This window comes from Triticum urartu, chromosome 1 (genome assembly GCF_003073215.2).
Source record: "Triticum urartu cultivar G1812 chromosome 1, Tu2.1, whole genome shotgun sequence".
NCBI lineage: Eukaryota > Viridiplantae > Streptophyta > Magnoliopsida > Poales > Poaceae > Triticum > Triticum urartu.
In genome coordinates this window covers 224,691,021-224,763,109 of record NC_053022.1, presented here as the reverse complement: position 1 = coordinate 224,763,109, position 72,089 = coordinate 224,691,021, and positions in this window count along the sequence as shown.

Genomic DNA, 72,089 nt, shown 5'->3' with positions numbered 1-72,089 from the left:
ATTAAAGCTGAAGATGTTAAGAATTTACCTCCTATTGAAGAAATACATGGTCTTAATATACCGCCTGTTGAAGAAACTTATGATCTCAATTCTTTATTTACTGAAGAACCTCCTAATCCCGATATCCCAACACAGGTAGTAAAGGTAAATTCTCTCTATAGATATGATAAAGCTGAAGTCCCTCCTACTAAAATTGCTAGTCAGTGCTTGGATGAGTTTGATAACTTTATGTTTAAGCAAGACGACTTCAATGCTTATTTTGGTAGACAATTAAAAGAAAATGCTTATATGATTAGACGCTTGGGTGATTATATGGCTAATATTAAAGGTGAACTTAAACTTGTTAGCAAACATGCTTCTATGGTTACCACTCAAGTAGAACAAGTACTTAAGGCTCAAAAAGAAGTGCTTGATGAAATGAATAGTAAGAAAAATGATTATGCTGTTAGAGTGGCCACTAGAACTGGTAGAATGACTCAGGAACCTTTGTATCCTGAAGGCCACCCTAAGAGAATCGAGCAAGATTCTCAAAGAAATAATATTGATGTTCCTAGTTCTTCTAAAAGGAAGAAGAAGAAAAATGATAGAACTATGCAAACTTCTATTGAACCTATTGCTGAACCACCTGATAATCCAAATGATATCTCTATGTCTGATGCTGAAACACAATCTGGTAATAAACATGAACCTAATGAAAATATTAATGATGATGTTCATGATGATGCTCAACCTAGTAATGATAATGATGTAGAAATTGAACCTGCTGTTGATCTTGATAACCCACAATCAAAGAATCAACGTTATGATAAAAGAGACTTTGTTGCTAGGAAACATGGTAAAGAAAGGGAACCTTGGGTTCAGAAACCCATGCCTTTTCCTCCGAAACCATCCAAGAAAAAGGATGATGAGGATTTTGAGTGCTTTGCTGAAATGATTAGGCCTATCTTTTTGCGTATGCGATTAACTGATGTTCTCAAAACAAATCCTTATGCTAAATATATGAAGGATATCATTACTAATAAAAGAAAGATACCGGAAGCTGAAATTTCCACCATGCTTGCTAATTATACTTTTAAGGGTGGAATACTAAAGAAACTTGGAGACCCCGGAGTACCTACTATACCTTGCTCCATTAAAAGAAATTATATTAAAACTGCTTTATGTGATCTTGGAGCCGGTGTTAGTGTTATGCCTCTCTCTTTATATCATAGACTTGACTTGAATAAGTTGACACCTATTGAAATATCTTTGCAAATGGCTGATAAATCAACTGCTATACCTGTCGGTATTTGTGAGGATGTGCCTGTTGTGGTTGCAAAAGTTACTATTTTAACGGACTTTGTTATTCTTGATATTCCCGAGGATGATAGTATTTCTATTATTCTTGGAAGACCTTTTCTTAATACTGCAGGGGCTGTTATTGATTGCAACAAAGGCAATGCCACTTTTCATGTTAATGGTAATGAGCATACGGTACACTTTCCGAGGAAACAACCTCAAGTTCATAGTATCAACTCCATTGGAAAAATTCCATCGATTATAATTGGAGGTTTTGAATTTCCTCTTCCTATTGTCAAAAAGAAATATGATATTCTTATTATTGGGGATGTGCATATCCCCGTTGAGGTAACTTAGTGTTATTCGAAATTTCTCCGGTTTCATGATTATCGGAATGAGTTTGTTAACAAGACTTGATCAACCTTGTTAGTGGATTCTTTTTGATGAGCATGAGATGGATGAAACTAGAAGCACAAACTTCTGTACCCTCTCTATACTTTCTGTTAATTAGTAGAAATAAAGTAAAAATAGTATTTTTTTGTCTGTTTCCTGGCTTATCCGTGCAATATAAAAATATCCCGAAGATAAAAGTCCTCAGAATGCCATGCCAATTTAATATGATTTTTTCGGGAATATTTGAGGATTTACTGTGCAAAAATTACCGCGGGAGGAGCTGCCACCTGGCCACGAGGGTGGTGGGCGCCCCCCCTTAGGGCGCGCCCCTGCCTCGTGGGCCCACGATGGCCCTCCTCCACTTATCCCAGCACCCATCTTCTTCCTCTGTCTCACACAAACCTGAAAAACCAACTCAAGCATGAGTTCCAGCCACTTTTGCTGTGATTTTCGATCTCCTTGCTCAAAGCACCTCTCGCAAAACTGCTTGGGGAGATTGTTCCTTGGTATGTGACTCCTCCATTGGTCCAACTAGTTTTTATTCTAGTGCTTTATTCTTTGCAAATTTGTGCTGCATAGGTGACCATGTTCTTGAGCTTGCATGTCAAATTTATATGGTTCCAAGTAGTTCTAATGCTTGATATAGGCTCTAGGCACTTGTAGGAGTAGTTGCTATAAGTTTTATTGAAGTTGGTTCACTTTTGTTTGAAGTTACTAAAAATTTCAGATTATTTCAGAAAAATAATGAGGAGACTTTTGAGGGGTTCATCGAGTCGAAGCTCAAAGGATAAACAAAATGAAGAAGCTCACAGGCCCAAATATAATTTTCCTCGTACCGCGGAGATCCGGCCGTGTGAATGGCCTTCTGATAATTTCTTGAGAGAGGCCGGGATTTATGAGGATTTCTATTCATTGATTAAGAATGCTGGCCTCACCGACTTCGTCCGCGACCAACGTCCACATTATCTCTTACTCACAAATACTTTTGTGCAAAACTTCTACTTTTCCCTAAAGAGTCACCTCCTTTAGTAGAGTTTCATTTATATGACGTTGTGAAGAAAATGCCATTGTCTGAATTTTGTGCAGTCTACAACATACCTCCTGATGGTATCTTAGAGGAACCACCTCGTAAAGAGTTGGAACCATTTATTAACCTTATCTCTGTGGGAGAAACCAGGAAGGTTTCTGATGCAAGAATCACTAGCATACATTTTCCTGTGTTACACTATTTTGCTTTATTTGCTAGTCGATGCTTGATTGGTCATGGGGACTGTGGGAACCTTAGTGTTCCTGATATTATTATTCTATTCCATGGTTTATACCGTGACAACACTGTCAGTATGGGCAGAATTATTGCTAGGCGGTTGAGTCTGAACCGTACTAAAGGCCCCAACTTTGGAGGCATTTATGCTTCTCGCCTTGCTGCACACTTTGACATAGCTATTAGGCATTATGAGAAAGAAGAAAAAATGCTACCTAATGCTTATATAGACTATAAGAGCATGATAGCCCATGATTTTCTTGTTAAGGAAAGGAATGGAGAGCTCAAATATAAGTTATACTTTGATAAACATTATCCTGAAACTATTATGTTGCCTTCTCCTTCTTTGTTTAATTTTGTAGGACCCTACCTCATTACGTGGGCTGCCGTCCAAGCTTACAAGAATCTTGCACCAGCCCCGGAACAGGAACCACAAGATGAGCCTCCACGACAATCTGTTTATTCTTGGGATCCAGAGATGACTATCAGCCAGTGGCAGTCAGAGTCTTCTTCTTCATCACAGTATGATCCCAACTATTCTTCGTCGCAGTACGACCCCAGCTACACTTACGAGTATCCGCCAGGCTATCCCTGGCAATAGACCAACTTAGGCCAAAAGCCTAAGCTTGGGGGAGTACGTATTTCTCACCGACAATACATTTATGCTCACACACACTCATTGCTAGATGTCAGTGTTCATACTCTTTCACTTTAATATCCATGCTAGTTTATTTTGTTTTTCCTTCTTTCTTCTTGTGTGTTTGATAAACCTTAAGAAAAAAAATTAGTAGTAGTTTATTTTTCTGCTGTAGTAGTAATAATTAAAAAGAAAACCCAAAAATATTTCCCGTTCTTCTTTTGCTTGTTGGGAGCTTTCCCGTGTAAATAGTTTTATTTTTTTTTCTTTTCTTTGGGGGTCAGTAGGAGAAGACCATAATTAAATTGTTGAAGTGGCTCTTATATGCATTATTGTTGAATTAACCCAGAGCCCATATTGCCTTGTCTTCTCCTGTTTATTGAATGCTCGCAGATTCCAGCTTAGTCCAATGCACGTGCACTCTTATTATTATTCACATCATTCGGTCGTGCAAGTGAAAGGCAATTATGATGATATATGATGGGCTGACTGAGATGAGAAAAGCTGGTATGAACTCGACCTTTTTTGTTTTTGTAAATATGATGAGCCCCTCGTTCTTGATTTAGCTTATTATGAATAAACATGTTTGCAATGACAATTATAGATCATAGTTGCTTGTACCATGCTTGATTAGCTATGAGTTATAATGGTTTACCTTGCGTGCCAACATGCTATTCAGATGGTTATGATGTGGTATGATGGGGTGGTATCCTCCTTTGAATGATTTAAGTGACTTGACTTGGCACATGTTCACGCATGTAGTTTAAACAAAATCAACATAGCCTTCATGATATTTATGTTCATGGTGGATTATATCCTACTCATGCTTGCATCCAATATTTATTAATTTTAATGCATGTACATGGCTGTTGTCGCTCTCTAGTTGGTCGCTTCCCAGTCTTTTGCTAGCCTTCACTTGTACTAAGCGGGAATACTGCTTGTGCATCCAATCCCTTAAACCCCAAAGTTATTCCAGATGAGTCCACTATACCTTCCTATATGCGGTATCTACCTGCCGTTCCAAGTAAATTTGTATGTGCCAAACTCTAAACCTTCAAATAAACATTCTATTTTGTATGCTCGAATAGCTCATGTATCAACCAAGGCTGTCCTTATCTTCCGTGTTAGGCGGGTTATTCTCAAGAGGAGTGGACTCCGCTCCTCACTCACGAGAAAATGGCTGGTCACCGAGATGCCCAGTCCCATGCTTTATGCAAACTAAATCAAAATTAATTGCAAACAAAACTCCCCTTGGGACCTGATGTATGTTGGAGACACTCGTTGTTTCTAGCAAGTCATGGATTGATGCTTGTTGGTGGAGGGGGAGTATAAACTTTACCATTCTGTTTGGGAACCACCTATAATGTGTTTAGCATGGAAGATATCACCATCTCTTAGTTGTTACGTTGACAATGAAAGTATACCGCTCAAAATACAATTTATCTCTATTTCAAAACCGAGCTCTGGCACCTCTACAAATCCCTGCTTCCCTTTGCGAAGGGCCTATCCATTTACTTTTATGTTGAGTCATCACCCTCTTATTAAAAAGCACTAGCTGGAGAGCACAGCTATCATTTGCATTCATCACTATTAATCTATGTTGGGTGTGACTATGATTGGATCTCTTTTACCATGAATTACAATGTCTAGTCAGTCCTTGATCTTTGAAGGTGCTCTGCATTTATGTTTTGCGGTCTCAGAAAGGGCTAGTGAGATACCATCTTGTTATATCATATTATGATTGTTTTGAGAAAGTGTTGTCATCCGAGATTTATTATTATGGCTTGCTAGTTGATTATGCTATTGATATGAGTAATTATGAGACCTGAGAATTATTGCAAATGTGGTTAGTTATGATCTCTACTAAAAACTTGAATACTGGCTTGACATAGTTACGACAACAAGAGCAAACAGAGTTTGTAAAAGTTTTTCTTTTTTTTCTTTCAGTTTGTCAACTGAATTGCTTGAGGACAAGCAAGGGGTTAAGCTTGGGGGAGTTGATACGTCTCCTTCGTATCTACTTTTCCAAACACTTTTGCCCTTTTTTGGACTCTAACTTGTATGATTTGAATGGAACTGACCCGGACTGACGCTGTTTTCAGCAGAATTGCCATGATGTTGTTTTATGTGCAGAAAACAAATATTCTCGGAATGACCTGAAACTCCACGGAACATCTTAGAAAAAAATAATAAAAAATCCTCGCCAAAGATGAAGACCAGGGGGCCCACACCCTGTCCACGAGGGTGGGGGGCGCCCCCCCCCTCTAGGGCGCGCCCCTACCTCGTGGGCCCCCTGGATGCCCTCCGACGCCAACTCCAACTCTATATATTTGCTTTCGGAGAGAAAACAAATCAGAGAGAAGAAATCATCGCGTTTTACGATACGGAGCCGCCGCCAAGCCCTAAAACCTCTCGGGAGGGCTGATCTGGAGTCCGTTCGGGGCTCCGGAGAGGGGGATTCGTCGCCGTCGTCATCATCAACCATCCTCCATCACCAATTTCATGATGCTCACCGCTGTGCATGAGTAATTCCATCGTAGGCTTGCTGGATGGTGATGGGTTGGATGAGATTTATCATGTAATCGAGTTAGTTTTGTTAGGGTTTGATCCCTAGTATCCACTATGTTCTGAGATTGGTGTTGCTATGACTTTGCTATGCTTAATGCTTGTCACTAGGGCCCGAGTGCTATGATTTCAGATCTGAACCTATTATGTTTTCATGAATATATGTGAGTTCTTGATCCCATCTTGCAAGTCTATAGTCACCTACTATGTGTTATGATCCGGCAACCCCGAAGTGACAATAATCGGGACAACTCCCAGTGATGACCATAGTTTGAGGAGTTCATGTATTCACTATGTGCTAATGCTTTGGTCTGGTTCTCTATTAAAAGGAGGCCTTAATATCCCTTAGTTTCCGATAGGACCCCGCTGCCACGGGAGGGTAGGACAAAAGATGTCATGCAAGTTCTTTTCCATAAGCACGTATGACTATATACGGAATACATGCCTACATTACATTGATGAATTGGAGCTAGTTCTGTGTCACCCTATGTTATGACAATTACATGATGAACCGCATCCGGCATAATTATCCATCACTGATCCGGTGCCTACGAGTTTTCCATATACTGGTTTACGCTTATTTACTTTCCCGCATCTACTATTACAATCACTACAAAATACCAAAAACATTACTTTTGCTATCTTTACTTTTGTTGCTGCTACCACCACTATCATATTACTGTGCTACTAAACACTTTGCTGTAGATACTAAGTTTCCAAGTGTGGTTGAATTGACAACTCAGCTGCTAATACTTGAGAATATTCTTTGGCTCCCCTTGTGTCGAATCAATAAATTTGGGTTGAATACTCTACCCTCGAAAGCTGTTGCGATCCCCTATACTTGTGGGTTATCACCAACCAGGTGGCCAGTGCAGCCTTGGTAGCGCAGCGAGAGGTGGATGATACAGAAACTAAACAGAGAACATCATAGTCAGAAGAGGATCAGGACAACAGTGAGCACGGCAACGAAAACAACCCCAGGGACACGGGAAGGAAGAAAGTGGTGCAGCACCCAGTGTACTTCATCAGCTCCTTGTTACAGGGGGCTAGATCGAGGTACTCTGGTGTGCAAAAGTTGATCTTCGGTCTCATTATGGCCTCAAGGAAACTGTGCCACTACTTCCAAGCCCATGAGATTATGGTTGTTACTCATTTTCTGTTACAAAGGATACTCCAAAACCCTTAGGCAACTGGCAGAATAGTGGAATGGGTGTTGGAGTTGTCCAACTTTGGTTTGAAGTTTGAGAGCACTTCAACTATTCAGAGCAGGGCATTGGCAAAGTTTATTGCATAATGGACGCCAACCCCCGATGAGGAAAGGACAGAGACAGCCATCCCCGGGAAGGAATCACCCCAAGAATGGATCATGTATCTTGATGGTGCTTTTTCCCTACAAGGTGCAGGGGATGGCGTGCTTCTTGTTGTCCCCTCCGGGGAGCACTTGAAGTAAGTCGTCTAGATGCACTTTTCTCGAGAAGAAGCCACCAACAATACATCCGAGTATGAAGGGCTCCTTGCCGGGCTCAGGATTGTAGCAGAATTGGGAATTAAGAAGTTGATCGTTCGAGGAGATTCACAGCTTTTGGTGAGATAATTCAACAAGGATTACCAAAGCCCGTTGATAGAAGCATACGTCGAGGAAATAAGGAGATTGGAGGAGCACTTTGACGGGTTGCAAACAGAGCACATACCCCGTGCGGAAAATAACATAGCTGATCACCTGTGAAAGTGTGTTGCGCAGAAGCTTCCTGTGGAACCAGGAACTTTTGTTCTCCATCTCTCTCAACCCTCCGTATCACCCGCCACAATGGCCCGGAAGAGGAGAAAGTTGGACTACGGTAAGCCTCTCTTGGTAGAGCCATCCTCTCCCGGCAGAGACCCTACCGGAAACAACTCCTCACAGCCTGCCAGACCACCCCCTCCAGCCTGGCCTATAGACCCCGTGAACGAGGCTGGTGCTCCCGCAGCAGAGGAGGTGCCGCTAGTCCTTGTTGCCGAGCCCCAGGCTCCAACTTGGGCAAGGCACATTGTCCACTTCCTCCAAATCGGAGAACTCCCTAGCAACCAATACGAAGCTAAAAGAGTAGCTCGGAGGGCCAGTATGTATTAGTTTGTCGGTGACACTCTATATAGAAGAAGGCCTAACGGTGTGAAATTGAAGTGTGTTTGCCGGGAGGATGGAAAGGAACTGATGGATGAGGTTCACAGAGGAATGTGCGGCTCCCACATTGGATCAAGGGTATTAGTTGGGAAAACATTCCAGCAAGGATTCTATTGGTCCACAGCCCTCCAAGATGCGGTTGAGTTAGTCACGAAATGTGAAGCTGCCAGTTGCATTCCAAGAAAATACACCTGCCTGCCCAAGCTCTTCAGACAATCCCTCTATCATGGCCATTGGGGGCTTGATATCCTCGATCCCTTCCCCTAAGTAATCGGGGGCTTTGAATTCTTGTTCGTTTCCATCGACAAGTTTACAAAGTGGCCGGAAGTGACTGCCGTGAGAAAGGTGACTGCTCAGATAGCAATCAAGTTCTTGGAAAGAATTGGTGTGTTGTTTCAGAGTTCCGGCAAGGATCATCACTGACAACGGAACCCAGTTCACGAGCCATGCCTTCATGCAATACTTTCATACCCTCGGATGCAAAATCTCATTCGCTTCTGTGGCAGACCCCCGGAGCAATGGACAAGCTGACAGGGTGAACGCTGAAGTGCTTCCTGGACTCAAGACACGAACTTTTGATACGCTACAGAAGCACGACAGGTGGTGGATCCAGGAGCTGCCAGTAGTTCTCTGGTCCCTCAAAACGACACCTAATCAAGCTACCGGGCAGACTCCCTTCTACCTGGTCTATGGGGCAGAAGATGTTATCCCCACGGAACTCATTTATGGGTCCCCTTGAATGCTTGCCTATGATGAAGTAGCGCAAGATCAGCACCGGCGTAACGATGCTGTGCTACTCGAGGAAAACCATCATCAGGCTGCTACGCGTGCTGCACGCTACCAGAAAGCCCCGCATCGCTATCATAGCCGTAGGGTTCATGCCCAGTGTTTTGAGGAAGGTGACCTTGTCCTTAGGCGCGTTTAGTCCGCCAAGGATACAAACAAGTTGTCACCATAGTGGGAAGGCCCTTACCGGGTGGTATGAGTCACCAGACCTGGTGTAGTCTTCCTGGAGACCAGGGGTGGCACACAGTTGCAAAACTCATGGAATATTGAGCATCTCCGTAAGTACTACTCGTAAGGTGCGAGGCTGCTGGGCACTGCCCGGCAGCCACCCTTTTGTACAGGCCTTGCCTCAGTTGCATGTAACCCCTTGTACAAAGTCGGGGTGATGACCCCGTGCAAGAGAAAATAAAGAAGCGCCATGGGGGGCCCCAACCAAGATCGCATGCATGCACGAGCACACCCAGATCACTACATAAGCATTTCATGAGCATTTGCATATGCATATAGATAGGATTGCATCATGCATTCGTTCTCATCTACATGGAGTTGCAGGTTCTTGCCGTGAACTTCACTCCCACAAGGGACGAGAAGATTGCACGGCACAGTGATCCCCGGCAAGCCAAACAGATAAGTTTACCTCTTGTCCATTAGTGTTCTGTAAGCTCTAACTTGTGCGTAGAGAAATCTCACCGCTCTATTGGAACTAGGGTGCTCCCATCCTTGGCTCCAACGCTGCTTCGGCCTGGATGGTCGTAGTGGCCCTTGGTAAAAAGGGAGTGGGCGGGGGGCTGGCACCTCAGTCTGTTCCCCGGCAGACATGGTTCTCCGGCAGACGAAAAGGGTGCCGGCAGGGTATCCTGTCAGGGAAAGCTCGCTTAATTACAGTAAAGAGGCACTCCACCTCTGCATGGACATATAACCGCACGGGTTCCTGACAAGGCATGGCCATCAAAGGCGAGGAGGACAAAAGGAGTGCCAGAACTGAAGTCCAGCCTGTCCCCGTCGGGCTCCAGGAGAGGAAGCTTGCCGGAGTCCAGCTGGAAGACTGCTGGAGGAGCCCGGCAGCACCATCCACACCTCTGCATCCAACACGCCCGCAAATAACATTGTCGGGGAAGAGGCGCGGATGCAGATGGTGGTGCTGCCGCCTGATGAAGATGGTGCGGGCGATGTTCAGCCAGAGTAAGAGTCGTCGCCCCCTCGCCCGCTGTCGTCGTCATCGCCGTCACTGTCCTCCTCGCCGCTTTCGCTCGAGGAGGAACTTTCATCATCGCTCGAGCTATCCACGCAGCACCCTAAGTGGCCTCCCGAGCGCTCGAAGATCTTGACACAGAGCAGGCCACTCTTCATTAATTTGAAATGGAGAAGGTGCCCCTCCAAGAAGCTATGGGCATGAGAGAAGGTCTTCCAGCCATGACGAAGATACATTACATGAGGGGCGGGGAAATCGACATCGACCCACATGCTTCCATTCCCACAACCCCTCATGTGTAGCCTCAGGGCGCGCGGTTGCTCAAGTTCCATCTCCCGTGCAAAGAAGGTTGGAAGATGAAGGTTACCACACAAGGGCTTGTACTGCCTGATGATGAACTCTCGAGGTTGATCCCCGACGTGGCCTTCCATCGGAGGAAGAGCCTCCGGTGGGGCACAATCAAGGAGCTCCCTCGCCCTCCTCCTCATCGAGCACCACGGCGGCCTCGGCCGCACCCCCTCCTCCCTCCTCTCATAGCGGGCTCCACCACCTCAGGATCCGGAGGAGGAGGGATACGCTACCGAGTGGAAGCCCTCATCGCTACCATCGGGACAATACTGCGCCCTCGCCCTCTCACAATGGCAAAGGGAGAAGAATTGCGGAGAAGAAGGAGAGGTATGTGTAGAGGGGTACTGCCTTTGTCTCTTTTTACAGAGGGGACAAGGTAGGGGGATAGCCTTTCGTAGTAAAGAGGGCAGCCCTGCTCCTCCAATACGGCCCCTCTGCACCCTCGGCAGCTTTGGGAATCAAGACCGACCCTCTACTCCAACCATCAACGTTTGATTTTCAACCATGGCACTCCTCCCCATGCCCTCCGCATCTACCACCTAACACAACCAATGCATGCGGAGCACGTGGCCGGTGCATGCATGACGTGGGGCATGCATGATGGGGTGAGGCAAATTCATAAGCCACGATCAAAAATTCCCCCACAACATTACGCGCCGCACGCGGGAAAACCGGAAACTGGCCCGGAATAAAGGCTGGTGAAGCAGCAACGGAAAACTCAAGGGGCGAACCCCTTCAACATCCTTGCCTGTGCACTTATTAGGCCCTACCCCGACAACGCTCAGTAGCTCATTCGGGGCAGGCCTGGGGGCTTCTGTCTGTACAACAAACCCTGGGTCTGTTGCCCAGACTGTGCACAAGCACGAGGTCAAGATTGAAGCACCAACCCGAATCAGAGATTGAAGGACCAAGAGATTTGAAGAACCAACATGCAGCCTAGAGAGACCAAGATCGAGCCAGAAGAGCAAGATATCGGCAAGAGAAGGGCCTCCCTTGCCAGGCAGGTGAGCCCGACAAGGGGTAAGGCCACCACAAAAAAGCAGGCAACCAAGGCACCCCGACAAGGTCTGCCGGGGCTCGTGAGGGCAAAACCACCACACCAACCACTCAAGCGCAACCCACGTCATCAATCAGTGCGGTGTCAAGCCGCAAGATGATTAAGTGGGAGTCGTTTGCCACATGGAAGCCATTTCCTACAAAGGAAGCCTACAGATGACACCCATCCTGCGACGTGTCAAGGGAACAGGCGCAGAGCTGACAAGATAGCTCGGCAAGCCTTGCCGGGCGACCAGCGATGTGACACTAAGCGACGCATTTGATGCACCCTGTTGACCCGCAGAGTTAGGTATGATAGCACTGTTTGCTATCATATCAGTGGATAATGACTACTTTGCCATTGTGGTGACTCCTTAATCTATAAAAGGAGGCCCATGGCACTCGTAGGAGGGGTTCGAAAGTTGAGGAACCCAAGCCACCATACTCGCGTAGTCACTGCAGCCCCGAGGAGAACCCTGCCGGGAAAGTGTACCACGCATCACCACGTTCATTCCACCATCAATCCACCAAAGCAGGAGTAAGGTCTTACACCTCGCGGAGGCACGAACCTGGGTAAATTGCTTGTGTGCTCTCTGTCACGCTGCCGTACGCGGGTCTGCTCTTTGTGCAACGCGACGTCCCCCTGCCGAACCAACAAGGATCCACCCAGTCCCATAGTTGGCCGCGGATATCCCACGACAGTTTTCTAGCCACAAAGTCTCTTTTATCATACATTTTATTCTTAGGTTGTGGGTTATCAATATCAACAGGTGGTTCTATCTCAAAATCATTGTCTGGTTCTTTATTATTTGGTTGAGAGTCTTCATGAACATCATCATTATCTTTTTCAATATCACTAGGTGAGTGTTCATTATTAGAATGAGTTTCAGCATCAGAGATAGAAGTTTCATTATCATTATCAAGAGGTTTCTCTATTTCAGGTTCACTAGGAGCATGCAAAGTCCTATCATTTTTCTTTTTCTTTTTCTTTCTAGAAGAACTAGGTGCACTAGTGTTAGCTCTTTGTGAGTCTTATTCAATTCTTTTTGGGTGTCCCTCAGGATAAAGTGGATCCCGAGTCATTTTACCTCCTCTAGGTTCAACTCTAACAGCAAAGTCATGCATATTATTATTCATTTCATCAAGCAATTCTCTTTGATATTTAGCAACTTGTTCTAACTGAGTTTGAACCATAGAAGCATGCTTTCGAATACCTCTAAAATCATTTGATATTCTGAATAACAAGTCACTCAAGCAAGCAATCATATCAGAATTGTATTTTAATTGTTTTATAACATTTGGATTGAAGTGATCTTGTTTTCTAATATAGTTTTCAAACTCATATAGGCATTTACTAGGGTGCATATTGTGAGGATTGTCATTATCATTGAATTTCATAAGAGAATTTACCTCTACCATCTTAGGATGTGTTGGTGTATTAAGACCATGTATTTCTTCAATAGGAGGTAAACTTTTAACATCCTCTTCTTTAATACCTTTTTCCTTCATAGATTTCTTTGCCTCTTGCATATCTTCAGGACTAAGATATAATATACCCCTCTTCTTTAGAGTGGGTTTAGCCGGTGCTCAGGAAGAGTCCAATCATCCTAATTATTCAATATGTTATTCAATTATTCTTCAGCTTGTCCAATAGTTTGTTCCCTGAAAACACAACCAGCCCAACTATCTAGGAAATCCCTAGAAGCATCGGTTAGTCCATTATAGAAGATATCAAGTATTTCATTTTTCTTAAGAGGATGATCAGACAAAGCATTAAGTAATTAGCAAAGCCTCCCCCAAGCTTGTGGGAGACTCTCTTCTTTAATTTGAACAAGGTTAATTATTTCCTGTAAGGCAGCTTGTTTCTTATGAGAAGGAAAATATTTTTCACAGAAGTAATAAATCATATCCTGGGGACTACGCACACAACCAGGAGCAAGAGTATTGTACTAAGCTTTAGCATCACCCTTTAATGAGGACGGAAATAATTTGAGAATATAGTAATCGCAAGTTTTCTCATCATGAGTAAAAAGGGTGGCTATGTCATTCAACTTAGTAAGATGTTCCACAACAGTTTCGGTTTCATAACCATGCAAAGGATTAGATTCAACCAAAGTAATTAACTCTGGGTCGACAGAGAATTCATAATCCTTATCATCAATAAAAATAGGTGAACTAGCAAACTTAGGATCACATTTCATTCTAGAATTTAGAGATTTTTCTTTATACTTGCGTAATAATTTGTCTAGATCATCTCTATCTCTGCAAGCAAGAATGTCTATAGTTGTCTCCTCACTCATAACATAACCTTCCGGTACCTTAGGCAATTCATATCTAGGAAGGCTAGTTATAGCAGGAGTTTCAGGAGCTTCTGTTTCAAGCTCATCATTAGATTCAACATCATGTTGTATAACTCTAGCAATTTGTTTATCGAGAAAGTCACCAAGTGGCACATCATCATTAAGCAAGGTACTAGCATCATCATAAGCATTATCCATAGCAGAGGTAGCATCATAAATAACTTGAGACATATCAGAATTAATAGCATGTGGTGGTGGTGCAAGTTTACTTATAATAGAAGGTGAATCTAAAGCAGAACTGGATGGCGGTTCCTTACCCCCCCCCCCTCGTCTTTGAGGGAAATATCTTAGTCTTAGCATCCTTAAGATTCTTCATAGTGATAATATGATAATAATCCCAAGTGACTCAACAAATATAGTTATTCTCCCCGGCAACGGCGCCAAAAAAGGTCTTGCTAACCCACAAGTATAGGGGATCGCAACAGTTTTCGAGGGTAGAGTATTCAACCTAAATTTATAGATTCGACACAAGGGGAGCCAAAGAATATTTGAAGGTATTAGCAGCCGAGTTGTCAATTCAACCACACCTGGAGATTAATTATCTCCAACAAAGTGATCAGTAGCAAAGTTGTATGATAGTTTTGACAATAGTAGCAACCGTTATGGTAATGGCAACAATGATAGCAATAGTTTTGTAGCAAGTGTAACAGTGATGATAGCAGTAGCAACTTAGCAAGAACAATATAAGATAAATTCTTAGGCATTGGGTCAGTGACTTGTTGGATGATATTCATCATGAGACAGTTATAACCTAGGGCGATACGGCACTAGCTATAGTTCGTCAATATAATGTAGGCATGTATTCCATAAATAGTCATACGTGCTTATAGAAAGAACTTGCATGACATCTTTTGTCCTACTCTCCCGTGGCAGCGGGGTCCATATTGGAAACTAAGGGATATTAAGGCCTCCTTTTAATAGAGAACCGGAACAAAGCATTAGTACATTGTGAATACATGAACTCCTCAAACTACAGTCATCACCGGGAGTAGTCCCGGTTTCTGTCACTCCGGGGTTGCCGGATCATAACACGTAGTAGGTGACTATAACTTGCAAGATCGTATCTAGAACATGGATATAATGGTGATAACATAAACGGTTCAGATCTGAAATCATGGCACCCGGGCCCAAAGTGACAGGCATTAAGCATGGCAAAGTCATAGCAACATCAATCTAAGAACATAGTGGATACTAGGGATCAAGCCCTAACAAAACTAACTCAATTACATGATGAATCTTGTCCAACTCCTCACCAACCAGCAAGCCTACGGAGGAATTACTCACTCCCGATGGGGAGCATCTTGGAATTGGCGATGGAGAAGGGTTGGTGGTGACGAAGAACGAAGAGCCCCCCCTCCGGAGCCCCAAACGAACTCCAGATCTGGCCTCCCGATGAAGAACAGGAGGTGACGGCGGCTCCATCTCGTGGATGGCGATAATTCTTTCTCCCTGATTTTTTTAGAAAAATAGGATTTTATAGCGTCGGTTTCATGGTCTGCGGGGCCACCATGTGGGGACAACCCACCTGGGCACGCCAGGAGAGGGGGGCTGTGCCCACCCAGGTGCCCCTCTCCGGTGGATCTTGGCTCCAGAAATTCTTATTTATTGCACAAAAATTCCTCGCAAAGTTTCATTCCATTCCGAGAACTTTTATTTCTACACGAAAACAACACCATGGTAGTTCTCCTGAAAACAGCGTTAGTCCGGGGTTAGTTTCATTCAAATCATGCAAATTAGTGTCCAAAACAAGAGGACAAGCGTTAGGAAAAGTAGATACGTTGGAGACGTATCAGCGAACATGCCGCCGAGAATCTTTTGTCACCTCATGCGAAGCGTGTTGTCACGTGAATTCAATGGGATGACATAATGAATAATTTGACCGATGTGTACTAGTACTACTGTACTACTTACTAGTCGTATTTAGTGTCACATTTTAACCATAGGTTTAACTAACAAAATGTCAATGCATGTCACCAAAAATTATACCATTGGAAACTATGTTGAAATACGAATCCAACGATATAATTTTTGTGACATGCATTAACATTTAGTTAGTTAAATTTATGGTATAGATCACTACTAGTACTAGTACACAAATTACAAAGGGGACCAATAAACCACGTGGGAGGTAGTAGTACAAGTAGCCCAATATACGGTATAGAGGACTACTAGTACTAGTACAAGTTTAGAAATGGAGTACGAAGTTACAATGATGTGAGACAAACTTTGTAGGCTACATGTGTCGGAGTAAATGACCACGGGTAGCCTCATCTGCTCCACCTAGCGATTGAAGACATCGGTGTGGCACCCCGATCCGCATGGAGCAGGGGGCCTTCGCACGTCAGCCCAGGATAATACCTGACGCATGATAGGTCCATAATACAACATTCCAGGTATAATAATATTCATCAAATACATGTGCATAAGATTACATCATTGATGAATAGCCCTATGGCTATTTAAATGGTAGCGGAAGCTTATTTAAAACGGCGGCGGAAGTCTTGGTTTGGCAGCATAACAACTTTGGCTGGGCTCCACAACTCACAGGACCGGCAAGGTTACAGCCTAGCACGACGGATCAAGTGAACAACTCGGGTATGACCTACAAAACTGGCATGACACGCCAAGTCAGTACATTGAATGTACTTTCCAGACAACCAATTATAGCATGCAAGGCAAGAACCGAGCTCATGCAACAGCCTACCTCATATCAATTACTAAACATGGCATGATAAAGATCAACTAAGCATGAACAATATCATAGCATCTACTAACATGACAGTAATCATGACATAATTTAACATGTCAATCAAAGCATGGCATGGCATCATGAAACTATGCTGAAAATAAACTACCGAATATATATCCCATGCAGACATAGCATGTTAACTTTATGCAACCATCTTCTGTTCTGCCTTGGTTTTTAAATGCAACATATTACTCATGCAATGCATCCAAATTTGTGCACTGAGTCCCTTGGACTCTATTACCAACGGGTTGCCTCGCAACCAAAGGTGATCTTTCCGGCGATCACAACCATGACCAACATTGGGTCTCAAATGGTGATATTTCCGGTGTTCACAACCATGACTAACACTTGGTCTCCAACGGTGATCTTTCCGGCGATCACAACCATGACCAACACTTGGTCTCCAACACTCACCGAGACCTCGTCTCGTGATCATATCAAAACATTGTCATGACTTCTCACGACCACCTCATAGTCCAAGTCACCATATTCTTGTTATCACATCTTTATTTACCAACTTAATAATTTCAGGTTTATCCCCCATTTCGACCAAGACCTGATAGTGGGACCTACTACGAACTTTGTTGTTATCGATAGACTTTATATACACTCTGTAGAGGTAGCACACTGTACCCACACCATGGAACCCATGCCCTCATCATCCTATTCGGGTGGACCAACAGCATTCCGGCGAAACCGACCTACTGCCATGACACTCCCCCATCCACTCCGACCCACTCCCAACTGGGCTAGTCCTGGGTGGCCCCGTGTCTACCAAAGACACAACGACCACCGTTGTGGCAAAAACGTCCCTCACGGGGACCGGTACCAAAAATCTCAACAACGGGCACACAAGGTTATGTCCACCTACCTGATCAGGGTAAGCATGCCCATAACCTTCCCTAGCTGGAGGCACCGGCAAGAGGCACGACAATAGATCGCATTAAGGCCTTCCCATAAGGCAAATGTGGCTGCATAGAAAAAGTTCAATTTGGTGGCACTATGACTCGATCCCATTGATGACGGAGGAGGTTTGTCATTATTAAGTCATTTTAATTCCTTCTCCTCCATCATGAACATGAATGCAACAATAAGCATGAAGCATACAAATGCATGAACAAAATATTGAACTTCTCAAGTGCATTATAATACCAAGTAATAGCATATCAACGGTGCATTACAATCCTCATAACATTTTATAACGATGGCATGCAAATAAAGTAGAGTAGTGACGTGGCAATAACAATATTCTAATTAGCATGGCAAAGATATCATGAAAACACAAGCATGCATGAAAAGCATAACGGAATAACTACACACGAAAACGATAAGAAGCAATTGCAACTACACACACAAGGTGCAAGCAAAGTGAAAATGCAAGTTCGGGGCTCATGATAAGAGGTTGGCTTGCCTGGGGTCGACAAATACTCCGGGAAGAAGTGTGGAACGATCGGGAAGAAGGTGCAAGAAAATAAAGAAAGAGGATTATCGCCCCCCTTCTTGCTTCACCTTAAGTCAGGCTGAGATCCATCAATTCTTTAAGTGCCTTACCGGAGTCAAAGTTAGTTCCAGTTACTTTGGCAAGATAAGCAGATATCTAGACACGGACAAGAAAAGGTTCAGCGGGATGAAGTCCCATGACTGTCATGTGATGATGACGCAGATACTACCTGTTGCCCTTAGAGGGATAATGGACAAGCACGTCCGTGACACGCTTATTGGTCTCTGCAACTTCTTCGACATCATCTCTCCAAAGTCGATCAGTGTGAAGCAGCTCCGAAGGCTACAGGAAGAGATCGTTGTGATACTGCATGAGCTTGAGATGTACTTCCCGCCTGCGATCTTTGACGTCATGGTGCATCTGTGTGTCCATATTGTGGATGACATAATAGACCTGGGGCCGTCATTCCTGCACAACATGATGCCGTTTGAGAGGATGAATGGGATCATCAAAGGATTCATTCGTAACATGTCCTGTCCGGATGGAAGCATCGTCCAGGGCTATTTGACACAAGAGTGCATCTCTTTCTGTGAGAATTTTCTATATGGCGCAGACCAGCCGCCTGGTGTTAGTGTTGGTTTGCCCGTTAACAAGAACGATGGGAGGCTCGAAGGAGAAGGTCACTGCAACGGTCGCAGGGAATTGCACGTGGCATACTCAGATCAATGCAGCGACTTTGACAGAGCAAACTTGGTAGTGCTACAACATCTAGACGAGGTAGATCCTTTCGTGGCACTGCACAAAGAAATTATCACAAAGAAGTATCGTGACCGGGGGGTATGCAAGACAGACGCCGAAGTTACTAGAGAGCACAACTCCACTTTCCTACATTGGTTCAAAGAGCATATTATTGCTAATCCCCCTGGAGGAGGGCTCTAAGGATGAATTGCTCATATACGCCTTAGCACATGGCCCCTCGCCCAACCTCGTAACCTATCAGGCATATGATATCAACGGATACACGTTCTACACGGAGGCCAAAGATATGGACAATGATGATCAGAACTCAGGGGTGACAATGGAATGCATGACCGGCAGCGACAACGGTGCAACTGAACGATTTATGGAAGGGTCGAGGAGATCTGGGAGCTTGACTACTCTGGACTGCACAACACGACGATGTTCCGTGTCAGATGGGCTAAGAATGTCGAAAGAGAAAACCGGATTTTCACTACCATGACTATACCCGATGCCAAGAGCGCTACCGTGAAAGCTATCGCAAAAACGAGCCATGGGTACACGCTAAACACGTGACACAATGCTTCTTCATAACCGACCCATGCAATCCCAGTCGTGTTGTCGTGAGGAGAGGCAAAAGGAACATCATTGGAATGGATGGAGTCGCCAACGAGGAAGACTATGATCAGTACGGCAACCCAATGAGGGAAGATGACGATGATGATAAAGTATATGTCAAAAGAAGAATCAATACTACAACATTACCTAAGAAAAATCGTACTCCATGGGAAAGGCAAAGTCACAATGAGGGGCTCAATTATTCTTCGGCGAACAAGAAGGGAAAGAAGCTGACTCAAAAACGAAAACATCAGCGCTGAGGAATCGGTCAAATGATGTAATATATATATATGTGTGTTCCTATTTTGTATACACACTTAGCCATTATTATGCATGGGTCCAATGATGTAATATATATGTTCCTATTTTGCATACGTATTTAACCGTCAAATGATGCAATATATATCGCCTTCCCTTCATTCACTGCTCTCGGAAAAAAGTGAGAAAAATAAAGGAAAAGAAAAAGGGAAACTGGTTATAGCAGTAGTGCTTTACTGAAAAAGAGCTACAGCTAGTCAAGGTAGCAGTAGCGGTTTCTGTATAAAACTGCTATAGCTGCCTTTAATAGTAGTAGCGCGTTTTGTCTAAATGCGCTACTGCTACATCCACATAACCCAAAATTCTCACTCTCCCTGCTTCATCCCGCCTCTTTTCTCCCAAATCCCCACTCTCTTCCCCCCGTAGCACCGTCGCGCCTGACCCGGCCCCGGTGCTCGCCCCCGACCCAGGCGCTCGCCCCCGACCCCGGCGCGCTCGCCCCCGACCCGTCGGCCCTCGCCTCCCTCCTCTGCTTCCTCCCCTCCCAACCTCAGCCGTCGCCGGGCCTGCCTCCTCGCCCCTGCACCCTCTGTAAACCACCCCCTCTCTCTGCTAGCTAGGGTCTTCGGTTAATTTACTTAGGTTTTAGTTATGTTAATTAGGTTATCTATTTAGTTATGAATTTAGATAGGTTTCAAAATTAGCTGAATTTATATGCAAATTTGAACTGGACATGTGATATGTGGATATGTCATGTTTTGGACATGTCATGTTTTGGTAAATGATCCGAGTTGCCTATGTTACGCCGGAATGTTGGTTCATTTCCGTTCTGGTGAATTTCAGGCGCTCTATATGTCCATTTTTTTAGCAAAGGTCATGCCGAAATTTCCCGTGAATAAAGGCATGATTTGTGCTACATAGTTGGCATATCGAGTGCTGGCACATAGATTTCTTTTTATGTCATTTCTCATTTATTCATACTTTTAGAAATAAATGAGGACACATTATCATAGGAAACATGTCGAACAACAAAGAAACTGGGCCTTCTGACCAAGATGCATACGAGATGGATTATCAGGGTGAACAAGACTACCTCAACTTTTTGACTGCTAAGAAAGGTTTGCAGGTCCGCCTCGATGATGGTACTGACGCCGACATCGACACCGACGGCGCCGGCACCGATGGCGGCGCCGAGACCGGTGGGGAAGGTACCGGCGCCGATGCCGCTACCGAAAAGAGGAAGCATAAGAAGCAGAGGATACGAAAACCTAACAAACTAGGGATTGGACGACTTGTGATCACAAAGATGGCACCTGGCAAGTTTGAGCCGTTAGAGCTGGAAGAACCTCGCAAGTGCTATGGGAACCAAGTAGGATGCATCCTATGGGTATGCGCGAGCATCAACGACGATGACTTAAGGAGTAAAGAACATTTGACGCAGTTGCTCCTAACGAAGTTGCACAAGAGATTCAAGTTCCCTGACCGGGATGATAACATAGAACAACTGTGGGATGATCCGAAGATGAAAAAGATTAACAATCACGCCATGGGCATGTTCAGCAATGATTTGGCCTCCTGGAAAGGGAGGGTGAAACGAGCTATTGAGGCTGAGGAACCCCTGTCCAAGATTCTGGAGGAAAATCCGACACTTACGGAAAAGGAGTTCAAAAAGTTCAAGGACACTTGCGCTACCGAGGACGCCAAGGCTAAGGCTGCGAAATTCAAGAGCCTTCAGCAAAGGAACACGGGGAAGCATCACCTCGGAAGCCGTGGCTACCTCGGTAAAAGGCCCATATGGGATAAGGAGGACGCGGAATGTGAAGCCGCGGGTCTCCCAGACCCCTTCATGAAGTTCACCAACCCCTTGGAGTGTGACTTCATTAGGGCCCGCTACAAGTGGGACAAGGAGAAAAAGGTTTTTTACACGGACCAGATCATGAGGAAATTGATTAGACTATTGGAGAAGCAACACTAGCTTGCAGCCGAAATTCCTACTTCTCCGATGAGGCCCAAGTGGGACACCCCTCTCAACCGGGCCTTGAACGAACTTAAGGGACTCCCTTTGGGCCAGCGGCCGCAATATGGTCGTGTGCACGGCGCTGGAGACGGCGCCACGTGGAAGGTGTTTTACAATGAGGGCTCGGAGGCCAAGAAGCAGAAAAAGAAGTTTAGTCAGGCAGACATCGACGCGAAGGTGAAGCTTGCGGTCGAGAAAAAAAGCAGCTGAGGACGCGAAAAAGCAGCCGAGGACAAATATGAGTTGCTACAGCAGGCAGTCAATGCAGCTGTAACTTCCTGTAGAAATGATTTCGCTACTAACTTGGTTCCAGTTATCATCAACTGGACGAAGGAAAATCCAAACAAGACGGTACATGATTCCCCGTTGCCCAGTTTCGTCGGGAGCAACTCCATGAACAACAACACCATCGCACCATCACTTGCCCACGCAACCGGGCCTCCTCTCACAGCCGCTCCCGCTCATAGCAGCCCATCCTCAGTCTCTGGCGCGCTCGGTGGGCCTTCATCTTTGGCTGAGCTCGATGCCATCACGGTAATTACATGTCGCACCAACATATATATATATATAATATTCCATTTTTGTTGCCTTTCGGATGTTTTACGCCACAGACATATGTGTTTGCAGACGAAAGAAACCCCGTGCACCATACTCTACTTGATCAAAGGCCAGAAGGTGGACGTGGGAAAGGGGATGATAATGGACCCCTTGCAACCCACGTTCCACAACCAGCCGATCCCCGCTAGGCACTTCAGGGTTAGCTTGTCCAATGTGAAATCGGGGCACGAGGATTTGCCTCCTCCAGTACAGCATGTGGGAGCGGACGATGAGACCCCGCCGTGGATTGGAAGCTGCAAGGGTTGGGTGCTGCTATGGTCGAAGAATCTTATTCGTCTGGAGCTGGCCGAGAGCACAACAATAACCACACATCAACAAGCATGTGCGGCGACCACCACCCCGCCTACGCAATTACCAGCTCCTGTAGTGCCTGGTGAGAGCGACGGACGACATGATGAAGGGGGTGCAATAGTACTGGCTGATGTAATTTGTCATGTAGAACAGAGAATGGATGATGAGACGGAGGTCGGCCCTATGGATTTCCTCAATACAAACGCGTATGACTGTGACATAGAATTGATGAGTCAACCATATGACGAATCGGGCTATCAGCTTGCTAATGAGGATATGGATGATATGCCCGGGCAGGAAGGTCGTAGCAGGGATTGCAAAATGTCTCTCTTCATGAAATCCTCACAGGACACGCCTAAAGATGCCGCCTCAACACAGGCTCAACTAGTCGGGCGCGAGGGTCGTACAATACTTAGCCCGGGAACACTGGGGCAGGGGTTAAGGAAGGGTCTAGAAGGTGTGCCCAAGAAAAAGGAGAGAAAGAGATCGGGGAAGATAGCTGCGTCCAAACAAGCCAGAGCACATAGCAGCCAGACGATGCATTCTGAAGAGCGTGTACCCGTGAAAGGTGCGGCCATGTTCCATCTCACAGGCAAGCCGATGCTACCGCCGAAACCACTGGAGGCACTATCAGGGGATCTCAGGAGACTGCACGACCATGTGATGTCGACTGAGAAAAGCCTACTAGCCTCAAAGGATCCAGGATATCCGACATACGCGGCTCGTGTGCCTGAGGGGAAGTGCTATGTCGAGACACGGCCCGCGGAGGTGTTCTTCCTGCGGTTTGACCATATCTTTGAGATGTTTCTGACAAGGCGGCTCGATTTTACAATCGTCCGCCTTTTTGTGCTACATATGAGCTCCGTCATGAAGAGTGAAGAAGTCTCGCAAATCTGTGTGGCGGATTCGTACTACATGCATGAGTCTTTCTTGAGTCTCGGCGACTTTGAGCGTGAAACTGCTAGGGAGTACCTCCAAAACTTCATGGTACAGAATAAGGACCGGGAAATTGTCCTCGTGCCTTATCATCCAAAGTAATTCAGTTCCGGACAACCCTTTCGTACATTTCAATCATTCCTTCTCTCTCATATGGGGAATAATTTGAGGTGTCTTTTCCCCGCAGCAACGGGTGCGCCGTCCTTATCGTTCTTTACCCACAAGTCTCCCACGCCGTGTATTTTGACCCTTCCAGAGACTACGAGAAAAAAAGACTACACCCACATAATGAATATTCTAGATGATGCTCTCCAAGGCTTCAGCATTAGAGGTGGCCACATGCAGATCAGGAAACAAAGGAACAAGAAGATGGGTTTCGCGCATAAAACTAACTTCTCCTGCATCCATGTCCCAAAACCAAGCAAGAAGGATGGATTCTACATCGTCCATCTCATGATTCACTTCAACACGGATCACCAAAAGCTTCGCATGAAAAGCAGAAATGATGATCATATCCACAAGTGGCTAGAATCTCATGGAGAAGCGGATTATAAACTTAGAGATGACTTCTTTCGCATCCAAAGCGACATTGCGACGATCATCATGAAATAAGTTGTCGATGAGAAGGGGATGTTCCACCACGGACCTATATCGCGAGCTGACGTCCGAACTTGCATAGGCATGCAACGTCTAGACCTCACGCCGTTCAAGAAGCTAGGGTCCATCCTCGATGATATGGAAGGATGGAACTTCTAGTGATTTATGATGCCGATGATGATGATATGTGTCGGTTGAACTTGTATACTTTTTGTAGCGATGAAACTTTGTGATGTCCACGGTCCCTGCCGAACTTGCGTAACGCTACTTTGTTAGTTTGCGTACGATGACCTGCGTACCTCTAGTTAATTAATTTGCGTACTGTATGTTGCATCTAGTTGCTAACCCTTTCTTTTTCGGTGTTTCTCTAGTATATTTTGTTGCGTATATATGATTGTACATCCTCTTCATGAACATGCATCTCTAACAGGTACCTAGGTTCTTGATGGCGAGATGGAAGTGCTATGTCGTGTACAAAGGGAAGGTTCCGGGGGTGTACAATGAGTGGCATGAGTGTCAGGCGCAAGTGAATGGGTTCTTGGGCGCCAGCCATAAAGGCTTCAAAAGCAGACAAGAAGGAGAAGCTAGTTACTTGAGGTTCACACTAGCGCGAGAGAGGACTCGTAACCGCCACCTCATGTACTGCATAGTTCCGCTCTCACTCATAGTGATAGCTCTTCTAGCGTATACCTTTGTTTAGATGGATGACGTTGTAGTTGCCAGTATTCGAGACTTGCATGTATCGCTATTTTTGAGATGATGACAAGATACAACTTTGTGTTGGATGATGATTATGATGAGACTATTTTTATCTATATGCTATGATTACATGTGTGGTCTCGCAGGCATTTGTATGTGTATCATGATGACATTTGTATGTGCTAAAGATTCTTCTATAAAGCATGTTCAAATACAAAACAAATATGCCCAAAAAAACAAAAAACCACTAAAATTAGCAGTAGCGAGTGGAGAAAAGTTAGCAGCAACGCAGTAGTAGCAGTAGCGCACACAGGAGAAGCGCCCTATAGCTATTAGCAGTAGCGAGCTTCCATTAAGCGCGCCGCTGCTACACTTGTGTAGCAGTAGCGCTGATGAGCATGTGCTACTGCTATGTGTTAGCTATAGCGCCTTATTAGTAGCGCCGGTCCCCGCGCTACTGATACACCTAAAACCCGCGCTGCTGCTAGCCTTTTCCCTAGTAGCGCGAGGGGGAACTGTTGGGCATTAATGGCAAGGCCAGAAGCAGTCGGAGCAGCGATGCTGACTCGAACAGTGGATAGACCACCATTTTGGCTGGCATTGCCCGTGGTGACCATGGACAAAGCATGCTCTGGAGTTTTTACTGAGGTAATCTCATGTCTACCGCATAGAACTTCGTAGATAGAGTGTTACTACGGTAAAGAAACGGGAAGAGACAAACTGAGCTGAGTAAACCAAGCTCCACAAGTTTGCTGTTGCAAACTTGGCCACACTCCAGAGATTAAACCAGAGAGGTTAAATGGTAAATTTGATGTCTGGGAGGCTTAGGGTAGAAAGGACTACGGTCCTGGTAATTTTGAGGTCATTTGGTCAAGTATTTAGCATAGTTGCTGTACAACTGCCAAATCTGACCTAGAAATTAAATCATGAAGGAGCACTCACTAGGAGTGAGGGATTAAGCTAAAACTTGTCAAATCCTGATGATTTGGACATACCATGATGTTGTAAAAAGTTCATACCAAATGGACTTACCAAAATGGTACTTCCTTCACAGCTATCATTTTTGTCCATAAACTTCAGAGAAATCCTCGGGGCAAATGGCTGGATGAAATGAGCCAAAATCTTGTGGAGATAGTTTATATGGATATGAGAAGCCCTGGGAATATTTTCAGCCATAATGGTGCAAGATAAAATGCACTTTCTTCACAAACTGAAAAATTGGACAGAAAACAAGAATTGCTCCTGTGACCACATAGTTCAGTGAAATGAACTGAATTTGGGTGGAGGTTAATGATTTGAGATACGTGAGAGGATGGAATTTTTTTATCCCATTTGGAAACTATATGAAGGTACTTCCTTCACAAAGTTGCATTCTGGTCAGATACTTTGAAAAATAGCACAGGGAGCTAGGTTGAATGGATTGGGCTCATATTTGGCATCCGTGCGTTTTTTATCCATGTTAATCATCCTGCCAAATTGCAGCTCCATTGGAATTAGGAATAAAGCACTTCCTTTGCAAAATGTCAGAGAAGGCAGAAACTTGCATTGGATCATGTGCCAAATTTTTGAACTGAGGAACATGAGATGAGGATGGAACTAGTGATTATATAGCAAGGAAAAGCTCCACAATTTATGTGGGAATTTTCCCTGCTATAAAAATAGTAGTTCCTTTGGAAAATGGCAGAAAGGCAATATTGGCATTAAATAGGAAAATGCAATTTTCCTTATTTAATAATGGCCAATATATTTGCCAGAGCTTGGATTAGGCATAAGTATCAACTCCACCAATTCTCATTAATTTAGGAGATGGCTAGCTCTGCCTTTGGATTTTATTCCTCACAAAAGCAAGAAAATGAATAAATCACAATTCAAAAATATTGCATGGGACATAGCAATATTTTTGCATATCCAAGGTTCAGAAAGGTAGAATGGTCTCTGGGAACAATTGGAATGATCAACAGATCAAGGAAAATGATGGCTCCTTTGTAAGCACAAAGGGCATATCCAAATTCCAAAAATTTGGAATTAGGGTTTGAGAGGGTTTGAGATGATGCCAATGAGGTCTTGCTCACTGAAAAATACATGAGCAAGGTGTTGAAAGGTTGAAATGACAAGAAATCTCAGAGTCATCCAAAAACTTTGGAGAAAGATTTTGAAGATGAGTGCCAGGAAGGAATAACAACTCAAAAATAGATAACCCAATTTTGGGGCTGTTACAACTCTTCCCCCCTTAAAAAGAATCTCGTCCTCGAGATTCCTAGGGTTACAGCACAAATGCAAGAATAACCATTTCAGGAGAAAACCTGGGGTTAATTTTTAACCCCTTTGGTCAAATTCAAACGGGATGGAGGAACCGATAATTGGTACACCCGGGAAGGGATATATGGGCAAAACAGGGTTACCTCCACGGCTAGGGGCACTCGAGATCAGACTCCCGAAAAATACTGGATGCACCCCAATGAACAGTGGTTTCACCTGCTGACACGTGGGTCCAGGGCCCACTGGCAGCCTCCTTCTACCTCCAGCTTGCTACTTCTTCTTTGTCGCTGCTCCGCGTGCGGCGTAGCGCAGCGCGCATCTAGCTTCTAGGGCGATGAGGACCCTAGTGTCGTAGTGCACGGCGTGCACGGCGCTGGTGCAGCGAGCACTCACGTCGCGGGCCAGCACCTTGTCGGCACTGCTCGCGCATTGGCCTCGTGGACACCGGTGATCGAGCAATGAGCGGTTCTCCTGGACCTCGCTCACCGTACACCGGGGTTGGGCTATAAAAACGGCAGCGCAGCTCTCCTCCAAGAACAAACGCAATGCCGCTCTACTACCTCTTTGGTTTGTACAAGATTGAGCCAAGCTCCTTCGGTGAAGAAATGTTCTTGGCGGCGCTGCGACCTGTTCCTCGCGGCGCTGCTGGGAATGCTCATCGGCTTGTTGTAACGCCCACGATGCGGCTATATCTCCCACGTGTCGAAGCACGACTTAGAGGCATAACCGCATTGTAAGCAATGTCGCAAGTGAGATAATCTTCACACAACCCATGTAATGAATAAGGAAAAGAGGTACATAGTTGGCTTACACTCGCCACGTCACACGATAGCATAAATATCATTACATTCATCCAGATACAATCAAGGTCCGACTACGGAACCAAAATAAAGAACAACCCCAAATGCGACAAAGTCCCCATCGCCCCAACTGGGCACCACTACTGATCATCTGGAAAGGAAACGTAGTATCGTCCTGAGTCCTCATCGAACTCCCACTTGAGCTCACTCGAATCTCCTGGAGCGGTATCATCGGTCCCTGCATCTGGTTTTGGAAGTAATCTGTGAGTCACGGGGACTCAGCAATCTCACACCCTCGCGATCAAGAATATTTAAGCTTATAGGAAGGGTAAAAGGTATGAGGTGAAGCTGCAGCAAGAACTAGCATATATGGGGGCTAACCTACGCAAATGAGAGCGAGAAGAGAAGGCAAAGGCACGGTCAAGAAACTATGATCAAGAAGTGATTCTAGAACAACCTACATTCAAGCATAATGCGAGGCCGTGTTCTCTTCCCGGACTCCGCCGAAAAAAGACCATCACGGCCACACACTCAGTTGATTCATTTTAATTGAGTTAAGTTTCAGGTTATCTACAACCGGACGTTAACAAATTCCCATCTGCCCATAACCGCGTGCACGGTTTTCGAAAGTTCAAATCCCTGCAGGGGTGTCCCAACTTAGCCCATCACAAGCTCTCATGGTCAACGAAGGATATTCCTTCTCCCAAGACAATCCGATCAGACTCGGAATCCCGGTTACAAAACATCTCGACAATGGTAAAACTAATCCAGCAAAGCCACTCGAATGTGCCGACAAATCCCGATAGGAGCTGCACATATCTCGTTCTCAGGGCACAACGGATGAGACTAGCTACGAGTAAAACCAACCCTCAAGTTTCCCCGAGGTGGCCCCGCAGGCAGCTCAGTTTGGACCAACACTCAGAGGAGCACTGGCCCGGGGGATTAAAATAAAGATGACCCTTGAGTCCACGAAACCCAAGGGAAAAGAGGCTAGGTGGCGAATGGTAAAACCAAGGTTGGGCATTGCTGGAAGAGTTTTATTCAAGGCGAACTATCAAGGGGTTCCCATTATAACCCAACCGTGTAAGGAACGCAAAATCAAGGAACATAACACTGGTATGACGGAAACTATGGCGGCAAGAGTGGAACAAAACACCAGGCATAAGGCCGAGCCTTCCGCCCTTTACCAAGTATATAGGTGCATTAAAGTAGAAAAGATATAATAATGATATCCCAACAATAAACATGTTCCAACAAGGAACAAACTCCAATCTTCACCTGCAACTAGCAACGCTATAAGAGGGGCTGAGCAAAGCGGTAAAATAGCCAAACAACGGTTTGCTAGGACAAGGAGGGTTAGAGGTTTGACATGGCAATATGGGAGGCATGATAAGCAAGTGGTAGGTATCGTAGCATAGGCATAGCAAAAGAGCGAGCATCTAGCAAGCAAAGATAGAAGTGATTTTGAGGGTATGGTCATCTTGCCTGCAAAGTTCTCCAAGTTGACGTTAGCTTGATCCTCGTAAGCATACTCAACAGGTTCCTCGATCATGTACTCGTCTCCCAGCTCTACCAAAAAGCAAGAATACAAGCAAAGGGAGACACAATCAACCACGTGCAATGCATAAGCAACATGATGCAAAACATGGCATGATATGCGGGATGCGATATGCGATGCATATGCATGTTTTGGAAAGGAAAGATTGAACCTGGCCTCAACTTGGAAAACCAAGAGTGCCACTGGAAAGATAAGTTGATTTTGGTCGAAATCGATATAAAGATCACCGGAATCGGATGCACGGTTGGCAAATGACAAGCAATACAAATATGGCACCGATCTGCGATAAACAGCACGAGGCCATCTAAATGCATCAAGAACAACAAGCTAATGCACTCTAACATAGCAACAAAATACATGGCAGGGATCCCCTCAAGATTCTTGACAAAAGATGAACACTGAGCTACGGCTAATTCGCTCAATAGCAGGTTCAAACAAGCATGGCTAAAGAGCAAAAGATATCAGGTTACAGACTTAGTGAAAATAACATGTCAGGAATTTAACATCCGGAAGCAATGTTTAGAGCAAGATAACAACATGCTACAGGAACATATCATGGCAAAGCAAAACATGGCATCAAGCTACTCAAAGCATACAACAAAAGTCCCTTACTGACCATAAGCCAAAAGGGATCAGAAAATACAATGGGAACCATGTGAACATAACAATTATCGTTAACAGATTCAGACTTAGTAGAAAACTGGAACATGGCAAAACAGATATCAAGTAGGCATGTTTATGAGCTCGATGCACTCACGACAAGGCATTGCATGACAAGCTAAGCATACACCCAGAAAGTAGACATGCCATAGAATCTAAACATGGCAAGAACAACAACATAGCATGCATGGATCAACTACAACAACCTCAGCAACAATGCTTAACACGTAAACATTCTGCCAGGAACATTTTATAGCAAAAGTAGAGCTCGATTGAGTCAAGCTAGGGTGCTCCATAATTGCAAACAAAGACATGGATGGATAGAGCAACACAATATCTACAAAACATCCTTACTGATCATGCTCAAAAGAGGCATGGATCACTCGGTAGCAACATGATTACATGGCATAAAAATATTAACAGGGCAAAGACTTAGAAGATCTGTAAGTCCCTGAAATCAGCAACATTACGAGAGCTACTTTGCATGCTTGTGCTAGTCACCACAGAGATCACAAAAAATACATGGCATACACCCCTGTAAAGTTGGAATGGCATACTTCAAAACTCATGTAGAGCTCAAGTTCATAGGAGGCACACATCAATCATGGCAAAAATGACAAAAGTGCATTTGCTGATAAGAATCTGAAACTAATATAAACAAGCACTCTTCCAACATCATTTAGAGCATCAAGATGAGCTCAAATGAACATGGTGCAATGGGATGAAATGAAGTACTCGTCGAGACGAACAATTTGATATGCTACACGCCCAAAACGAAGCCACGGTTGTGGAGATACGATGCGATGAAATATGCCAAAATTATCTGAGACTTGGGGGGAAACAACCTCTCCAGATCCAGGGTTCGTCCGGCACGCGAACCGAGGCAACTCCGGCGAGGTGGTTAGGCGCGGGGAAGACCGGAGGAGGCAGATCCGGGGCGCGCCGCCGACGAGGAGGCACCGGACGGCGGCGGAGATCGGCCCCGGTGCGGTGAGGGCGACGGTGGAGACCGGGCGGCGCGGCTGCTGGCCGGCGACGAGCTCCGGCGAGAGAGCGGGTGAACGGGGCGGCAGAGGCGGCGATCAGGCGGCGGAGATGCGGTCGCGGGCGGCGGACGGCGAACAGCGCGTCGGGGGCGGTGGAGGAGCGCGGCCCGGAGCGGCGAGGCGCGGGCCGGCCACGGGCCTGGTGGCGGTACGGCGGCCAGGGGACAGGTGGCGGGCGGTGACTGGTGCGGCGGTTGTGTCCGGCGCGCCCGGACATGTCCCGCGCGCGGATGGACGAGGGATCTAGGGTTAGGGGTGGAAGAGACCCGGGATTTCGGGGGAGAGGCCTTTATATAGGTAGGAGGAGCTAGGAGGCTCCAAATTGAGCACGGTTTTTGGCCACGCGATTGTGATCGAACTGCCTAGATAATGGAGGGGGTTTAGGTGGGTTTTGGGCCACTTTGGAGAGGTGTTGGGCTGCACCACACACGAGGCCTTTTCGGTCCCTCGGTTAACCGTTGGAGTATCAAACGAAGTCCAAATGGCACAAAACTTGACAGGCGGTCTACCGGTAGTAAACCAAGGCCGCTTGGCAAGTCTCGGTCCAATCGGAGAACTTTTAACACCCGCACACGAAAAGAGGTAGAAAGGGACACCGCAGGACATAGGAGCGGTGGAATGCAAAACGGACAACGGGGAAAATGCTCGGATGCATGAGACGAACACGTATGCAAATGCAATGCACATGATGACATGATATGAGATGCATGACAAAGACAAAAGCACACGGAGACAAAAACCCGACAATGAGGAAATATCATAACTTAGTGCTGGAAGTGGCAAGAGTTGGAATACAAATATGGCAAGTTACATACGGGGTGTTACACTCGTCGATCCACCTGCTGATACTCATCAGGAATGATCGGGCTCGGGAGAACGCACGGCTAGGTGCGGGTGCTCGAGACGCGGGAGAAGACGGTGCACTGTGTGGTCCTCCGCCACGCTTGATCCTCCGTCGCTTTGCGCCGGCAGAGTAATCGCATGCGGCGGTGGAGCGGGGTGGCAACTTGCCTGCACCATGCAAGGCACAGAAGATGGTGGGGGTGGGGTCCAGGTGTAGGAGAGGTGGCTACGCCAGCTCCGGAAGCACACTGGGCTACGGGAAAAATTTCGCGGATTGCTCCATGAAAAGTAGGTGTCGAGGTGGGATCGTAGTTGAAATCTGTATCAGGCTAGTTCTACTGGTATGAATGAAATAAAGTGGGTAGCGTTTCCCCCAGAAATGAAATCGGGAGGAAGAATTAGAGATGAGGAATTTCCAGGTAGAAATGCCTCTGCGAGGTTTTGGGTTTGAAAATCTGTCATCCGGTGTATGCACAGGTAGATAGGGATATGTGACTTTGCATTCCCCCGAGTACTGCCCGAAGGTACTCGTGGGTGAACCGGGTATGCGTGTATTATGCAGTAATCTAACAAACAGGCAGAGACAATAATCATGCAATGAAAAACACAGCAGACAAACCATTCTAAGGTGTGTTAATGCTAGTGGGTATATATATAATCCTGGTATATATATACCTAAACCAGCGCGCATTTTATTAAAGACTCGGGACGAGTCAATGTTGTTTTTAGTGTATGTGCTCTACTGATTAAAATCTTGTTAGCACACACTGTGTCAACCCCGTCAAACATTTCTGCTTGATAGAGAGACAAGCAAAAAACAACACAAAAACAAACACACAAAAACATACATAGCACACAGCATACGGATCACAACAGTACCACCATACAACAAAGCACGAATGCTCTACGCGAAACAACTCATACCGGGATACATAGCTCTATCCTCATACCGGGGATGAACCGACAAAATGCTCACTAATTGACTGAGGTCATGCAGAGGACTTGCCTTGCTGGGGCTCTCCGGGAGGACGAAGACTGAGCCAATCTCCATCTTCATCATCCGAGATCACTATAGGTTGGGGTTCGGCTATTGGGGTGTGGATGAAATTGATCCAAGCATATGTTGCTGGTGGATCCGAAAAAGAGTCTTTTCGAGGGTGATGATGTTTGGCCGAGGCCACAACACCGGCTGAGAGGGTAGCACTGGCTCGAATAGCGTTGGGTGAACCACTTGAGATGCGAACTTACGAGCCTCACGGTAAGCTTCCTTGACAACTCGCACCGCATCGTTGTCCAAGGTTCTGAATTCGGCAAGCATCTTTGAAATCATCATTCCCTGGGCAGTGATATACTACACCAGGCGAGCGATTGCAGGGTCATTCCCTTGGATAGAGGGGGATGGTTGAATTCCTGACGCTGTAGCAATGGGGAAGAAACAGAACTCCCTTCGATCTGCTACTTGCGGGAACTTGGTTTGGAGGTATAGGATCGCCTCCATAGCAGCGGCCTGAATGGCCAAATCAGTGGTAGGCATGGCTCTACCCTGAAAAACCAACGGCTGGCCATCTGCTGCGGGATCGGGGCTGATGTGCACCCTTGCATCATAGAGATAGAGGTGAGGAAGGGGTGTTGACTGGAACACCAGATAGTTGGGGCTAGCATCATAGCCAAAAGCTTGGGTGAGCATCTCAGCAAGAAGGGGGGAAATCCAGCATGGTTGACGGCGCTTGTGCGGCTGTGGAACTTGGTAGTTTTGAGGGTGCTAGCCATGACTGGAGTGTTACTAGCTAGGCTTCTCTGCAGGGACATGGCAGAATGAGGAGTGAGCGATACGGCTAGCGGAAAGGGGGCTTTTATAGGCAGCTATGCGGGACATGCCCGCATGGTTGGCCCCTTTCCCTTAATGGCGAAGGGCAAGCAGTGCGGCCGACCAAAAAGGATGTGGTTGCTAGTTGCTCCACAGATAACTAGGCGGGGACAGCGGGGTGAGGATGTGTCGGTCCCGACTACGCCACCTATGGATTAACAGTGGCCATGCCGGATGCCACGGATGAGTCAAATCCCTTAGGGTAACTACAGTTTAATGGTAGCGGTGATCTAATACTAGGATAACCTATGCCAGCCTAGCTGCTCTGATACCATGTCCTGTGGCACCCCGATCCACATGGAGCAGGGGGCCTTCGCACGTCAGCCCAGGATAACACCTGACGCATGACAGGTCCATAATACAGCATTCCAGGTACAATAATATTCATCAAATACATGTGCATAAGCTTACATCATTGATGAATACAATCATATGGCATAGCCCTACGGCTATTTAAATGACAGCGGAAGCTTATTTAAAATGGCGGCGGAAGTCTTGGTTTGGCAGCATAACAACTCTGGCTGGGCTCCACAACTCACAGGACTGGCAAGGTTACAACCTAGCACAACGGATCAAGCAAACAACTCGTATATGACCTACACAACTGGCATGACACGCCAGGTCAGTACATTGAATGTACTTGCAAGACAACCAATTATATAGCATCCAATCAAGGAGAAGACAAGGCAAGAACCGAACGCATGCAACAGCCTACCTCATATCAATTACTAAACATAGCATGATAAAGATCAACTAAGCATGAACAATATCGTAGCATCTACTAACATGACAGTAATCATGACATAATTTAACATGTCAATCAAAGCATGGCATGGCATCATGAAACTATGCTGAAAATAAACTACCGAATATATATCCCATGCAGACATAGCATGTTAACTTTATGCAACCATCTTCTGTTCTGTCTTGGTTATTAAATGCAACATATTACTCATGCAATGCATCCAAATTTGTGCACTGAGTCCCTCGGACTCTATTACCAACGGGTTGCCTCGCAACCAAACGTGATCTTTCCGGCGATCACAACCATAACCAACACTGGGTCTCAAATGGTGATCTTTATGGCGATCACAACCATGACCAACACTTGGTCTCCAACGGTGATCTTTCCGGCGATCACAACCATGACCAACACTTGGTCTCCAACACTCACCGAGACCTCGTCTCGTGATCATATCAAAACATTGTCATGACTTCTCACGACCACCTCATAGTCCAAGTCACCATATTCTTGTTATCACATCTTTATTTACCAACTTAATTATTTCAGGTTTATCCCCCATTTCGACCAAGACCTGATAGTGGGACCTACTACAAATTGTGTTGCTATCGATAGACTTTATATACACTCTGCAAAGGTAGCACACTGTACCCACACCACGGAACCCATGGCCTCTTCATCCCATTCGGGTGGACCAATGGCATTCTGACGAAACCGACCTACTGCCATGACACTCTCCCGGCCACTCCGACCAACTCCCAATTGGGCTAGTCCTGGGTGGCCCCGTGTCTACCAAAGACACAACGACCACTGTCGTGGCCAAAACGTCCCTCACGGGGACCGGTACCAAAAATATCAACAACGGGCACACAAGGTTATGTCCGCCTACCTGATCAGGGTAAGCATGCCCATAACCTTCCCTAGCTGGAGGCACCGGCGAGAGGCACAACAATAGATCGCATTAAGGCCTTCCCAGAAGGCAAATGTGGCTGCACTGAGAAAGTTCGATTTGATGGCACTATGACCCGATCCCATCGATGACGGAGGAGGTTTGTCATTATTAAGCCATTTTAATTCCTTCTCCTCCATCATGAACATGAATGCAACAATAAGCATGAAGCATACAAATGCATGAACAAAATATTGAACTTCTCAAGTGCACAACTATAGCATAAAGAACATGACAATACCAAGTAATAGCATATCAACGGTGCATTACAATCCTCATAACATTTTATAATGATGACATGCAAATAAAGTAGAGTAGTGACATGGCAATAACAACATTCTAATTAGCATGGCGAAGATATCATGAAAACACAAGCATGCATGAAAAGCATAACGGAATAACTACAGATGAAAACGATAGGAAGCAATTGCAACTACACACACACAAGGTGCAAGCAAAGTCAACATGCAAGTTCGGGGCTCATGATAAGAGGTTGGCTTGCCTGGGGTCGACAAATACTCCGGGAAGAAGTGTGGAAAGATCGCGAAAAGATTTGTTGGAAACCGTTCTCTCTCGATGGGGGATGTTTATGGGCAAGGGTAAAATGGTCATTTTCAGAACATGCAAACATTATGAAAATGACACCAATAGAAATAGCTCTATGAACAGAGAACATGAGCGTTGGAATCACCTCATTCAGAGTAACGGGTAAAAAGATACAGACGTTTAAAGCTCAAGGACTAGTTTGTAAAAATACTTCTACAAACAGGTCCCTAGTAGCTTAAACAGAACGCGTCTTTTCTGAAAATACGTCTTCCAGAGAAGGAAACATATTCCCGGCCGAATAAGAGGAAAAATACGCTTTCTGAAATGGGAAACATTCTATCCTCGAATACGCTTTCCACGGAGGGAAACGGATTCGCGGCAGGGGCGCCGCCACTTATCCATGCTGGCAGGACCAGTCAACACAGCAGCAGCGGGGCCGGGCGACTGGGTCGCTGCCAGGTGGGGTCGCGGACAAAGGCGCGGGGCCTGCCTCGTCAGCACTGAGACCATGATAGGAGGGGCCCACGACGTCTTCTCTTTCCCCCGCCTGCTCCTTCTTCTCCATCGCGACACCGAGGAAGAGGAGCACCACGGCTCCCGTCGGAGCTGATGGCTGGCAGCACGGGAGGGCTAGGCGACGCACGTGGCGGCTCCGCCACTCCATGCCGCGCCCGTAGGTACCCTTGGAGGGGGTCGGGGCAGCCTGTAGCACCAAGGTCGTGGAGGTCCACGGCGACCAGAGACAGAGGGCAACGGGGTCGGTGGTTGGGTGGCCCCGATGGAGGAAAAGGACGGGCGGCGAGTCAGGGAGGATCGCCGAAGAGTGGCGCGTCCATCTATGGGCTCGGACAGGGCAGGGGACGGCCGGAGAGATGGGTTTGGCGCGGAGGCCGTGGACAAACTCCGGCTAAATTGCTGGGCTCTGGCGAGGGATTTGGTCGGGCTCGCACACTGGAGTGCTCTGGAGAGAGGGGAAGGGGTTTGAGAGAGCTGGCTTGCTCGGGGAGGGTCGCGGACGGGCTATAAATAGCCGAGGTAGAGGCACCCGAGCCGGGCATTGCCGAGCGCGTCCGGCCGAGGCTCTGCCGACTGCAGCAGTCACGGGGAGGCGCGAGAAGGCGACGAGGAGGGAAGCGGACGAGCGCCAGAGCCTCACGGAGACGAGCAGCGCTCAGAGATGAACGGAGGAAGAGGACACTAGGGAGGAAGGCGACGATGCACAGGAGCGCACTATTCTGATCATTGGCATGGCTCACCGGAGAAGAAAACGAAGGGGGCCAGAGGTCCAGAGGGAAGAGGACGGCGAGGGGGAACTGTTGGGCATTAATGGCGGGGTCAGAGGCGGTCGGAGCAGCGATGCCGACTCAAACAGTGGCTAGACCACCATTTTTGCTGGCATTGCCTGTGGTCACCATGGACAAAGCACGCTCTAGAGTTTTTACTGAGGTATTCTCATGTCTACCGCGTAGTACTTCGTAGATAGAGTGTTACTACGGTAAAGAAACGGGCAGAGACAAACTAAGCTGAGTAAACCATGCTCCACAAGTTTTCTTTTGCAAACTTGGCCACACTCCATAGATTAAATCATAGAGGTTAAATGGTAAATTTGATGTCTGGGAGGCTTAGGGTAGAAAGGACTACGGTCCTGGTAATTTTGAGGTCATTTGGTCAAGTATTTAGCATAGTTGCTTTACAACTACCAAATCTGACCCAGAAATTAAATAATGAAGGAGCACTCACTAAGAGTGAGGGATTAAGCTAAAACTTGTCAAAGCCTGATGATTTGGACATACCATGATGCTGTAAAAAGTTCATACCAAATGGACTTACCAAAATGGTACTTCCTTCACAGCTATCATTTCTGTCCATAAACTTCAGAGAAATCCTCAGGGCAATTGGCTAGATGAAATGAGCCAAAATCTTGTGGAGATAGGTTATATCGATATGAGAAGCCCAGGGAATATTTTCAGCCATAATGGAGCAAGATAAAATGCACTTGCTTCACAAACTGAAAAATTGGACAAAAACCAAGAATTGCTCCTGTGATCACATAGTTCAGTGAAATGAACTGAATTTGGGTGGAGGCTAATGATTGGAGGTACGTGATAGGATAGAAAAGTTTCATCCCATTTGGAAACACTATGAAGGTACTTCCTTCACAAAGTTGCATTCTGGTTAGAAACTTTGAAAAATAGCACAGGGAGCTAGGATGAATGGATTGGGCTTATATTTGGCATCCATGGGTTATTTATCCATGTTAAACATCCTGACAAATTTAAGCTCCATTCGAATTAGGAATAAAGCACTTCCTTTGCAAAATTGCAGAGAAGGCAGAAACTTGCATCGGATCATGTGCCAAATTTTTTAACTGAGGAACATGAGATGAGGATGGAACTAGTGATTATATAGCAAGGAAAAGCTCCACAATTTATGTGGGAATTTTACCTGCTATAAAAATAGTAGTTCCTTTGGAAAATGGCAGAAATGCAATATTGGCATTAAATAGGAAAAGGCAATTTTCCTTATTTAATTATGGCCAATATATTTGCCAGAGCTTGGATTAGGCATAAGTATCAACTCCCCCAATTCTCATGAATTTAGGAGATGGCTAGCTATGCCTTTGGGTTTTATTCCTCAGAAAAGCAAGAAAAGGAATAGATCACAATTGAAATATATTGCAGGGGACCTAGAAATATTTTTGCATATCCAAGGTTCAGAAAGGTAGAATGGTCTCTGGGAATAATTGGAATGATCAACGGATCAAGGAAAATGATGGCTCCTTTGTAATTAGGGTTTGAGATGATGCAAATGAGGTCTTGCTCACTGAAAAAGACATGAGCAAGGTGTTGAAAGGTTGAAATGACAAGAAATCTCGGAGTCATCCAACAAACTTAGGAGAAATATTTTGAAGATGAGTGTCAGGAAGGAATAACAACACAAAAATTGATAACCCAATTTTGGGGCTATTACAATCGGGGCCGGCTGCTCCCCTCAAGCCCCATGGACGAAGAGCCGCCTTCTCAGGGCCGGCTGGTCCAGGCGGCCGGCTGCCAGAGGGCGGCGGACCTCAGAAGAAAGCATTGAGACAGGGCGACTCCTGGCTGGCGGCCGCCGGAGAGGCCGGCTCCTAGCAGGCGACCCCTCATGCCCTCAAAGTTTGCACCACATTATGACGACAAGACGGGCATGGCAATAGTACATCCCGCCACCGCCGAATCTAGGGCAAAGCGTGGACACAATGCAGCGTACTGGGCGGACATCCCTGTCCGGCGTGGCACTGTTGCCACGCAGCCCGTGACATCACTCATGGCAGGGACGGCCATGCTCCCATTATGAGCTGTCCCGCAGGCGGCGGGCCCTACCTGCCCGTGAGATGCCAGAAGGCGGCGAACTCTGACCAGTCAGCGCGAGGGGAGGCCGACTCCCAGCAGGCAGCCCTCCCCTTCGCTCAAAGTCTGCGCGCCATTAATCAAAAGAGACAGGGAGTGGCTACAGTAAATGCCCGCCAGGCGGCGGTACTATTGCAACGCCTTCCCTGACAAAGCACACATCATCAGTGGCATCGCCACAGTGCTAAGCGGCCGACAGGACCCGCAAGCGGTGGGCACAGACTGTCGGTGAATTACGAGACAGCCGGCGGGGCCCACCAGGCGTCGGGCCCCAGTGGCCGGCGGAGAAGCCGGTGACCATAGACACTGACGGCCGAGACCGACACCCGGCTGGATTACCAATGTACCCCTAGGGGGTAGGCCTATATAAATCCCCCAGGGCACCCATGCAAAGGGTTCAGATCTTAGACCACACACACACATAGAGAGAGAGAGAGGAAGCTAGGGCTAGCCTGGTTCTTCTTCCTCCTCTCGAGAAACAGCTCAAGGAGCAAGCTTGTAGCCACAATTGTTGCTTGAGTGATCATGCGGAGACCCCGCAGAGCAGGACTAGGGGTGTTATCTCCTAGGAGAGCCCTGAACCTGGGTAAAGTTCGCCGGCGTACGTGTCTACGCGTCATCCCGTTTCCTGGCACCGGTGACGTCTAACTATCCCCCACCATGATAAGCCATCCTTTGGCATATGTCGCACGACACTCCCGACATTTGGCGCCCACCGTGGGACCTGGTGCACCGTCGTCCGGAGATCTGTTCTGGACGGAAACCTTGTTCCTCCCTATCGAGCGCAGCCAGCCCCGCATGCCTGATGGCGTTTGCGCTGACGCGTTGCATGGCGCAGAAGTCGCTTGTGCGGAGGCCAGCCTCGACGATCTTGTTGGCGAGATCCGCCTCTCCGACGAGCCCGCACTCGACGCGGGAGCACCCAGCTCCGAGAGCTGCTTCATCGACCTCCTCGGCAATCTCCACATCGCCAATTAGCCCGCCACTGACCTAGAGTCGGTTGGCTCCACCGACCCGATGCTTGTCGACACTGACACGACCTCCTTCGACTCCTTCCTCGCCAACATGGTGGTCATCGACGACCCGCTCCCTCGCGCGGAGAGCGGCGGCAGCACCGTCACAGAGGTGCTTGTAATCAGCCACGATGGAGCCTCCGGAGAGCCGGCCAGCACCCATTGTAGGCGGAAATGTGGGACCTATCCAAGCCCATTGCGGCAGACGACAACGCCGAGACGCTGGAGGCCCGCCGCGTCTCGCTCGTTGAGAATGCCAAGAGGTTGGCAACCAGCCGCGTGGGCACGGTCCGACTGCGAGACCGTGCCATTGCCAGCATGTTTGGGGTAGACCGCCCTGTCTATGCCACGCCCATGGAGAACATACGTGCTTCCCAAGTGGCAATAGATGAGCTGGACCACCTAGAGGGCGATGAGTGTCGCTACATGATGAAGCGTGTTCAGTAGCTTATCGACGCGGCTGTCGCGTAGCAAGAAGCCGGCTGCCATGCAGAAGAGGCCGTCCAATGGGTTGAGAACCCGCCCCTTCGCCAAGAGCATGGTGTGGCCTCCCCGACACCAACATACGGCATCCGCAATAGACGAGACAAGGAGCCGGCTGCCAGCCGCAGCCGAACGCGCGTCACCATTGAGCATGGCCAATATGGTCGCCCACGAGCAGTGGAACAATGGGACGACTATCCGCCTCCTCGAAGGGAGAGGCGCGCTTCGCCGCCGCCTGTTGACCACCCGACACTTGGCGACCGTATAGGCCGCCGAGAAGGAGTCAGAGAGAATGACGCCCGCCACCGGATCGACCGCCTGCGCGATCGCTGGCGCTAGAAGAAGAAGACACGATGGGCCTGCCTTGTTTCGGCCCCCGCATTCGCGACGAGCCCTTCCCCAAAGGGTTCTGTCTCCCAAGAGACACGCCCAAGTACAACGGCTCCGTGAAGCCGGAGGATTAGCTGGTTGACTACTCCACAACTGTCAGCATAGCGAACGGCAGCAAGCACGTTGCTGTGAAGTATGTTCTGCTCATGCTCCAAGGCACGGCCCAGACGTGGCTGAACAGCCTCAAGCCCTACAGTGTCAACAGCTGGGTGGATTTCACCGAAGTGTTCATCCGCAACCTCACTAGCACCTACAAACAGCCGCCCAAGCCCCGCCAGCTCTCCTGTGCGTTCAAGGCCCGGATGAGTCCACCCGCGACTACCTGACACGGCGGGCTAAACTACGCAACTCCTGCGAAGGGGTGCATGAGGTACAACCCATAGAGTACTTCACTGCCGGGTGCTGAGAGGGCGCCTTGCTCAAGCATCGACTACTCTACGACGAGCCCACTACACTCGACGAACTGCTGATCATAGCAGACAAGTATGCCACTGCCGACTCCTCCGTGAAGTCGGAGCTCCGAGTGGACGCTTCTGGAAAGGTGCTCCCTTCGGCTCCTAGGACGCCGGCTGCTCACAACAATCGGCGGCAGCAGCCGAACGACAACAAGCGCAAGGCCCCGCAGCCGGTTTCCACCAGCCGGCAGGTGGAGACAGTCGAGGACCAGCAACCTGAAGGACAACCCAGCCCCAAGCGCTAGAAGGGTGGCAAGCCTGCTTGGCTACCCGCCTTCTCCTACGAGCAGATCCTTGATGCTCCCTTCAAGTTCCACAGCGGTGCGAAGCCGTCCAATCACACCACCCGGAGGTGCCACTTGCTCATCTGAATCTCTAAGGGCGAAGAACTACTGCCCCCTCTACCTGCTCGCCCGACGCCGCCTCCTCCCTAGCAGCCGGCGGCCCGTCCGGTAGTCGGTGTCGTTCAGGATGATTACCCCGAAGAACACGGAGCCTACGTCGTCTTCACCAGTGTGGCTGGCGACCGGCGCAGCCGGCGTCAGCAACACCGAGAGCTGAATGACGTTGCTTGAAGTGCCCCAGAATTCATGCACTGGTCCGAGAAGCCAATCAGTAGGAGCCGAGCCGACCACCCGGAGGTGATGCGCTATCCGGGTTCCTATGCTCTGCTGCTGGATGCCACCCTTGCAACGGAGAGGCGAGCTGCTCACTTCTCCCAAATTCTGATAGATGGCGGCAGCAGCATCAACATCCTTTACCGCGATACCATGGAGAAGTTATGAATCAAAGAGAGATAGCTCCATCCCAATCGGACTATTTTCCATGGAATTATGCCCGGCCTTTCCTGCTCACCAATCGGCAAGATCAAGATAGCTGTCATCTTCGGAGACAAAGATCACTTCTGCCATGAGGCGATTTGGTTTGAGGTGGTGGACCTCCAGAGCCCTTATCATGTACTTCTAGGACGGCCGGCTCTAGCCAAGTACATGGCGGTGCCACACTATGCCTACCTCAAGATGAAGACGTAGGGAACCAAGGGCATTGTCATGATATCTGGAGACTATGAAAAATCGGCCGACTGCACTGCAGCTAGCAGCCGGCTGGCCAAATCCCTTGTGATCGCTGCTGAGAAGAAGCTCCTGGACCGGGTGGTGGCCATGGCCAGCAAGCAGCCGGACATGTGACTAGAGCCCAAAGAGTCAGAGACTCAGGGCTCCTTCCAGCCGGCCAAAGAGACAAAGAAGATTCCCATGGACCCAGAGCACCCGCAAAGGCACACTATCATAGGGGCCAATCTAGACAGCAAATAGGAAAGCGATCTCGTCGATTTCCTCCATGAGAATCGGGACATCTTCGCATGGTGATAGAGGTGAAGGAATCCCGATGTTTCGATGTGATGGTGGCTATCGTTTTCTGTGGGAGTCGACCTTGACGATCCGACTACGAACGTGCGAGACGTCGCGCCTTAGCAATCACTAAACCAACTTCCAAGGGGTTATTGACCACATCGGAGCATGATCAACCTGACCACAAGGGTCTGCTTCCTGCGAGCAAACGAAGAACAAGCAAGAAACTGAGATTGCAATCTGGATATTGCGAATATAAGATGAAAGCTTTATTGATGCAACTATGCCGCCATGGTCTGGTCGTTGAACACAAACGAAGTACGCGAAGTTGCAGCTATGCCAAACTTTTAATCTAAACAAACCCAAAGTCTAAACGATACCCTAAGGGCTGTATATATGGAGGAGAGAGGGGGGAATTTCGTGGCCCTTGGAGGAGGGGTCCGAAACCAACCCTAACTCTTGTTTCCCCACACATACGGACTCTAAAAACAGCCTATAAACAAGTATTTCAAAATTACATGGGCCTGGCCCAAAAATAAGGTGACGCGCCACCTAGGATAGCCTCTGGACGAAATTTATGAAGTGGCATCTTGTATATTTCGTCCAAGGCTTCATGCACTCATTATGGTGGCTTCAAAGTCCTGGAATCATCACTTGTAACTCCGTTCTTGTTGCCCTTGCGCATGCCATCATCTCCATGCTTGAACTTGCTCCAAGGTTCTTCTGTCTTGTCCAAGCTAGGCCCTTCATTTGTAAGGAAAACAAATGTATCCAATTTAGGAAGCATCATATTCTCATGAACATTAGAATCATTACCAAGAAATGAAAGTACCTGCTAATTTAATTGGCGTGCGCGAGCTCTAGTAATTGGTCCAATATGTATAGCAGCTGGGGCTGTGGGTGTAACAATGATATTAATGTCCTCATCATCCTCCCCTTCTTGAAACGAAGTCATCGTCGACGGAAGCTCATCGTCCTCACCCAAATAAGGCTTCAAATCTACAATGTTAAAAGTGGGACTAACCCCAAAATCTGCAGGCAGCTCAAGTTTATATGCATTATCATCTATTTTCTCTAATCGACGAGGGACTCGATCAGGAGATCCTATCCCGTTCCCGATCGACGAGTCTGTCGCGAGAAGGTGGCCTCGATCCGATCTGGATCGAGCGCTGCAGAAGTCTCGGGCGCGCTGGTGGTCATCGGATCCCCATCTGGCGGCCACAGATGGATGGGTGGGAGGCTGGATCTGGGCTGGATTCGGTTGGTGGTGGAGGAAAAACGAGGAGAGGGTTGGTCCGGTGGCGGTGAAGGGACAGATCCCCTAGGGATTAGGGTTTGACTAGAGTTTGGTCCGGTGAATAAATAGCAGGTGGACTAGGCTTAGGGGCTATTCGGTCCATCCAATCGTAATCGGACAATCCCGGATAATTAGGTTAGGGGGCGCAATTAACAAAATGGAGACTCGTGCCGCGGGCGCGTGCAAGTGTGTCTGGGCTCAGAACGGACCACAGATGGAACTGAGGGAACCCGGACGGATGCAAGTTTTGAAAACATGATGATGCAATGCACAAGATGACATGACAAGATGCAACATGCAAGTGAAAGACAAGGCAACGACGGCGAATAACTGGAAGACACCTGGCGCAACGGTCTCGGGGCGTCACAATACGCTCTGCAGAGGTTTGCACACTTTTCCCCACAAGACTCAATCTCCTCCGTTGGATTTCTCGCACTACATGGTGTTTGAGAAATGGATGACCGAGACATAGTCTTTCAGAAGCACTAGCACCTTATGATGGGTAGACCGTACCACCTACATCTGCTAGTCTACCACTGTAAGAGTTCGCACGACTTAGTCAACTATGCTAGAGCCCATAATAGCTTGTGGCTGCACACAGAAGTTTCTAGCATGAATAATCTCATGATCCCTTTGAGCCTGGGTGGCGGTCCAAAAGAAAATAGGTAAATCCTGGAATACCCAGGTGCCTCAATCCACCCAGATGTGTGTTTAAGTTGCCACCTTAAATAAACCATTAATTAACAATCTCACATCTGTCATGGATACACTCACCCAATCCACGTCTACTAGCATAGCATAGCAACAGTAAGTAAACATAGAGTAACTCCCAAAGGTTAGAAAATAAACAGGTAATAGGTTCTACCTCAACTACTTCCCAAACCCACAATTTAATTAGATCCTAGAACATGCAGTGTGTGAGGATTGATCTAATGCAATAAAAGTGGGTAGTAGGAGGTATGATCAAGTGTTACTTGTCTTGCTGATGATCCTGGAAACCTAGCGATTCGAAGTAACAAGCGGCGCACTCCAAGTACTCTATCGCAAACAAACAAGCATACAATAAGTACTCGACTAATGCACAGGTAAAACTCAAATAATAGATCTAACCAGAAAGTTCAACTTAAGAACTCCGGTTGGCAAAAAGAATCAAATCGAACGAAGCAACGAAAGGCAAACGGCAAAAGAAACAGGATTCGTTTACTATTCTAGATCTAAGGCAATTTTTACAGTGGCAAAAACTTGTTTAAGATGGTTAAACGGAAAGAGGGTTTCGAGACGAAACTCCAGGCGCTTGAATCGCCTGATTCCGATAAACGAGCGAAAAGATATACTGAAACGAAAATCGGATCAGAAATCACGATCAGAAAAATCGCGGATTTAATCCGAGAGAAAGAAAAACGACGAACGTTCGTTAAAACAAACGAACGGACGAACGCTCACTATTTAAATAAACCGGAAAACCAATCTATTTAAAAAAACCGAAACTAAAAAAACGACAAAACCATCGGAAAACCGAACGGTTTTAAAAAAACGGCGGCGGGATCGAGGTAAACCTCGGGCGGCGGGTCTGACGATGGCGGCGGCAAGTGGCAGCGGCGGCGGCTCTGGCGACGGCGCGGCGGTGGTGGCTCTGGCGGCGGGCGGTGGCGGCGGCGCGGGGCGGCGGGCGGCGCGGCAAGGTGGTGGCGGCGAAGGCGGCAACGGCGCGGGGCTAGGGCGGCGCGGGGCTAGGGTTTGGGGGCTTCAGGCTAGGCCTCCCCGGCTTTTAAAGCCGGACGGGCCTTAGTGTCCGGGTCGGACACGGCCCGTAGGTCGGTTGCGCGTTTTTTATTATAAATAGTTACGCTCAGAAAAAAACAAAAGGACTACTAAACGGACTCCAAAAATCCCGAAATAAATTTCCCCGGCTTCTAAAATCAAGCCGCACAGGCTGAACATTTATTTGGGGCCTAAATGCAATTTTGAAAAACGCACATTTTCCTAAATTCAAATAAAATAGCAAATAAAACCCAATAAAATCTTATTTGATTTTTTTATTAAATCCTCAATATTTCTTTATTTTGGGAAAGTCATTTTATTCCCTCTCTCATAATTTTTGTAATAGAAATAATTGAAGATAAAATAAATAAAATCAAATGATCCTATTTTCAAAATTTGAGACAACTCAAATATGAAAATAACGAAATCCCCAACTCTCTCCGAGGGTCCTTGAGTTGCGTGAAATTTCTAGGATCAACCAAAATGCAATAATTATGGTATGCAATGATGATCTAGTGTATAACATTCCAAATTGAAAATTTGGGATGTTACAAACCTACCCCCCTTAAGATGAATCTCGCCCTCGAGATTCGGGTTGGCTAGAAAATAGGTGAGGGTGGTCTTTCAGCAAATCTTCCTCTCGTTCTCAGGTGGCTTCATCCTCCGTGTGGTGGCTCCACTGAACCTTGCAAAACTTGATAACCTTGTTGCGGGTGACTCGACTGGCATATTCTAGAATCTTAACTGGTTTCTCCTCATAGGTCAAATCACTGTCCAACTGAATTGCTTCCAGTGGTACTGTATCCCTCAGCGGTATGTCAGCCATTTCTGCGTGGCACTTCTTCAACTGGGATACATGAAACACGTCGTGAACTCCTGACAGTCCTTTGGGTAATTCCAACTTGTAGGCTACTTCACCCATACGCTCCAAAACTTTGTATGGTCCTACAAAACGTGGCGCTAGTTTTCCCTTAACTCCAAAGCGCTTAACTCCTCGAAGTGGAGATACTCGAAGATAAACTCGGTCTCCTAATTTGTAAATTGTATCCTTGCATTTAGAATCTGCATAACTCTTCTTCCTGGACTGAGCTACCTTCAGCCTATCGCGAATCAATTTCACTTTCTGTTCAGACTCCTTTATCAAATCCGGTCCAAACAACTAGCGATCTCCAACTTCATCCCAAGACAATGGGGTCCTGCACCTCCTTCCATACAAGGCTTCGAAAGGGGCCATCTTCAAACTGGTTTGGTAGCTATTGTTGTAAGAGAACTCGGCATATGGCAAATTCTCATCCCAACTAGATCCATAATCTAGCGCACAAGCTCTTAGCACATCCTCCAAAATCTGATTGACTCTCTCGGTCTGTCCATCTGTCTGCAGGTGGAAAGCTGTGCCAAACTCCAGTCTGGTTCCCAAAGTCTCATGCAACTGATTCCAGAACTTTGAGGTAAACTGGGTTCCTCTATCTGATACAATGCTCCTTGGAACTCCATGCAGACATACGATCCTGGTCATGTATATCTTTGCCAACTTTGCACTGGTATAGTTAGTCTTCACTGTTATGAAATGAGCTACCTTTGTCAAACGATCGACTACAACCCATATCGAGTCATAGCCTGAACGTGTTTTGGGCAACCCTGTAATAAAATCCATGCCTAGCTTATCCCACTTCCATTCGGGTATCGGCAATGGTTGTAGCAATCCTGCTGGCTTCTGATGCTCTGCCTTCACTCTCTGACATACATCACAAACTGCTACATATTCAGCAATACCCTTCTTCATTCCGGTCCACCAGAAAATATCCTTCAAATCCAAATACATCTTGGTATTTCCTGGGTGAATCGAGTATGGTGAGTCATGGGCCTCTTGCAGAATTAGCTTCCTAATCTCCGGATCATTTGGTACATAGACACGGTCTTCAAACCATAAGGTATCGTGCTCATCCTCACGAAATCCCTTAGCTTTTCCTTTGCTCATTTTCTCCTTAATAGAAGCAATTTCCTTGTCAGTCCTTTGAGCTTTTCTGATCTTATCCATCAAAGTAGACTGAATCTCCAATGCTGCTACATAGCCTCTTGGAACTATTTCCAAACATAGCTCTCGTAGATTTTTGGCTAACTCCCTGGTAAATCTCCCGTCATTAGGGTGTTGACATGGCTCTTATGGCTTAATGCATCAGCTACTACGTTAGCCTTTCCGGGGTGATAATGCAATTTCATATCATAATCCTTGATGAGCTCCAACCATCTCCTTTGTCTGAGGTTCAACTCCTTCTGTGTGAAAATATACTTCAAACTCTTGTGATCCGTGTACACCTCGCAATGGTTTCCAATCAGAAAATGTCTCCAAGTCTTCAATGCATGCACTACGGCTGCTAACTCCAAATCATGCGTAGCATAATTTAACTCATGAGGCTTAAGCTGTCGTGAGGCATATGAAACAACTCTTCCTTCCTGCATAAGCACTGCTGCAAGTCCTCGACGTGAAGCGTCGCAATACACCTCATAATCCTTGGTCTGATCCGGTAAAATCAACACAGGTGAGGTAACCAAACGTTTCTTCAACTACTGAAAACTAGCCTCACATTCCTCCGTCCATATGAACTTGGTATCCATCTTCAGCAACTCCGTCATAGGCTTCGCAATCTTTGAGAAGTTCTCAATAAACCTCCGGTAGTATCCTGCGAGTCCAAGAAAACTCCGGATCTCATCCACGGTGGTTGGTGCTTCCCACCTAGTCACGGTATCAACTTTAGTGGGATCTACTGCTATACCTTCTCTGGATATAACGTGTCCGAGAAATCCAACTTCCTTCAACCAAAACTCACATTTGCTAAACTTGGCATATATATAATTGATGTTCTCTGAGCTTTCCAAGAACCAAACGCAAATGCTCCTTATGCTCCTCTTCATTCTTCGAGTGAACCAGGATATCATCAATGAACACTACAAAGAACTTATCCAAGAACTCTATAAACACTTTGTCCATCATGTTCAAAAAATATGCAGGTGCGTTAGTCAGACCAAATGACATAACGGTATACTCGTACAACCCATACCTGGTGGTAAAAGCCGTCTTGGGTATATCCTGTTCCCGAATCTTCAACTAGTGGTATCCTGATCGCAGATCGATCTTGGAAAATACCTTAGCTCCTTGCAATCGATCAAACAGATCATTGATCATCGGTAGTGGATACTTGTTCTTGATGGTTACTTCATTTAATCCTCGATAATCGACAACCATCCTTAACGATCCATCCTTCTTCTCTACCAGAAGTACTGGCGATCCCCAAGGTGATAAACTTGGGCGAATATATCCTTTATCCAGTAACTCCTTAATCTGCTTCTTAATTTCCACCAAATCCTTTGCAGGCATCCTATATGGTCTCTATGATATTGGCCCTGTGCCTGGCAAAAGCTCAATCAAAAACTCAATATCTCTATCCGGTGGCATGCCTGGCAACTCTTCTGGAAATACTTCGGGGAAATCCTTCACTACTGGTACTTCCTCCTGCACAACTCCGGTTAAACAATTTACTTGAGTCCTCTTTGGCACATGTCGGGTTACATACTTGATCCTTCTCCCTTCTGGGGTGGTAAGTAAAATTGAATTACTGGCACATTCAATATTCCCTTCATACTTTGACAACCAATCCATGCCTAATATCACATCCAATCCTTGGTATTCCAACACTATTAGGTCTGAGGGAAAAACATAGTTACCAATTCTTAATGGTAACCGATCACACCATAGACTAGCCATATATTCTGCTCCAGGCAAAGTTACTAACATGGGTGACCTAAGGGCTTGGGTTGGCAGTTTATACTTATCCACAAATCCCCTTGAGATGTATGAATGCGATGCACTAGTATCGAAAAGAACGAGTGCGGTAAATGAATTAACCAAAAACTTACCGATTACTGCATCCGGCTGCTCTTCAACCTCCTCCATGTTAACGTGGTTCACTTGTCCCCTGTTGAAAGGGTTCGGCTTCTTCCCAGAGATTCCATTGCCATTTCCATTCTGGGATTCAGGACATTCATTAGCATAATGTCCGGTCTTATGGCACTTAAAACAAGTGAATTGGCTCAGGTCTTTCTTGGCTGGGGTTGATGGGTTGGTGCGATTCTGGCCATTGCTTCTTCCATTCCCATTACCATTCCTGGGGCCATTGTGATTGTGCGAGCTTCCTACTCCATGGGTATGCTGAAAATGTCCTCCTGGCCTAGGGGTAAATCATGGCTTCTGCTGAGCTCCTGAATTGTACTTTCCTTGTGCATACTTCCTCTTGCGATTCTCAATTTACTGCTGTTTCCCTTCAATCATAAGAGCATGATCTACCAACTCCTGGTAGTTGTTGAAGGTTGCTACCATCAACTGCATGCTCAACTCATCATTCATTCCTTCTAGAAACTTCTCCTGCTTTGTTGCATCCATAGCAACGTCATCTGGGGCATAACGTGCTAATTTACTGAAGTCCTCCACATACTGGCCAACTGCCCATCCTCCTTGGCGCAAGTTACAAACTCTCGCTTCTTCATGGCCATAGCTCCTGCTGAGACATGGGCAGTACGAAAAGCCTGCTGAAACTGGTCCCATGTGATAGTATCGACAGGGAAAGTGGCTGTGAAATTTTCCCACCATGAGGCTGCGGGTCCTTCAAGCTGATGTGCGGCAAACTTCACCTTCTCCGCATCCGTGCATCCTGCTGTGGTCAACTCTCTAGCTGTCTTGCGGAGCCAATTATCTGCTACTATCGGCTCGGTGCTACTGGAAAACACCGGCGGATTCAACCTAAGAAAATGGGCTAAGTGATCAACGGGTGGTGGTGGTGGTGGTGGGTTGTTGTTATTGTTCCCTTGGTTCTGATTCTAGACTAGTAACTGCATCAATGTGTTCTGCTGCTGGATCAACTGAGTGAGCTACGGTGGAAAGGTAAATCCAGGGTCACGTCTCAGAGGCATCTGAGGGTTTAGAAAAGATGAGATTTAAGAATAGAGGGGGTCTAAAGAGAAAACACTACCCATATGCACATGAGGCAAAAGCAAACAATTCACTTCATTCAATCAATCAAACAAGGGCATACAATCGATCTAACTATCGCAAAAGTGCTCGGACTACTATATTTACATGGTGGACTACTACTACTGTTGGGGTGGCCTACTAGAAATATTCTTCGGTTGCATACTCCATGATATCTGCTCCAGCTTCATCAACATAGTCATCATTGCTATCATCTAGATCCGAGTCGGTGTCGTCGATGATGATGTAGTCTTCCGGGCAAATCTCCTTGGGTTCTTCGTCTTCTTCTACTGGTGTAGGGCCTCCCATAAATATTCCAATCTTCTTGATCAGATCGTCATTATTTTCCACTAATACTTCAATTTCTTCTTCAAAATCTTCACGTGTAGCCTTGAGTTCTTCCTCCAGTTCCTTGATTCTTGTCTTTGCCTTCTTCAGGTCTATCATGTCGGCTCACATCTGGTTCTCCTGACGTCGAATGTGCTGGTTTAACTCCTGGATAAAAGCTGCAATGGATCTATCCTTTCTGGTGCTGATCATCTCCCAGTGCTCATCTCGGTGCCCACAAATCTGGTAGATAGTATCCTTGAGATCATTGCGGTATAATTCTCCAATGCGTCCCATGGCGATGCGAGCTGCCATGCTCTTTCCTAGATTCCAAGTTGGTGCATCGAAAGAAAACTCTATGGGCTCAGTTACTGGCATGAACGTCCTTCCTGGAACTTGAACTTGAATCATCCAGCGCTCTTCTTCAGGTAGAGTGGCGTTGTAGGTTCCGGTGAAGCTTGGTACTCCTATGTTCAGGTATCTAGTGACTTCCTTCAAGTGACGTCCAAAGGGTGTGTCTTCATCCAGTTGAGTGAACTTGTTCCTTGCATCCGCCATCCTAAAAGAGTAGAAAAGATGAGGAGTCAGAAGAGAAGAGAGTGAATAGTGATCTAGGTCTTTAGCTTAGTGGTCGTGTCCTACAGTCAGTGTGTGCTCTGATACCATCTTTGTAGCGACCAGACCTCAAACGGTCCAATCTCTGTGCTTCGGTGTCATCCCTGGATCAGTAATGCTGACACCACACATTACTTGAAGGATTTATAGCAGAGTAGCAATCACACACTTATTACATCGAGTGTCTCAAAAGAGAACTTATTACAATAAATATGGCTTAAGGTCATCTAATAACGATAACAGCGGAAGGCTTGGAAGATAAGTGAGTCCATCAACTCCAACGGCATCACTGAGTATAGAACCACGACCTAAAGCTCCTTAATCATCGTCTGAAAAGTCTGCAACATTAACGCTGCAGCCCGAAAACGGGTCAGCACATGGAATATGCTGGCAATGTAACACATAGAGAGTAATGGAATGAAACAGCTATTCTATATGCATATTTGGCTGGTGGAAAGCTCTATGGTTACAGTTTTGCATAAAGCCAAATTTTCCCTACTGCAAAGGAATAAATTTATTTAACTATCATGGTGGTTGTTAAACATTGAGAATGGTTGACAGCATTCTCAATCCCAATTAAACATCATCGTTAAACAAAACCCAACAAAATTAATTTTTTTGAGTAACATGTTGAGATTCACATGATAATCCAGGTACTAGATACTCAAGATGTCCATAACCAGGGACACGGCTAACCATGATTAGTTTATACACTCTACAGAGGTTTGCGCACTTTTCCCCACAAGACTCGATCTCCTCCGTTGGATTTCTCGCACAACATGGTGTTTGAGAAACGGATGACTGAGACATAGTCTTTCAGAAGCACTAGCACCTTATGATGGGTAGACCGTACCACCAACATCCCCTACATCTGCTAGTCTACCACTGTAAGAGTTCGCACGACTTAGTCAACTATGCTAGAGCCCATAATAGCTTGTGGCTGCACACGGAAGTTTCTAGCATGAATAATCTCATGATCCCTTTGAGCCTGGGTGGCGCTCCAAAAGAAAACAGGCAAATCCTGGAATACCTAGGTGCCTCAATCCATCCAGATGTGTGTTTAAGTTGCCACCTTGAAAAAACCATTAACTAACAATATCACATCTGTCATGGATACACTCACCCAATCCACGTCTACTAGCATAGCATAGCAACAGTAAGTAAACGTAGAGTAACTCCCAAAGGTTTGAAAATAAACAGGTAATAGGTTCTACCTCAACTACTTCCCAAACCCACAATTTAATTAGATCCTAGAACATGCAGTGTGTGAGGATTGATCTAATGCAATAAAAGTGGGTAGTAGGAGGTATGATCAAGTGTTACTTGTCTTGCTGATGATCCTGGAAACCTAGCGATTCGAAGTAACAAGCGGCGCACTCCACGTACTCTATCGCAAACAAACAAGCATACAATAAGTACTCGACTAATGCACAGGTAAAACTCAAATAAGAGATCTAACCAGAAAGTTCAACTTAAGAACTCCGGTTGGCAAAAAGAATCAAATCGAACGAAGCAACGAAAGGCAAACGGCAAAAGAAACAGGATTCGTTTACTATTCTAGATCTAAGGCAATTTTTACAGTGGCAAAAACTTGTTTAAGATGGTTAAACGGAAAGAGGGTTTCGAGACGAAACTCCAGGCGCTTGAATCGCCTGATTCCGATAAACAAGCGAAAAGATATACTGAAACGAAAATCGGATCAGAAATCACGATCAGAAAAATCGCGGATTTAATCCGAGAGAAAGAAAAACAACAAACGTTCGTTAAAATAAACAAACGGAGGAATGCTCACTATTTAAATAAACCGGAAAACCGATCTATTTAAAAGAACCGAAACTAAAAAATGACAAAACCGTCGGAAAACCGAACGGTTTTAAAAAAACGGCGGCGGGATCGAGGTAAACCTCGGGCGGCGGGTCCGGCGGCGGCGGCTCCGACGATAGAGGCGGCGGGCGGCGGCGGCGGCGGCTCTCCGACGACGGGCGGTGGCAGCAGCGGCGCGGGGCGGCGGGCGGCGCGGCAAGGCGGCGGCGGCGGACGGTGGCGGCGACGGCGAAGGCGGCGGCGGTGCAGGGCTAGGGTTTGGGGTCTTTAGGCTGGGCCTCCCTGGCTTTTAAAGCCGGACGGGCCTTAGTGTCTGGGTCGGACACGGCCCATAGGTCGGTTGCGTTTTGTTTATAAATAGTTACGCTCAGAAAAAAAACAAAAGGACTACTAAACGGACTCCAAAAATCCCGAAATAAATTTTTCCCGGCTTCTAAAATCAAGCCGCACAGAATGAACATTTATTTGGGGCCTAGATGCAATTTTGAAAAACGCACATTTTTCCTAAATTCGAATAAAATAGCAAATAAAACCCAATAAAATCTTATTTGATTTTTTTATTAAATCCTCAATATTTCTTTATTTTTGGAAAGTCATTTTATTCCCTCTCTCATAATTTTTGTAATAGAAATAATTGAAGATAAAATAAATCAAATCAAATGATCCTATTTTCAAAATTTGAGACAACTCAAATATGAAAATAACGAAATCCCCAACTCTCTCCGAGGGTCCTTAAGTTGCGTGAAATTTCTAGGATCAACCAAAATGCAATAATTATGATATGCAATGATGATCTAGTGTATAACATTCCAAATTGAAAATTTGGGATGTTACACCCTTCTCTCTCCAATGCGACGGGTATGAAAGCTTTCAGAGAATTTCATCTCTAGGTTGGTGGTGTGGTTTACTTCTAGTCTTCTTTCAATGAGAAAGGAGAAACACGTTCAGAAACTGCAAAATGGGTCTCATCTATCTTTAATTCTTTATACATATGCATACTCTCACGTCTATTTTTCCCCTGAAGTCAGTTACTATGAGAACTAAAAACCAAGCCAGATTTGTGAACTTCCTACATTGTGGTTAAGGCATCTTCAGTTGTTGAGCAAAATATTTTTTAGATACAACCCCATAGGTCTGACAACAAAATATTTAACTACATTTTTTATCAGGCTTAAATTACGAGGGCATCATGCATATTCTGTACCAACAGCATGACAAAATTTAATATATATGTTTGTAACAAGTGGATTATTATGGTAGCCGTTCTCTATATCGATGATTAGTTCTTCTATCGCCTATTTTGCAGAACAGGTCGTTATCTTCGTACAAATGTAGATCATTGTAGATCCAAGCATGTGTAGTAGCATTCTATCAAGTTTGTAGTAGTTGTCTCATTCCTTGTCTCATGCTTTATAGCCAATAATTTCTTTTGTATGCACGCTTCTTTCGTAACTACGTAGTGCCTTTTATCTGATAAAGGTGATGATTACTTATTGTACAATTGTTAAGGAACCTACGGAAAGTCCAACTCATCAACCACAATAGATGAATATGATATACATCTTTTAGTTCTCTGTTGTTTTTTATTACAATGCAGACTCATCAACCACAATATTTCAGTTTTTCTGTTTTTTTCTAGAAAATTGGATTTGTTTAGTGCATTTCTCTATGAGAAAATCAAAGGGTCAGAATTCTATCCATTTGAAAGCCCTAAATGATTCAAGGGAGCATGAAGAGAGGGATGAACCTTCGGTACAAACAGCTATAATATTTCTACAACCATATTATTTTCTTTGACCTAATGGGACATAATGGGATGACCAGTGCAACGTATAATTATTTCTGTGTGAGCTTCGACACAATAAGGACCATGCCGTCGCAATTTAGAGGGCCAAGAACATGTGAGGCGAGGTAACGCGGGGTGTGCACATGGACGGGCCACAATAAACTCCAACTGTTAAGGGGATCACTATGCAATGCAACCCATATCTTATAATCTTGTCGGGGATTATCTTACATCTTTTCATCATGTTTGTTCAGTCTATTTGTGTGGATTCAAATGATAATATAATGGGTTAATTAGAGTAAAATGTCACTTCAGTGATGGCGATTCATAAAAATGCCACCGCAATTTCCAAACTTTGAAAAATGTCACTTCAATGTTTGCAAACTTTAAAAACGTCACTCCAGACTTTGAAAAATGCCACTGGAAATGGCATTTCCAAAGTTTGGAAATTGCAGTGGAATTTCTCGGAATCACCGGATTTGGAGTGGCATTTATCAAATTAACCCTAGTATAATTGGCTACTCTCCTCCCAAGCATTTAATTTTTCATGGCCATTGATGGTGGATAATCTTCTTGGAGAACTTAACACACACCTCCACCTACAAAGGCTACAGAAAACTTAGTGTTTCAGTAAAATGATGAGTACATATTTTCTTATGTGTATATTCCATCCAACTACCCATATTTCATCAACTAGTCAAACTAATTCGACCAGAAAAAAGTAAGTATTATCAACCATCACCATGACAAGATATAAATTGAAAACAATTGATGAGTACATATTTATGTGTTTGTTCCATCCAACTACCAATCTAGCATCACTTGGTCAAGCCAATTCGTCCACAAACTGATAAGTGTTATCAAGCATCACCATGAGAAGATATAAATTGAAACCCATTTGGAAATATAAATATGTTGAAAAAATTAACGACAATATTAATGGAGTGCTTAAAGAGGTTGATATCTGTGCATTTTTTAAATTATTCTTTAACCATTCAGGTATGTTTGTATGGAGTTGGAGATTAATTATCAAACTTTCTAAAGTCCTAGCTCGGCATCGAGCGGGTATTTGGAGGGTCTGATTCAAAAAAACATCGAATTTGATTCAAATTGGCAACATGAAAATTAATTAAAAAACAATTCACACAAACATCCATAATTTATGTTTGTGAGGTTTGCTTGACCTAAGCTTTGTCATCTATTCAACATATATTCGTCTATGGATCCCCAATGTAGATGAAGCAGACAAAGAATAGAAAGGGTCGGGGGTCTATTTTTTATCTCTGTATTAGATTAGTACAAGGGGTGAAGGGATGTATAGCATGTTGACTGACTAGTTGATTGACTTGTGAGGAGTAGTGAGAAAATATTAGAAGATTATTTATTTATTTCTTACAATACTAGGTATAATAGACCAATAATTCCCCCTACGACCTAGTTTTGTAGCAAGGGATCCCCCCAGGATCCCCGTCATTTCCCTGGGAGGGAAGAGCCCGAGTTAATTTCGCCCAGGTCTTTACGCAGGCCAATATGGTGTCGCGAGGGAGAGGCCTTTCCATCCCCAACCCACCCTGATTCCCTGGATAGGAAACCCTCACCTCATCACATCGGAAAAAATCTCACTGTATGTGCCGCTCGCGAAGTTCTGCGCTGCCTTTAGCCTCGCGGCCTGCTCTGCTCTCGCTAGGAAAGAAGATGCTAGCATCCCCTTCTCTCCCAAATGGTCAGGTGAGTCTCCACGGGGTTTTAATTTTGCCAAGAATATCCTACACAGGTCGTATTTTACCTGGAAATAGCTAGCCCCGCATCCAAACAAGGCCTACATGTGTTTTAGTCCGTGGAGTAGATTTTTTTGAACAGTCACATTGTTTTTCTACTTTGATGATTGATTTTCATACATGTAAACAATCATGTAGTTATTTATTGTTAGAGTTCATGCACACACGGAAGGTTTCACTTAGATTCTTCTTATTCTCTTAGTTGTTGCCTCCATTATTTATTGTTGGGAAGCCTGTATTTAGTGTTCAAGGAGAAGGCAACACTATCGGATATGTTTTTGGATAAACATATGACTACAAGTCAGAATTTGTTATACACATGCCATAGAAGATTTCATTATATCAAGCAAAGAAACTTCATATGTGCATGTCACATATTTTTGGATACCCATTACTGAATTCCCGCATTATAGTTAACCTTTTATGTTCTTGCATCAGATTTTTTTAGTAGGATTTAGAATGTGACGGAAGGTGGAGATCACTACCACGATTGACGAGGGCATAAAGGAATAGAAGATGCAATACATGTGGGGTATTGTGTTGAAATAAAGGATGGATGCAAGTGTGTATTGGCGAGAATGTATGGGACATGGTAGGTTTTCTTCTCCCATTGCAACGCATGGGGAACTTCAAATGTGCATGTCACTTATTTTTGAATACCCACTACTGAATTTCCCCCACAATAGTTAACCTCTCATGTTCTTGCATCAAATTATATTTAGCAGGATTAAGAATATGACGCAAGGTGGACATCACCGCAACTGTCGATGAGGGTAGAAAGGAATATAAGCAGCAATACATGTGGGGTAATGTGTTGAAATAAAGGACGGAGACAAGCATTTATTGGCAAGGAGGGATGGGTTCTGATATGTTTTGTTCTCCCATTGCAACGAATGGGCATTTTTGCTAGTTTATTCCTAAACTTGCAAAATACGTGTAACTGGTGTCGTAACTTGTCTAACTGCGCAAAGTGTTTGCGCAAAAAAACCTCCTACACTGAAATATTGGAACAACACACGGGGTTCCCACTTGTCATTAATCAAATTTGGACCTAAAACTAACAACTTAGAAAGACGAGATTTGAACTGACAACTTGGTCTACAAAGCGTGCGTCGATAGCCTGAAACAGCAACAGTTGTTGGCTTTGTCGCATAACTTGATTTTATACAGTATTACGTTGAGCGGAGTAGAGGGAGTGGCTCGTCAACACATGCATGAACGTTGACTCACTTACTGGTGGGTCCCATGCCTGCGATCTCTCTCTCCTCTCCATCTAGTACAACCTTTAGACGCACGAGCAAACACGAAGAGCGGCGCGAGCTTGCAGTGCTGTTATTATAACTAAAAAATTCTTGGAAAATAGATGAATCGCCTAGAATAAGAGACGTTGTGGCTGGTCGAGACAGAGCTAAACACACCTATCCTCTGTGCCATGTTAGCATGAGGAAGCTGTGTGGCTTGTGCGGTGTTTTCGATCGACTGGTTGGGTCCCGAGTTCGAACCATAGGTAGTACATCTGATACTTTTTGCATGCATATTTTTCCTCTGTGCCAAGATGTGGCACACCCTACCGCGTGGTTTCTGGGTCCTCCAGGGTGGTCCACGCATATTTTCTTCCTTGCTGAGACATAGTACGCCCTACAACGTGGTTTTTGGGTCCTCCTTGGTCGTAGCGCCGAAGCAAGTAAATGAGCTGTCAAATCACAAAAGCCCACCTTTCCCGTCAAGTACATTAGTGAAGCACGGTGGCTAGCTAGTTGGGCTAGTGTGACCGTTTAGCTAGGCCGCCGCCACATTTGTTTTTCCACCCTTTTTTCTCTCTCATTGCTGGTAGGTAAATTTAAATATCTACCCTGAGTTGCTTTGGTCTTCGGTTGCGGTAGGCATGACAGGATTTTTATTTTTTAGACAAGAGCACGCGCGGCAGCAATTAATCATGATGACTCTGCCTGTAAAACCCACTGACCCCTGATGTGAAAAGTCGTCGACTGGGGTTTTCCCATGGAGAAAACCAAAAGATTCACCCCGTTCCTCGGCTGGATCCCTCCGCCTTCCCGTAGATTACATTGCCATTCAGCCGTTTCGCCCCCTTTCCTTCCTCTCCCCATTGCTTCTACCTAGTTCCATGGTGGCGCACCAGATCACAGAGTCTGAGGCGAGTCGCCTGACAGAGGAGCTCCAGGCCAAGGATGCGGATCTCAGGGCCAAGGATGTGGAGCCCCATGAGCTCAAGAGGAGAGAAGTGCCATGCCCCTCCTTTATGTGCGAGAGTTCACAGAGCTTCAAAAGCGGAAAGAGTCATGCTTGAGCCGTCGGCGACGTTGTTGCAGAAAGTGAGAGATACTATAGGCGGTCACACGAGCTGGCTGGAGCGCGAGCGGGCCGATCATGACGAGGTCCAGGATCGCCTGATACGTCTCCAATGTATCTATAATTTTTTATTGTTCCATGCTATTATATTATCTATTTTGGATGTTTAATGGGCTTTAATATGCTCTTTTATATATATTTTGGGACTAACCTATTAATCGGAGGCCAGTGCCAGTTTCTGCTTTTTTTGCCTATTTTAGAGTTTCACAGAAAAAGGAATACCAAATGGAATCCAAACGAAATGAAACCTTCACGATGATCTTTCTTGGACCGAAAGCAATCCAGAAGACATCGAGTTGAAGTCTGGAACTCTGCGAGGCGGCCACGAGGCAGGAGGGCGTGCCTAGGGGGGTAGGCGCGCCCCCACTCTCGTGAGCCCCTCGTAGCTCCACCGACGTACTTCTTCCACCTATATATACTCTTATACCCTAGAAAAATCGCAGAGAGCCAGGAAACCACTTTTCCACCGCCGCAACCTTCTGTACCCATGAGATCCCATCTTGGGGCCTCTTCCGCCTATTAGAATACTCTATGTGCTTCACTTATATCTTTTGAGCTATATAATTTTTCCTCTAGTGCTTCACTTATATCTTCTGAGCTATATAGTTTTTGCTGTAGTTCTTCACTTATATCTTTTAGAGCACGGTGGTGGTTTTATTTTATAGAAATAATTGTTCTCTCATGCTTCACTTATATTATTTGAGAGTCCTTTAGAACAACATGGCAATAATAAAAACTTGCATACAAGTGCATTAAATACTATGAGAAGTTTGATACTTGATAATTGTTTTGAGATATGGAGATGGTGATATTAGAGTCATGCTAGTTGAGTAGTTGTGAATTTGAGAAATACTTGTGTTAAAATTTGTGATTCCCGTAGCATGCACGTATGGTGAACCGTTATGTGATGAATTCGGAGCATGATTTTGTTTATTGATTGTCTTCCTTATGAGTGGCGGTCGGGGACGAGCGATGGTCTTTTCCTACCAATCTATCCCCCTAGGAGCATGCGCATAATACTTTGCTTTGATAACTTGTAGATTTTTGCAATAAGTATGTGAGTTCTTTATGACTAATGTTGAGTCCATGGATTATACGCACTCTCACCCTTCCACCATTGCTAGCCTCTCTAGTATCGCGCAACTTTCGCCGGTACCATAAACCCACCATATACCTTCCTCAAAACAGCCACCATACCTACCTATTATGGCATTTCAATAGCCATTCCGAGATATATTGCCATGCAACTTTCCATCATTCCGTTATTATGACACGCTTCATCATTGGCATATTGCTTGCATGATCATGTAGTTGACATTGTATTTGTGCCAAAGCCACCGTTCATAATTTTCATACATGTCACTCATGCATCATTGCACATCCCGATACACCGCCGGAGGCATTCACATAGAGTCATATCTTGTTCTAAGTATCGAGATGTAAGTTTTGAGTTGTATGTAAATAAAGTGTGATGATCATCATTATTCGAGCATTGTCCCAGTGAGGAGAGGATGATGGAGACTTTGATTCCCCCAAAAGTCTGGATGAGACTCTGGACGAAAATTTAAAAAAAGAGAGAAAAGTGGCAAAAGAGAAAAAAATAAAGAAGGCCCAAAGAAAAAAAAGAAAAAAATGAGAGAAAAAGAGAGAAGGGACAATGTTACTATCCTTTTTCCACACTTGTGCTTCAAAGTAGCACCATGATCTTCATGATAGAGAGTCTCCTATGATATCACTTTCATATACTAGTGGGAATTTTTCATTATAGAACTTGGCTTGTATATTCCAATGATGAGCTTCCTCAAATTGCCCTAGATCTTCATGAGCAAGCAAGTTGGATGCACTCACACTTAGTTTCTTTTGTTGAGCTTTCATATACTTATAGCTCTAGTGCATCCGTTGCATGGCAATCCCTACTCACTCACATCGATATCTATTGATGGGCATCTCCATAGCCCATTGATATGCCTAGTTGATGTGAGACTATATTCTCCTTTTTTGTCTTCTCCACAACCACCATTCTATTCCACCATATAGTGCTATATCCATGGCTCATGCTCATATATTGCGTGAAGATTGAAAAAGTTTGAGAACATCAATAGTATGAAACAATTGCTTGGCTTGTCATCGGGGTTGTGCATGACTTAAATATTTTGTGTGGTGAATATAGAGCATAGCCAGACTATATGATTTTGTAGGGATAACTTTCTTTGTCCATGTTATTTTGAGAAGACATAATTGGTTAGTTAGTATGCTTGAAGTACTATTATTTTTATGTCAATATTAAACTTTTGTCTTGAATCTTATGGATCTGAACATTCATGCCACATTAAAGAAAAATTACATTGAGAAATATGTTAGAAAGCATTCCACATCAAAAATTCTTTCTTTTATCATTTACCTACTCGAGGACGAGCAGGAATTAAGCTTGGGGATGATTGATACGTCTTCAACATATCTATAATTTTTTATTCCTCCATGCTATTATATAATCTATTTTGGATGTTAATGGGCTTTATTTTACACTTTTATATCATTTTTTAGACTAACCTACTAATCGGAGGCCCAACCCAAATTGTTGTTTTTTTGCCTATTTTAGGGTTTCGAAGAAAAGGAATATCAAACGGAGTCCAAACGGAATGAAACCTTCAGGAACGTGATTTTCTCAACGAATGTGATCTAGGAGACTTGGAGTGTGTGTCAAGAAACAACGGAGGAAGGCACGAGGCAGGGGGCGCGCCTACCCACCTGGGCGCGCCCTCGACCCTCGTGGGCCCTCCGTTGCTCCACCGACGTACTTCTTCCTCCTATATATATCTACGTACCCCCCCACATCCAGGAGCACCACGAAAACCTAATTCTACCACCGCAACCTTTTGTACCCGAGAGATCCCATCTTGGGGCCTTTTCCGGAGCTCCGCCGGAGGGGGTATCGATCACGGAGGGCCTCTACATCAACTCCATGGTCTCTCCGGTGATGTGTGAGTAGTTTATTTCAGACCTACAGGTCCATATTTATTAGCTAGATGGCTTCTTCTCTCTCTTTGGATCTCAATACAAAGTTCTCCTCGATCTTCTTGGAGATCTATTCGATGTAATCTTCTTTTGCGGTGTGTTTGTCGAGATTCGATGAATTGTGGGTTTATGATCCAGATTATCTATGAACAGTATTTGATTCTCATCTGAATTCTTTTATGTATGATTGGTTTATCTTTGAAAGTCTCTTCGAATTATCAGTTTTGTTTGGCCTACTAGATTGATCTTTCTTGCAATGGGAGAAGTGCTTAGCTTTGGGTTCAATCTTACGGTGCTCGATCCCAGTGACAGAAAGGGAATCAACACGTATTGTATTGTTGCCATCGAGGATAAAAAGATGGGGTTTATATCATATTGCATGAGTTTATCCCTCTATGTCATGTCATCTTACTTAAAGCATTACTCTGTTCTTCTGAACTTAATACTCTAGATGCATGCTGGATAGCGGTCGATGTGTGGAGTAATAGTAGTAGATGCAGAATCGTTTCGGTCTACTTGTCTCGGACGTGATGCCTATATACATGCTCATACCTAGATATTCTCATAACTATGCTCAATTCTATCAATTGCTCGACAGTAATTCGTTTACCCGCGGTAATACTTATGCTCTTGAGAGAAGCCACTAGTGAAACCTATAGCCCCCGGGTCTATCTTCTATCATATTAATCTTCCAATACTTAGTTATTTCCATTGTCATTTATTTTACTTTGCATCTTTATTTATCTTTATCATAAAAACACCAAAAATACTATCTTATCATATCTATCAGATCTCACTCTCGTAAGTGACCGTGAAGGGATTGACAACCCCTTTATCGCGTTGTTTACGAGGTTCTTATTTGTTTCTGTAGGTGCGTGGGACTTGAGCATGATCTCCTACTGTGTTGATACCTTGGCTCTCAAAAACTGAGGGAAATACTTACGCTACTTTACTGCATCACCCTTTCCTCTTCGAGGGAAAACCAACGCAATGCTCAAGAGGTAGCAATGCACATTCGAACCAGAAGTTGCAATATCATTCTCATCTATATTTATTTACAAGCAATGTTTTTTTGAAGCTATAATGCTATATGCAATTCAGTATCCCTTCTCTCTCTAGTGCGACGGGTATGAAAGCTTTCAGAGAATTTCATCTATAGGTTGGTGGTGTGGTTTACTTCTGGTCTTCTTTCAATGAGAAAGGAGAAACACGTTCAGAAACTGCAAAATGGGTCTCATCTATCTTTAATTCTTTATACATATGCACACTCTCACGTCTATTTTTCCCCTGAAGTCAGTGACTATGAGAACTAAAAACCAAGCCAGATTTGTGAACTTCCTACATTGTGGTTAAGGCATCTTCAGTTGTTGAGCAAAATATTTTTTAGATACAACCCCATAGGTCTGACAACAAAATATTTAACTACATTTGTTATCAGGCTTCAATTACGAGGGCATCATGCATATTTCGTACCAACAGCAGGACAAAATTTAATATATATGTTTGTAACAAGTGGATTATTATGCTAGCCGTTCTCTATATCGATGATTAGTTCTTCTATTGCCTATTTTGCAGAACATGTCGTGATCTTCGTACAAATGTAGATCATTGTAGATCCAAGCATGTGTAGTAGCATTCTATCAAGTTTGTAGTAGTTGTCTCATTCCTTGTCTCATGCTTTACAGCCAATAATTTCTTTTGTATGCACGCTTCTTTCGTAACTACGTAGTGCCTTTTATTTGATAAAGGTGATGATTATTTATTGTACAATTGTTAAGGAACCTACGGAAAGTCCAACTCATCAACCACAATAGATGAATATGATATACATCTTTTAGTTCTCTGTTGTTTTTTATTACAATGCAGACTCATCAACCACATTATTTTAGTTTTTCTGTTTTTTTCTAGAAAATTGGATTTGTTTAGTGCATTTCTCTATGAGAAAATCAAAGGGTCAGAATTCTCTCCATTTGAAAGCCCTAAATGATTCAAGGGAGCATGAAGAGAGGGATGAACCTTCGGTACAAACAGCTATAATATTTCTACAACCATATTATTTTCTTTGACCTAATGGGACATAATGGGATGACCAGTGCAATGTATAATTATTTCCGTGTGAGCTTCGACACAATAAGGACCATGCTGTCACATTTTAGAGGGCCAAGAGCATGTGAGGCGAGGTAACGCGGGGTGTGCACATGGACGGGCCACAATAAACTCCAACTATTAAGGGGATCACTATGCAATGCAACCCATATCTTATAATCTTGTCGGGGATTATCTTACATCTTTTCATCATGTTTGTTCAGTCTATTTGTGTAGATTCAAATGATAATATAATGGGTTAATTAGATAAATGTCACTTCAGTGATGGAGATTCATAAAAATGCCACCGCAATTTCCAAACTTTGAAAAATGTCACTTCAATGTTTGCAAACTTTAAAAACGTCACTCCAGACTTCGAAAAATGCCACTGGAAATGGCATTTCCAAAGTTTGGAAATTGCAGTGGAATTTCTCGGAATCACCGGATTTGGAGTGGCATTTATCAAATTAACCCTAGTATAATTGGCTACTCTCCTCCCAAGCATTTAATTTTTCATGGCCATTGATGGTGGATAATCTTCTTGGAGAACTTAACACACACCTCCACCTACAAAGGCTACAGAAAACTTAGTGTTTCAGTAAAATGATGAGTACATATTTTCTTATGTGTATATTCCATCCAACTACCCATATTTCATCAACTAGTCAAACTAATTCGACCAGAAAAAAGTAAGTATTATCAACCATCACCATGACAAGATATAAATTGAAAACAATTGATGAGTACATATTTATGTGTTTGTTCCATCACACTACTAATCTAGCATCACTTGGTCAAGCCAATTCAACCACAAACAGATAAGTGTTGTCAAGCATCGCCATGAGAAGATATAAATTTAAAACCCATTTGGAAATATAAATATGTTGAAAAAATTAACGACAATATTAATGGAGTGCTTAAAGAGGTTGATATGTGTGCATTTTTTAAATTATTCTTTAACCATTCAGGTATGTTTGTATGGAGTTGGAGATTAATTATTAAACTTTCTAAAGTCCTAGCTCGCGCATCGAGCGGGTATTTGGAGGGTCTGAATTCAAAAAACATCAAATTTGATTCAAATTGGCAACATGAAAATTAATTAAAAAACAATTCACACAAACATCCATAATTTATGTTTGTGAGGTTTGCTTGAGCTAGAGCTTTGTCATCTATTCAACATATATTCGTCTATGGATCCCCAATGTAGATGAAGCAGACAAAGAATAGAAAGGGCTGGAGGTCTATTTTTTATCTCTATATTAGATTAGTACAAGGGGTGAAGGGATGTATAGCATGTTGACCGGCTAGTTGATTGACTTGTGAGGAGTAGTGAGAAAATATTAGAAGATTATTTATTTATTTCTTACAATACTAGGTATAATAGACCAATAATTCCCCCTACGACCTAGTTTTGTAGCAAGGGATCCCCCCCGGGATCCCCGTCGTTTCCCTGGGAGGGAAGAGCCCGAGTTAATTTCGCCCAGGTCTTTACACAGGCCAATTTGGTGTCGCGAGGGAGAGGCCTTTCCATCCCCAACCCACCCTAATTCCCTGGATAGGAAACCCTCACCTCATCACATCGGAAAAAATCTCCCTGTATGTGCCGCTCGCGAAGTTCTGCGCTGCCGTTAGCCTCGCGGCCATCTCTGCTCTCGCTAGGAAAGAAGACGCTAGCATCCCCTTCTCTCCCAAATGGTCAGGTGAGTCTCCATGGGGTTTTAATTTTTGCCAAGAATATCCTACCCAGGTCGTATTTTACCTGGAAATAGCTAGCCCCGCATCCAAACAAGGACTACATGTGTTTTAGTCCGTGGAATAGATTTTTTTGAACAGTCACATTGTTTTTCTACTTTGATGCTTGATTTTCATACATGTAAACAATCATGTAGTTATTTATCGTTAGAGTTCATGCACACGCGGAAGGTTTCACTTAGATTCTTCTTATTCTCTTAGTTGTTGCCTCCATTATTTATTGTTGGGAAGCCTGTATTTAGTGTTCAAGGAGAAGGCAACGTTATCGGATATGTTTTTGGATAAACATATGACTACAAGTCAGAATTTGTTATACACACGCCATAGAAGATTTCATTGTATCAAGCAAAGAAACTTCAAATGTGCATGTCACATATTTTTGGATACCCATTACTGAATTCCCGCACTATAGTTAACCTTTTGTGTTCTTGCATTAGATTTTTTTAGTAGTATTTAGAATGTGATGGAAGGTGGAGATCACTACCACCATTGACGAGGGCATAAAGGAATAGAAGATGCAATGCATGTGGGGTATTGTGTTGAAATAAAGGATGGATGCAAGTGCGTATTGGCGAGAATGGATGGGACATGGTAGGTTTTCTTCTCCCGTTGCAACACATGGGGAACTTCAAATGTGCATGTCACTTATTTTTGGATACCCACTACTGAATTTCCCCCACAATAGTTAACCTCTCATGTTCTTGCATCAAATTATATTTCGCAGGATTAAGAATATGATGCAAGATGGACATCACCGCCACTGTCGATGAGGGTAGAAAGGAATATAAGAAGCAATACATGTGGGGTAATGTGTTGAAATAAAGGACGAAGACAAGCATTTATTGGCAAGGAGGGATGGGTTCTGATATGTTTTGTTCTCCCATTGCAACGGATGGGCATTTTTGCTAGTTTATTCCTAAACTTGCAAAATACGTGTAACTGGTGTCATAACTTGTCTAACTGCGCAAAGTGTTTGCGCAAAAAAACCTCCTACACTGAAATATTGGAAAAACACACGGGGTTCCCACTTGTCATTAATCAAATTTGGACCTAAAACTAACAACTCAGAAAGACGAGATTTGAATTGACAACCTGGTCTACAAAGCGTATGTCGATAGCCTGAAACAGCAACAGTTGTTGGCTTTGTCGCATAAGTTGATTTTATATAGTATTACGTTGAGCGGAGTAGAGGGAGTGGCTCGTCAACACATGCATGAACGTTGACTCACTTACTGGTGGGTCCCATGTCTGTGATCTCTCTCTCCTCTCCATCTAGTACAACCTTTAGACGCACGGGCGAACACGAAGAGCGGCGCGAGCTTGCCGTGCTATTATTATAACTAAAAAATTCTTGGAAAATAGATGAATCGCCTAGAACAAGAGACGTTGTGGCTGGTCGAGACAGAGCTAAACACACCTATCCTCCGTGCCATGTTAGCATGAGGAAGCTGTCTGGCTTGTGTGGTGTTTTCGATCGACTGGCTGGGTCCCGAGTTCGAACCATAGGTAGTACGTCTGATACTTTTTGCATGCATATTTTTCCTCTGTGCCAAGACGTGGCACACCCTACCGTGTGGTTTCTGGGTCCTCCAGGGTGGTCCACGCATATTTTCTTCCTTGCTGAGACATAGGACACCCTACAACGTGGTTTTTGGGTCCTCCTTGGTCGTAGCGCCGAAGCAAGTAAATGAACTGTCAAATCACAAAAGCCCACCTTTCCCGTCGAGTACATCAGTGAAGCACGGTGGCTAGCTAGTTGGGCTAGTGTGACCGTTTAGCTAGGCCGCCGCCACATTTGTTTTTCCACCCTTTTTTCTCTCTCATTGATAGTAGGTAAATTTAAATATCTACCCTGAGTTGCTTTGGTCTTCGGTTGCGGCAGGCGTGACAGGATTTTTATTTTTTAGACAAGAGCACGCGCGGCAGCAATTAATCATGATGACTCGCCTGTAAAACCCACTGACCCCTGATGTGAAAAGTCATCGACTCGGGTTTTCCCATGGTGAAAACCAAAAGATTCACCCCGTTCCTTGGCTAGATCCCTCCGCCTTCCCGTTGATTACATTGCCATTCAGCCGTTTCGCCCCCTTTCCTTCCTCTCCCCATTGAGTCTACCTGGTTCCATGGTGGCGCACCAGATCACAGAGTCTGAGGCGAGTCGCCTGACAGAGGAGCTCCAGGACAAGGATGCAGATCTCAGGGCCATGGATGTGGAGCCCCGTGAGCTCAAGAGGAGAGAAGTGCCATGCCCCTCCTTTATGTGCGAGAGTTCACGGAGCTTCAAAAGCGGCAAGAGTCATGCTTGAGCCGTCGGCGACGTCATTATAGAAAGTGAGAGATACTATAGGCGGTCACACGAGCTGGCTGGAGCGCGAGCGGGCCGATCATGACGAGGTCCAGGATCGCCTGATACGTCTCCAACGTATCTATAATTTTTGATTGTTCCATGCTATTATATTATCTATTTTGGATGTTTAATGGGCTTTAATATGCTCTTTTATATTATTTTGGGACTAACCTATTAATCGGAGGCCAGTGCCAGTTTCTATTTTTTGGCCTATTTTAGAGTTTCACAGAAAAAGGAATACCAATGGAATCCAAACGGAATGAAACCTTCGCGATGATCTTTCTTGGACCGAAAGCAATCCAGAAGACTTGGAGTTGAAGTCTGGAACTCTGCGAGGCGGCCACGAGGCAGGAGGGCGCGCCTAGGGGGGTAGGCGCGCTCCCACCCTTGTGAGCCCCTCGTAGCTCCACCGACGTACTTCCTCTGCCTATATATAGTCTTATACCGTATAAAAATCGCAGAGAGCCAGGAAACCACTTTTCTACTGCCGCAACCTTCTGTACCCGTGAGATCCCATCTTGGGGCCTCTTCCGGTGATCTGCCGGAGGTGGAATCGATCACGGAGGGATTCTACATCAATACCATAGCCTCTCCGATGAAGCGTGAGTAGTTTACCACAGACCTTTGGGTCCATAGTTATTAGCTAGATGGCTTCTTCTCTCTCTTTGATTCTCAATACAAAGTTCTCCTTGATGTTCTTGGAGATCTATTCGATGTAATACTCTTTTGCGGTGTGTTTGTCAAGATCTGATGAATTGTGGATTTATGAACAAGATTATCTATGAATATTATTTGGTTCTTCTCTGAATTCTTATATGCATGATTTGATATCTTTGCAAGTCTCTTCGAATTATCGGTTTAGTTTGGCCAACTAGATTGATCTTTCTTGCAATGGGAGAAGTGCTTAGCTTTGGGTTCAATCTTGCAGTGTCCTTTCCTAGTGTCAGTAGGGGCAGCAAGGCACGTATTGTATTGTTGCCATCCAGGATAAAAAAGATGGGGTTTATATCATATTGCTTGAGTTTAACCCTCTACATCATGTCATCTTGCTTAATGCGTTACTCTGTTTTTATGAACTTAATACTCTAGATGCATGCTGGATAGCGGTCGATGTATGGAGTAATAGTAGTAGATGCAGAATCGTTTCGGTCTACTTGACACAGATGTGATGCATATATTCATGATCATTGCCTTAGATATCTTCATAATTATGCGCTTTTCTGTCAATTGCTCGGTAGTAATTTGTACACCCAGCATAATACATGCTATCTTGAGAGAAGCCACTAGTGAAACCTATGCCCCATGGGTCTCTTTCTTATTATATTGCATTTCTTTTATTTACATCGCATCTCGTTTACTATTTTGCAATCTTTACTTTCCAATCTATACAACAAAAATACCAAAAATATTTACTTTATTATCATTATCAGATCTCACTTTTGCGAGTGACCATGAAGGGATTGACAACCCCTTTATCGCGTTGGTTGCAAGGTTCTTCATTGTTTGTGCAGGTACTAAGTGACTTGTGCGTTGTCTCCTACTGGATTGATACCTTGGTTCTCAAAACTGAGGGAAATACTTATGCTACTTTGCTGCATCACCCATTCCTCTTCAAGGGGAAACCAACGCATGCTCAAGAGGTAGCAAGAAGGATTTCTGGCACCGTTGCCTGGGAGATCTACGCCAAGTCAAGACATACGAAGTACCCATCATAAACTCTTCTCGCTCGCATTACATTATTTGCCATTCGCCTCTCATTTTCCTCTCCCCCACTTCTAAAACAATTTTCGAAAACCTGTGCCTTTTCTTTGCCCCTCTTTCGTTCGTCTCTTTTCGCTTGCTTCTTGTGTGCTTGTGTGTTGGATTGATTGGTTGTCACGATGGCTCGAGATAATACTAAATTGTGTGACTTTCCCAATATCAACAACAATGATTTTATTAGCACCCCGATTGCTCCTACTACCGATGCCGAATCTTGTGAAATTAATACCGCATTGTTGAATCTTGTTATGAAAGATCAATTTTCTGGCCTTCCTAGTGAAGATGCCGCTACCCATCTAACCAACTTTGTCGATTTGTGTGATATGCAAAAGAAGAAAGATGTGGATAATGATATTGTTAAATTGTAGCTATTTCCATTTTCGCTCAGAGATCGTGCTAAAACTTGGTTCTCTTCTTTGCCTAAAAATAGTATTGATTCATGGAATAGGTGCAAAGATGCTTTTATCTCTAAGTAATTTCCTCTCGCTAAGATCATCTCTCTTAGGAACGATATTATGAATTTTAAGCAACTTGATCATGAGCATGTTGCACAAGCTTGGGATTATACAAAATTTGATCATGATCATGAGCACGTAATTGCCCTACACATGGTTTGAATTTGTGGATGATTATACAAACTTTTTATGTTAGATTGAATTTTGCTTCTAGAAATCTTGTAGATTCAGCCGCATGAGGCACTTTTATGGAAATCACTTTAGGAGAAGCTACTAAAATCCTAGACAATATTATGTTTAATTATTCTCAAGGGCACACCGAAAGATCCACTAATAAAAAATTCATGCGATTGAAGAGATTAATGTTTTGAGTGGAAAGATGGATGAACTGATGAAATTGTTTGCTAATAAAAGTGTTTCTTCTGATCCTAATGATATGCCTTTGTTCACTTTGATTGAGAATAATAATGAATCTATGGATGTGAATTTTGTTGGTAGGAACAATTTTGGTAACAACGCATATCGAGGAAATTTTAATTCTAGGCCATTTCCTAGTAATCCCTCTA